This window comes from Salvelinus alpinus, chromosome 3, assembly GCF_045679555.1.
Source record: "Salvelinus alpinus chromosome 3, SLU_Salpinus.1, whole genome shotgun sequence".
Classification (NCBI taxonomy): Eukaryota; Metazoa; Chordata; class Actinopteri; order Salmoniformes; family Salmonidae; genus Salvelinus; species Salvelinus alpinus.
This window is the reverse complement of record NC_092088.1, coordinates 26,752,023-26,824,111: the sequence shown is the minus strand read 5'-3', so window position 1 is coordinate 26,824,111 and position 72,089 is coordinate 26,752,023. Positions and strand designations below refer to the sequence as shown.

The window sequence follows — 72,089 nt, the reverse complement described above, 5'->3', positions numbered from 1 at the left end:
GTGCAGACTTTTAGTTTTTAAACAATAGGCATCTGCTTACCTTTTTTAGTAGACCGCGGTCTTTTGTGAGAGGACCCCGTCTGGCGACAGTCTCGGCCAAAGGCTGGCGCCTTGTCCAGCAAGTTCCCTCAGTTCAGCGTCGGGGTCACCAATTGTTAGGGCTGCGTAAGGTTCAACTGAGATAGGAACAATAACACAACTGAACTTGATTAAAATAATTGTTTAATTCAAAAGTTAATAAATGGCAAATGCATTTTTCGTATATACGGGTTCACTGCACCACCCCGCAGGGTGGAACAGAGAAGACACTTGTTACTGACAAAGATATTATAATATATACTCATGACAGAGATAGTTCCCGCTTCCGAGCCGGCCTGTCAGAGTAGAGACTGGGCGTGGTTTAGACTCACCCAGCCTATCGTTGGTGTTGGCGCTTTAAGCCAGTCCTGGCCCCTTAGCGCATGTGATGTCCAGACGCTGTTGCTGTGTAGATTACGCTCCCTCACCCCAAAGACTGAGGTCAGACAGCTCTGCAATATTGTCTGAGCTATTCGCACCTGTATACAATGCCCACTGTTCTCGCTCAAGGCTAACCACAGCTTCCCATTGTGGGGTTTTATAAAGGTTTTTTGACATGCTTAACTAACTATAAGCTAGTAGGGCTTCTTATGCATTAAAGTTTGAATTGCTGACTCTTGTGAACCTGCATTTTCCATTGTTCTCACTTTTACCAGTGCTCAGGGCCCAACCATGAATATCAGCCTGAAATGTGTGTGTGTTAAAAGGAGAGAAGCAACAAATGTATCAGTAGTGTGAAGCTGTACTGTGTGACCGAGACTGTGCTAATCTTAGAGAGACACAGGGGGGGGGGTGAATCATGAGACTGCTGACTGTGGTGTACAATGGACTATAACCCAATACTATAACAAACGTGATTAGCAACTATATCATATGTGATTGAATACTATAACAAACGTGATTAGCAACTATATCATATGTGATTGAATACTATAACAAACGTGATTAGCAACTATATCAAATGTGATTGGATATTGACAACCTGTTGGCCTGGGCGCCTGGATGTCTGTGTGTGTGTGCTGGAAGTAACAGTTAGCTCAGATAAGAAGCTGGGAAGCTGTAGTTAGCCTTGAGCAAGAACAGTGGACAATGTATACAGATGCAGATATCTCAGACAATGTTATAAAACTGTCTGACCCCAGTCTCTGGGGTGAAGGAGCGTAATCTACACAGCAACAGCGTCGGGACATCACATGCGCTAAGGGGCCAGGACTGGCTTAAAGCGCCAACATCAACGATAGGCTGGGTGAGTCTAAACCACGCCCAGTCTCTACTCTGACAGGCCGGCTCGGAAGTGGGAACTATCTCTGTCATGAGTATTTATTATAATGTCTTTGTCAGTAACAAGTGTCTTCTCTGTTTCCACCCTGCGGGGTGGTGCAGTGGACCCGTATATACGAAAAATGCATTTGCCATTTATTAACTTTTGAATTAAACAATTCTTTTTATCAAGTTCCGGTGTCCTATTGTTCCTATCTCAGTTGAACTTACGCAACCCTAACACCAGCACACTTATCTGGGGCTAACTGTTACTTTCAGCACACACACACAGACACCCAGTCTCCCAGGCCAACAGTTGCTAATATTCAATCACATGTGTTATAGTATTGGGTTATAGTGCATAATTCAGAACCTCACAGATGATCTTCATGTGTATAATTTATCTATTATTGTCTATTGTACACCATAGTCAGCAGTCTCCTGATTAACCCCCCTCCCTCTACACCCCTCCTGTGCCTCTCTAAGATTAGCACAGTTTCGGTCACACAGTACAGCGCACACACATTTCACACTGCTGTTCATATCTTATGCCCTTGTACAATGTTGCATACAAAACACATTCTTTGGGTTGCAACCTAACAGTCAGGCTTCTGAGAATATTGTACAATGCAGGTTCACATGAGTCATAAATTCAAACTTTAATATATAAGATATTTTCTTGTTTATAGTTAGTTAAGCAAGCATGCTAAAAACCTTAAAGAACCCCACAGTATCAAAAGCCTTCCTTAGGTCCAGAAACACAGGTCCAACAACGCCCCCTTTGTCCATCTTGGACTTCACATTTTCCACAAGAAAGCAGTTGGCCGTTTCTTTGGAGTGTTTCGCTCTGCAGCCAAACTGCATGGAGTGTAATGTGAAGGGGCTGTTGTTGAGGTAGGCAATCAGTTGTTCTGCTACACACTTATCAACAACCTTCGACACCACAGGTAGTATACTAATGGGCCTGTAGTTAGTCACGTCAGCAGGGTCACCCGATTTAAAGATGGCCGTTATTATGGCCGACTTCCATACCCATGGAAACACCCCCAGACCAATAGATGTGTTGGTGACCTTAGTAATGGGGCCAATGAGTGACTCTTTGTAGTTTTTAAGAAAGTTAGAGTCCAGCTCAAACACAGCTTTGGCTTTAGAGTTCTTTAGTGAGCTAATCACCTTGTTCACCTTTGACTCAGAAACCTCCCTTATGATGAAGACAGGTTGAGTGTCATTTACTAGCACTGAGCCCAAGAAACCAGTGGAGGGGTTCTGTGTCAGTACCCTGACAGTCAATAAAGTAGGAATTGAAGGCTATTGCTATTTCGACTGCATCCTGTGTTAGATTGTTATTCACCATGATTTCTAGTCTTTTTGCAGTGTTACTATGGTCTTTCCCTGTTAACTTTTTTAGATTCTCCCAGATCAATTTAGAATTTCCCTTTGCTTCACCAATTATGTTAATAAAAAAGTTTACCTTGGCCTGTCTGATTTCTTTCATCACCTTATTTCTCAACATGGTAAACCTACGTCTGCCATGCTCTAATTTGGATTTTAGGGCTGTTTTTACAGCAGAATCTTGTTATTTCATCAATTTCCATATTTCTCCATTTAGCCAAGGAAGAGTGCACTTTTGGCCAGGTTTGGATTTGATTTTCTTTATCAATCTGTGTTTTAGAGCAACAAGTCACCCTGGTTGGCCCTTTAACTAGCTGTGTAAGGTCAAAGGTATTAGTGATCCGTTTGAGGGTTTTCCTACAAGACTTCACATTCCCTAAGCATGTTATTAAACTGATCAAAAAACACACTTTTGGTGGAAGGTGGTCTATACATTCCAATAAGGGTAAAATACATTTGGGGAGACAGTAGGGTAAAATACATTTGGGGAGACAGTGTAACATTCAGGCCAATACATTCTAGTTCATTATCACATGGCCACTCAATTTGTTTACATCGGATATGTTATTTAATGTAAATCATCAGACCCCCTCCTCTTCCTTCAGTCCTGTCTCTCCTGAAAACATTGTAGCCAGGCACAATCAAAGCAGCATACGGAGAGTTTTTATGGAGCCATGTCTCTGAAAGTTAGAGGAAGTCAAGGTTGGAGTCTGTGAGATGTTGAATTTGATCACTTTTTGGAATGACATTACGAATGTTCAAGTGCCCCCCTAGTAGTCCCTTGGGCTTCGCTCGTGGGTCTGTAATAAATATCATTTATTATAACACAAGCATATTTGCTAATACATTGTTATAACTAACTTCTTTCCAAACAGGGTTTCTCACAAACTCATAGCAGATACGGAGACCCACACACACCCAGAGACAGATGGCTGACACAGGCCTTTTCATAAAGACTGATAAGAAAAGGGGTGCCTGGTACTGCATATCACGAGAAACTGAGACACACACATACCCAAGGACAGAGGGCTGACGTAAACCTTTCATAAACACAGATAAGACAGGAACATTTACGCACACACAAAAACTCCTCTTCAGTATGAACATTTTACAGAGACACACAGAAATGTCAAAATAGGAACATCTACGCACACACCTAATCTCCTGTTTTAGCTGAACATTTCTGAAGACAAAGAACTCTACTCAGAGCCAATGGGACAGTGATACTGGCCTGAAGGAGACCTCGCCCAACTCATCAGAACCAACCAGAGGACCAGAACTTCCAGACTCAACCTACTTTCTGTACTGTATAAAATGTATATGCACTCTGTTATCTGGGCTTCTTTCAGAGAGTTCCATTTGAGCTTGATGAAAGGGTCCGTGCACGCTATTTCAGATATTTTTACCTCTGAATAAATTGCTTTTAATTAAACCTAATCCACCCTGTCCAGAGTCTCTACTTCGTCTCAGTTCTCCAGTAAACTTGTTTTATCAACAGGTCCCAGATGACTCGAGAGTAATTGACACATTGAAAAAAGTTACATTTTCTGTGTTTTCTGACGGCTGGGTTTAGGCCATTTTGATTAGGGGCAGTTCGGTAGCGCAATTAACTATCCCTCCCACAATGCACTGGATGCGGGGAACTAATTACAACAGCTTGCGTACCAGAAGCAGAGACATGGATCGCATATAGCGACTTGGTTATGTTTGAAGAGTCAAATTCCATACTGGAGTCGAGAGAAACCATGGGACCATAGCACTCACCCACTTCCGCAGCGGCGACGATCAGTGGACGAGGCCATCCACTGCTTTCCACTCTGGTAATGTGAGGATCTGTGTTTATTGCGCTATAACCCAATACTATATCACATGTGATTGAATATTAGCAACTGTTGGCCTGGGTGCCTGTGTGTGTGCTGGAAGTAACATTTTGCCCCAGATAGTATGCTGAGAAGCTGTGGTTAATCTTGAGCGGGAACAGTATGTTTTCTATGCAGGTGCAAATAGCTCAACAATGTTGCAGAACTGTCTGACCTCAGTTTCTAGGGTGTGGAAGCTAATCTACACAGCAACAGCGCCGGACATCTGGAGCGCTGTGGGGCTGGGATCAGCCTGGGCGCCACCGATAGGCTAGTGAGTCTAAACCACGCTAAGCCTCTACTGTGATAGGCCAACGGACGAGTTGGAACTATCTCTGTTACAGTATAACAAATGTTGAATGTATCATTCGAGTCAGTTCTCTGCTTTACCCTGCGTGGTGATACAGTGAACCCGTATATACGAAAATTGCATTTACCATTTATCGCTTGAGTTTAATAAAAATACTTAAAGTATATTCGGTGACTCTGAATCACATTTTATCCTGATACCAGATTTGATTGACGCAACACTTATCAGTAAGTATTGTTAAGGCTGCGACGGTTCGACTGAGATAGGAACAATAGCACACCTGAACTTGGTTAAAATAATTGTTTAATTCAAAAGTTAATAAATGGCAAATGCAATTTCCGTATATACGGGTTCACTGTAACATCACGGAGGATGAAAACAGAGAAGACACTTGTTCCTGATGAAGATATTATAATATACTCATGACAGAGATAGTTCCCGCTTCCGAGCCGGCCTGTCAGAGTAGAGACTGGGCGTGGTTTAGACTCACCCAGCCTATCGTTGGTGTTGGCGCTTAAGCTAGTCCTAGCCCCTTAGCGCATGTGATGTCCCGACGCTGTTGCTGTGTAGATTACGCTCCCTCACCCCAAAGACTGAGGTCAGACAACTCTGCAACATTGTCTGAGCTATTTGCACCTGTATACAAAGCCCACTGTTCTCGCTCAAGGCTAACCACAGCTTCCCAGCACACTTATCTGGGGCTAACTGTTACTTCCAGCACACACACACATTTCACACTTTTGTTCATATCTTACGGCCTTGTACATTGTTGCATACACACACATATTTCAGGCTGTGGCCCCATGGTTAGGCTATGAGAACTGTTACTCCTGAGAACAAAGACAAATTGTCAGGCCTACATGAGTCAGTAGCTTAAATTTTAATTAATGTAAAATCCTTCTAGTTTATAGTTATTTTAGCACGCTAAGCCTAGCAAAACCCCACAGTATCGCTGGCTCAGTGATGTTAGGCCCAGGATTTAGTTGTACATCCCCGGAGAGCAGGAGGGTAGTGAACAGGTAGTTTAACAGTTTCCGATAAATGTTGGACTTGTGTTTGTTACGCCTAAGCGGTTCAGTGGAATAGGGAGCGAGGTAGACTTGGCCATTATTCAGAACGTTATGATATGCTGTGTACTGTCCGCTCCCGTGGAATCAGTGTTGCCAACTTAGCGACTTTGTCGCTATATTTACCGAGTATTCAGACCCCTCTAGAGGCACATTTTCCCAAAAAAAGCGACTAGCGACAGATCTAGCGACTTTTTCTGGTGTTATTGGAGACTGATGTGAAAGCACGTCTAGTTCTTACTCTACTCAACCTCAACGAGCAGCGGGTGCTGCCGTGGGCCCCACCCCCGTCCCGAAGCACTCAAAGGCGGCCCAGTCCTCTCAGAGTAGGAGATGTTCACCCCTCAGCGTCCATACTGCAAATGAATCACGCATGCGGGAAGTCGCCGCTGGCTGGTCCCACCCTGGCTTACATAAAATTTTTAAAAATTACCTGAATTAAGGCCAGACTAGTTACCATAATTTTCTCACATTGCCATTGACAGTTTTTTCTATTGTCTCTTTTTGGTCCATCTAGATTGTTAATGTAATTGTATACAAAAAAAAATGGTTAAAAAATGATGGTTAAAAATGTTCATGTTTTACTGTGACTTGTTGTAGGCTCCTAAGTGGACCATAAGGTTCAAAATGAAACCAAATTAAGAAAACTAAACTAAAAAAGAAAAAGTAACTCCGCCAGAGTGTTTCTTTTGGGTCACTTTTGCCGGTCCCAAGCCCGGATAAAGGAGGAGGGTTGGAATTGTGACATTAAAAAATCAATAATCGACAGAAGAAAGTTCATTTGTAGTTCTAAACATATTTAGTGTGTTTTTCACTCACTTTTTGTCTCTCCCACGACATTATTCCTCTCTCCTACAGCGTCCATCACAATTACATGCACATGGCTAATTATGCAAATTAGGTGATGACGTCATTTAGCGACTTCTAGTGACTTTGTTTATATTCTCCGGCAGTAGAATGATTGTGTCATCCCAGCAAGGACACACTGAGATTATTGTTAGGGTTGCGTCAATTCAGTCTGGTACAAGGATAAGTATGACAATGAGTCACCGATTGTATGCTATGTATTTTTTATTAACTAAGCAATAAATGGTAAATGCAATTTTCGTATATACGGGTTCAATGTATCATCGCACAGGATAAGACAGAGAACTGACTTGTTCCTGACAAAGACAATATAATATACTCTGACAGAGTTAGTTCCCACTTCCGAGCCGGCCTGTCACAGAGTAGAGACTGGGCGCGGTTTAGACTCACCCAGCCTATCGCCGGCGCTCAGGCTAGTCCTAGCCTCTTTGGTGTCCCGGCGCTGTTGCTGTGTAGATTACGCTCCCTCACCCCAGAGACTGAGGTCAGACAGCTCTGCAACATTGTCTGAGCTATTCGCACCTGCATACAAAAGCACACTGTTCTCGCTCAAGGCTAACCACCGCTTCCCAGCACACTTATCTGGGGCTAACTGTTACTTCCGGCACACACACAGACACCCAGGCGCCCAGGCCAACAGTTGCTAATATTCAATCACATTGAATATTCAATCACAATCACATATAGTATTGGGTTGTAGTGCATAACTCAGAACCTCACACATCACAAAATTGTCCAAGTTCAACTTTTACCCCGATGCCTTGAGAGGAATGAAATCATACCTTGAAGACAGAACTCAGTGTGTCAGAGTGAGCAATGAGCTGTCGCCCACTCTTAGCGTCAATACTGGGGGGCCCTCCAGTTCAGCCTGTACATTAATAATGATCTGCCTTCTGTCTGTACTGGGTCTGAAGTTCAAATGTATGCAGATGATACAGTGATATATGTGCATGCAAACAGCAAACAACAAGCTGCACAATAACTCACTACTGTAATGGTCCAGGTTACAAAGTGGCTCAGTGACTCGTGTTTGCATCTCAATGTGAAAAAAACTGTCTGCATGTTCTTCACAAAGAGGGCAACAGATGCTACTGAGCCAGATGTCTATGTGTCAGGGGAGAAGCTCCAGGTGGTATCTGATTTGAAGTACCTTGGCATCATACTTGATTCCAACCTCTCTTTTAAAAAGCATGTGAAAAAGGTAATTAGATAACCAAATTCAACCTAGTGTAACAGTACTCTGCTTGCGTTGTATACAATCAATCACCGACACGAACTCCAACGTGTAGCACCAGTCATGGAGATGTATTCTGATAGGAACAGCACAAAATTGTACGTCATGCAATGCACGGCTCACCATCCAACTCTGCACTCACGCACTGTACAAAATATATGAACCCCCCCCCCACCAGACACAGTAAGTTGCTAGCTAGTACTGGCGGGAATTCTTTACAACAAAATGCACAACCAATATTCTCCAAAAAACACTGCATCTTATGTGTGATGTTCGAATAACATTTACAAAGAAGTTGATATAAATTGTACATTTAAATCATCACTTGGGAGTATAAAAATCACTTTTGACGTACAGTGCTTTGCAACCAACAACTTACCGCTGGTTTGGTGCTTGTTCACTGGGACGATTCTAACTGAAACATCCCCCCCGTAAGCAAGCTACGCAAACCAGCCAATAAGATCAATCAATCAATCAATTTTATTTTATATAGCCCTTCGTACATCAGCTAATATCTCGAAGTGCTGTACAGACACCCAGCCTAAAACCCCAAACAGCTAGTAATGCAGGTGTAGAAGCACGGTGGCTAGGAAAAACTCCCTAGAAAGGCCAAAACCTAGGAAGAAACCTAGAGAGGAACCAGGCTATGAGGGGTGGCCAGTCCTCTTCTGGCTGTGCCGGGTGGAGATTATAACAGAACTATGCCAAGATGTTCAAAAATGTTCATAAGTGACAAGCATGGTCAAATAATAATCATGAATAATTTTCAGTTGGCTTTTCATAGCCGATCATCAAGAGTTGAAAAACAACAGGTCTGGGACAGGTGGCGGTTCCATAACCGCAGGCAGAACAGCTGAAACTGGAATAGCAGCAAGGCCAGGCGGACTGGGGACAGCAAGGAGTCACCACGGGCGGCAGTCCCGACGCATGGTCCTAGGGCCCAGGTCCTCCGAGAGAAAGAAAGAGAGAAGGAGAAAATTAGAGAGAGCCAAGATTTTCAAAATGTTCATAAATGACAAGCATGGTCAAATAATAATCAGGAATAAATCTCAGTTGGCTTTTCATAGCCGATCATTAAGAGTTGAAAACAGCAGGTCTGGGACAGGTAGGGGTTCCATAACCGCAGGCAGAACAGTTGAAACTGGAATAGCAGCAAGGCCAGGCGGACTGGGGACAGCAAGGTGTCATCATGCCCGGTAGTCCTGACATATGGTCCTAGGGCTCAGGTTCTCAGAGAGAAAGAGAGAACGAGAGAATTAGAGAGAGCATACTTAAATTCACACAGGACACTGGATAAGACAGGAGAAGTACTCCAGGTAACCAACTGACCCTAGCCCCCCGACACATAAACTACTGCAGCATAAATACTGGAGGCTGAGACAGGAGCGGTCAGGAGACACTGTGGCCCCATCCGAAGAAACCCCCGGACAGGGCCAAACAGGAAGGATATAACCCCACCCACTTTGCCAAAGCACAGCCCCCGCACCACTAGAGGGAAATCCTCAACCACCAACATTACAATCCTGAGACAAGGCCGAGTATAACCCACAAAGGTCTCCACCACAGCACAAGCCAAGGGGGGGCGCCAACCCAGACAGGAAGATCACGTCAGTAACTCAACCCACTCAAGTGACGCACCCCTCCTAGGGACGGCATGAAAGAGCACCAGCAAGCCAGTGACTCAGCCCCTGTAACAGGGTTAGAGGCAGAGAATCCCAGTGGAGAGAGGGGAACCGGCCTGGCAGAGACAGCAAGGGCGGTTCGTTGCTCCAGAGCCTTTCCGTTCACCTTCACACTCCTGGGCCAGACTACACTCAATCATATGACCTACTGAAGAGATAAGTCTTCAGTAAAGACTTAAAGGTTGAGACCGAGTCTGCGTCTCTCACATGGGTAGGCAGACTGTTCCATAAAAATGGAGATCTATAGGAGAAAGCCCTGCCTCCCGCTGTTTGCTTAGAAATTCTAGGGACAATTAGGAGGCCTGCGTCTTGTGACCGTAGCGTACGTATTGGTATGTACGGCAGGACCAACTCGGAAAGATAGGTAGGAGCAAGCCCATGTAACGCTTTATAGGTTAACTTCTTGCAACTATAGGGGGTGCTGTTCCGCATTAGCATATTTGGGTCTCCAAATTAAACTGCCTCGTGCTAAATTCTTGATCGTACAATATGCATATTATTGTTATTATTGGATAGAAAACACCTTCTAGTTTCTATAGAAGTTGGAATTTTGTCTCTGAGTGGTACAGAACAAAATCTACAGCACTTTTCATGACAGGGGTCAGATTCCAGAAATTTTTACCCCTGATCTGGAGTCTGTTTTTAAGGCGACAGTGAATGCTATGAAGAAACCGACACTGCCTACGTCTTCCTCTGGGTGTCTGTACGTCATCACGTTTTGAATGGAGTCTATTGCACAATCCCAGCCATTATAAAACCACAAAATGTATAGGGACCGCCCTTTCTCGTCGCGCGCCTGAAGCGTGAAGGACATCGGACTTGCCTCATTCCAAATCCTTGTCTAACCAGCAATATTTCTCCGGTCATGTTTTCAGTCGTTATAGTTGTTAAAAACATCATAATGTAGTTAATTTGAACCGTTTTATAGCAATTTATATCCGTTTAGTGCGATTTTGAGGAATTTCTTTGTTGTGCACTCTGAAACTTTGGACACGTTTTGGGGTCCCGTTCGATCGTTAGTGGATATTTCGAAGGACAGAGGACATCTATCGACCAAAAGACGTTTATAACATAGAAAGGATACATTGCCCAAGAATATGATGGAAGAACAGCTCAAAGTAAGCAATATTTAATATGATAAATTGTTGTTCTGTCGAAATATTTTAAACGCATATTTCGCCATTTTGTTTGGTATAGCTTCACTTGGCGAACCCTGTATTGAAAAGTAAGGATAATTTTAAAAATGTAAATCAGCGGTTGCATTAAGAACTAATTTGTCTTTCGAATCCTGTCAACCCTGTATTTTTTAGTCAAGTATATGATTAGCTTTCGATTAAACTAGATCACTCTGAAAGCTGACGTTCCTCATTTTGAGGCTTGAGTTGTGACTATTTCCATTGTATAACCACGGTTTTGTATGGCTAAATATGCACCTTTTCGAACAAACTGTATATGTATGTTGTAAAATGATGTTACAGGAGTGTCATCGGAAGAATTCTGAGAAGGTTAGTGAAAAAATTAATATATTTTGGCGGTGATTACGTTATAGCGCTCTTTGGCTGGAATCGATGCTCTGGTAACGTTTGCACATGTGGTATGCTAACTTATCGATTTATTGTGTTTTCGCTGAAAAACGCTTAGAAAATCTGAAATATGGTCTGAAATCACAAGAACTGGGTCTTTCCATTGCTATGCTTTGTCTATTTTTATGAAATGTTTTATGATGAGTAAATTGGTCATACACGTTGCTCTCTATAGTAATTCTAGTCGAGTTGTGATGGTCGGTGCAATTGTAAACTGTGATTTCTACCTGAAATATGCACTTTTTTCTAAAAAAAACTATCCTATACCATAAATATGTTATCAGACTGTCATCTGATGAGGTTTTTTATTGGTTATTGGCTATCAATATCTTAGTTTAGCCGAATTGGTGATAGCTACTGGTGGAGAGAAAAAATGGTGGACAAAGAAATTGTGTATTTTGCTAACGTGTTTAGCTAATAGATTTACATATTGTGTCTTCCCTGTAAAACATTTTAAAAATCTGAAATGGTGGCTTTATTCACAAGATCTGTATCTTTCATCTGGTGTCTTGGACTTGTGATTTAATGATATTTAGATGCTACTATCTACTTGTGAAGCTATGCTAGCTATGCTAATCAGTGTGTGGGGGGGGTGGGGGGTGATCCCGGACCCGGGGTAGAGGCTCGTGAAAGGTTAACAGTAAAACCTTGAAATCAGCCCTTGCCTTAACAGGAAGCCAGTGTAGGGAAGCTAGCACTGGAGTAATATGATCAAATTTCTTGGTTCTAGTCAGGATTCTAGCAGCCGTATTTAGCACTAACTGAAGTTTATTTAGTGCTTTATCCGGGTAGCCGGAAAGTAGAGCATTGCAGTAGTCTAACCTAGAAGTAACAAATGCATGGATTAATTTTTCTGCATCATTTTTGGACAGAAAATTTCTGATTTTTGCAATGTTACGTAGATGGAAAAAAGCTGTCCTTGAAACAGTCTTGATGTGTTCGTCAAAAGAGAGATCAGGGTCAAGAGTAACGCCGAGGTCCTTCACAGTTTTATTTGAGATGACTTTACAACCATCAAGATGAATTGTCAGATTTAACAGAAGATCTCTTTGTTTCTTGGGACCTAGAACAAGCATCTCTGTTTTGTCCGAGTTTAAAAGTAGAAAGTTGTCAGCCATCCACTTCCTTATGTCTGAAACACAGGCTTCTAGCGAGGGCAATTTTGGGGCTTCACCATGTTTCATTGAAATGTACAGCTGTGTGTCATCCGCATAGCAGTGAAAGTTAACATTATGTTTTCGAATAACATCCCCAAGAGGTAAAATATATAGTGAAAACAATAGTGGTCCTAAAACGGAACCTTGAGGAACACCGAAATGTACAGTTGATTTGTCAGAGGACAGACCATTCACAGAGACAAACTGATATCTTTCCGACAGGTAAGATCTAAACCAGGCCAGAACTTGTCCGTGTAGACCAATTTGGGTTTCCAGTCTCTCCAAAAGAATATGGTGATCGATGGTGTCAAAGGCAGCACTAAGGTCTAGTAGCACGAGGACAGATGCAGAGCCTCGGTCTGACGCCATTAAAAGGTCATTTACCACCTTCACAAGTGCAGTCTCAGTGCTATGATGGGGTCTAAAACCAGACTGAAGCATTTCGTATACATTGTTTGTCTTCAGAAAGGCAGTGAGTTGCTGCGCAACAGCTTTTTCTAAAATTTTTGAGAGGAATGGAAGATTCGATATAGGCCGATAGTTTTTTATATTTTCCGGGTCAAGGTTTGGCTTTTTCAAGAGAGGCTTTATCACTGCCACTTTTAGTGAGTTTGGTACACATCCGGTGGATAGAGAGCTGTTTATTATGTTCAACATAGGAGGGCCAAGCACAGGAAGCAGCTCCTTCAGCAGTTTAGTAGGAATAGGATCCAGTATGCAGCTTGAAGGTTTAGAGGCCATGATTATTTTCATCATTGTGTCAAGAGATATAGTACTAAAACACTTAAGTGTCTCTCCCGATCCCAGGCCCTCGCAGAGCTGTGCGGATCCAGGACAGCTAAGCCCTGGAGGAATACGCAGATTCAAAGAGGAGTCCGTAATTTGCTTTCTAATGGTCATGATCTTTTCCTCAAAGAAGTTCATGAATTTATTACTGCTGAAGTGAAAGCCATCCTCTCTTGGGGAATGCTGCTTTTTAGTTAGTTTCGCAACAGTATCAAAAAGAAATTTTGGATTGTTCTTATTTTCCTCGATTAAGTTGGAAAAGTAGGATGATCGAGCAGCAGTGAGGGCTCTTCGGTACTGCACGGTACTGTCTTTCCAAGCTAGTCGGAAGACTTCCAGTTTGGTGTGGCGCCATTTCCGTTCCAATTTCCTGGAAGCTTGCTTCAAAGCTCGGGTATTTTCTGTATACCAGGGAGCTAGTTTCTTATGACAAATGTTTTTCGTTTTTAGGGGTGCAACTGCATCTAGGGTATTGCGCAAGGTTAAATTGAGTTCCTCAGTTAGGTGGTTAACTGATTTTTGTCCTCTGATGTCCTTGGGTAGGCAGAAGGAGTCTGGAAGGGCATCAAGGAATTTTTGTGTTGTCTGAGAATTTATAGCACGACTTTTGATGCTCCTTGGTTGGGGTCTGAGCAGATTATTTGTTGCGATTGCAAACGTAATAAAATGGTGGTCCGATAGTCCAGGATTATGTGGAAAAACATTAAGATCTACAACATTTATTCCATGGGACAAAACTAGGTCCAGAGTATGACTGTGGCAGTGAGTAGGTCCAGAGACATGTTGGACAAAACCCACTGAGTCGATGATGGCTCCGAAAGACTTTTGGAGTGGGTCTGTGGACTTCTCCATGTGAATATTAAAATCACCAAAAATTAGAATATGATCTGCTATGACTACAAGGTCTGATAGGAATTCAGGAAACTCAGAGAGGAACGCTGTATATGGCCCAGGAGGCCTGTAAACAGTAGCTATAAAAAGTGATTGAGTAGGCTGCATAGATTTCATGACTAGAAGCTCAAAAGACGAAAACGCCATTTTTTTTTTTGTAAATTGAAATTTGCTATCGTAAATGTTAGCAACACCTCCGCCTTTGCGGGATGCACGGGGGATATGGTCACTAGTGTAACCAGGAGGTGAGGCCTCATTTAACACAGTAAATTCATCAGGCTTAAGCCACGTTTCAGTCAGGCCAATCACATCAAGATTATGATCAGTGATTAGTTCATTGACTATGACTGCCTTTGAAGTGAGGGATCTAACATTAAGTAACCCTATTTTGAGATGTGAGGTATCACGATCTCTTTCAATAATGGCAGGAATGGAGGAGGTCTTTATCCTAATAAGATTGCTAAGGCGAACACCGCCATGTTTAGTTTTGCCCAACCTAGGTCGAGGCACAGACACAGTCTCAATGGGTATGGCTGAGCTGACTACACTGACTGTGCTATTGGCAGACTCCACTAAGCTGGCAGGTTGGCTAACAGCCTGCTTGCTGCCTGGCCTGCACCCTATTTCATTGTGGGGCTAGAGGAGTTAGAGCCCTATCTATGTTGGTAGATAAGATGAGAGCACCCCTCCAGCTAGGATGGAGTCCGTCACTCCTCAGCAGGTCAGGCTTGGTCCTGTTTGTGGGTGAGTCCCAGAAAGAGGGCCAATTATCTACAAATTCTATCTTTTGGGAGGGGCAGAAAACAGTTTTCAACCAGCGATTGAGTGCTGAGACTCTGCTGTAGAGCTCGTCACTCCCCCTAACTGGGAGGGGGCCAGAGACAATTACTCGATGCCGACACATCTTTCTAGCTGATTTACACGCTGAAGCTATGTTGCACTTGGTGACCTCTGACTGTTTCATCCTAACATCGTTGGTGCCGACGTGGATAACAATATCTCTATACTCTCTACACTTGCCAGATTTAGCTTTAGCCAGCACCATCTTTAGATTAGCCTTAACGTCGGTAGCCCTGCCCCCTGGTAAACAGTGTATGATCGCTGGGTGATTCGCTTTAAGTCTAATACTGCGGGTAATGGAGTCGCCAATGACTAGGGTTTTCAATTTGTCAGAGCTAATGGTGGGAGCCTTCGGCGTCTCAGACCCCGTAACGGGAGGAGTAGAGACAAGAGAAAACTCAGACTCAGACTCCGACTCGCTACATAATGGGGAGAACCGGTTGAAAGTTTCTGTCGGCTGAATGAGCGACACCGGTTGAGCATTCCAACAGCATTTCCCTCCAGAAGCCATGAGAAAGTTGTCCGGCTGCGGGGACTGTGCGGGGGGATTTATACTAACGTTACTATCTGTACTTACTGGTGGCACAGACGCTGTTTCTTCCTTTCCTACACTGAAATTACCCTTGCCTAACGATTGCGTCTGAAGCTGGGCTTGTAGCACAGCTATTCTCGCCGTAAGGCGATCGTTCTCCTGTATATTATGAGTACAGCGACTGCAATTAGAAGACATCATGTTAATGTTAGTACTTAGCTTCGGCTGTTGAAGGTGTTGACGAACCATGTCCAGATAAAGCGTCCGGAGTGAAAAAGTTGAATGAGGGAAGAAAGTTGCGATGGAAAAACTAAAAATATAAACGGTAATTAAAAACAAAACAAAAAAAACGTAAAGTTGTCAGCTAGCAAAGTAAAAGTGATGCCATGTTGAGTAGGTGAAGGCAAGACAAAACTAAAACCAAAAACCCATTGGTTTAACAATAAAGTGGCAAGGGGAATCACCAATATAACCCTGTTACACTAGCTAATTTCCGATTCATATACGAAAATGTTTGACTAGAGGTAGCAAAGCTGTACTTCAAATCTATGATACTCCCCCACTTAACGCTTCACTAGTTGGGCCCAAGCTTGCTGTAGAACATTAAAACCCATTCAGTCTGTCTATAAACAGGCTCTCAAAGTGCTTGATAGGAAGCCCAATAGCCATCATCACTGTTACATCCTCAGAAAGCATGAGCTCCTGAGTTTGGAAAATCTTGTGCAATACACCAACGCATGTCTTGTATTCAAGATCCTAAATGGCCTGGCTCCCCCTCCACTCAGTATTTTTGTTAAACAGAAAACCCAAACATATGGCAGCAGATCCACAAGGTCTGCCATGAGAGGTGACTGTATAGTTCCCTTAAGGAAAAGCACCTTTAGTAAATCCGCTTTCTCTGTGAGAGCTTCTCATGTCTGGAATACACTGCCATCAGACACACATAACTGCACCACCAATCACACTTTCACAAAAAACAGGAAGACATGGCTAAAGGTCAATCAGATTTGTGAACATAATCCCTAGCTGTGTATTGCTGCTTCCCATGTTGTCTGTAGCTTGTGAGGTGTGGAAACCCTTTGTTGCTTTTATGGATTTTGTCTTGTTGCTTTTTGTGCTATGTTGCTCTGTCTGTCTGCTATGTCTTGCTTGTCCTATGTTGCTCTGCGAGTGCTCACTGCTCATTGATTGTCTGTATTGTAATTGTTTTTAATAACCTGCCCACGGTTGAAAAATATCCAGCTGGCCAAAACCGGCACTTTTACTGAAACGTTGATTAATGTGCACTGTCCCTGTAAAAATAAAATAAACTCATACATCAAATGGAATGGATATGTAGGAAAATGGTGCCGACAGACAGGGCTGCCATGCTTCTAGCTTACAAGCATTTCGCAACACCCGCAATAACATCTGCTAAACACATATATGTGACAAATACAATTTGATTTGAGCTGTTTGGTTTTCCTGAAAACAGGTATGCACGCACGCACACACACAACACAACACACTGACTTCAGTCTGTTTTCCAATGACTCTGTGATGCAGCCCACTGGACAGGCCAAGCAAGGTTTTTCTCTTCTTTGTGGCAGGGGTGTGTGTGTGTGTACATGTATGTGGGCAGCCATTGGGTCCAACAGACAAGCCATAGACTGGCACTGCCCCTTCATGTCTTAGGAGGGGTGAGGATAGGGAGGGCACTTCAGATATCACTCCTCCATCCTTTAGTCTGTTTTTACCCCCTCCATCCTCCTTCCCCCATCCCCATATCCAGAAGGGAGGGCGTTTGAGTAATGTGGCCCCCACACGAGCCCTCAGGGGTGGCGTTGGGCACCTCAGTTCGAGGCACTGCTGTTGTATGCACTGGAGGTGGAGGGCGTGGAGCCCGAAGCCAATGGCCCAGGTCCGGTGGCCAGGGCCTTGCAGAAGGGGGGCATGAGAAAGGGGTCTTGGGTCAGCTGCAGCACGTCGATGCTCTCCTCCTTGCGGTTGCCCAGGTAGCGGCGGATGAAGGCCTGACGGAGAGAGAGATAAAGGCACCGAATTGAGATGTTTATTTGTTTTTTAGGGGGTAGATCAGCTTTAATATTGCATATAGATTGTGGCTTCCATCAATGTAATTGTCTGCATCATTTCCAATCCCCCAATAGATAGAAAGATAGATAGATACACACACAGAACCAGATAAAAATATGGACACACTACTCATTCAAGGGCTTTTCTTTTTTTTAACTATTTTCTACATTGTAGAATAACAGTCTACACATCAAAACTATGAAATAACACATTTGGAATCATGTAGTAACCCAAAAAGTGTTAAACAAATCAACATATACACTGCAAAAAGTCAGCTCTCAAAAACAAGGGAAAGCTGTAAAATGAGGGAAATATTACTTAAAATAAGCAAAATTATCTGCTAACAGAACAGGAAAAAATTTGACTTGCCAAGATTTTTTAAACAAGTTAAAATATCTAGTCTCGACTGCATAGATATCTTAACCTAGTGCGTTCAGACTAAAAACAAGTAATTTGTCTGGATACAAAGAAAAGATTTAAGAATCATTTTCTGAATATGTAGGAAAATGTTTGTACATTTATGCTAGTGCCATCATCTTGAAATAAGGCCTTATGTTTAGTAAATATATCTTAAAACCAGTACAGCTACACTAAAAACAAGTACATTTGTCTGGACACAAAGAAAATATTTAAGAATTATATTAATCCGTTCATGGGATTCTCCATTGTCTACAGAGCCAGTAATTACCTTGGTCCAGCAGCGGTGGCTTCATGACCTTTTTGAACACTCCATAAAACTGTGCCTTGTTGTAAAAGGTCCCCCAGCGGGTCTTCAGTTCAGGTATAAAGCAGTTCCCTCGATCGAGGATCCGCCGGAGTTCATCCATAACATGACAGACCGACAGACAACCAGACCGAATTCTCGCGAGCTCACTGTTTTACATTTGCCCAAAGTAGTTTACCCCCGTCCCTACTATGGATTCTCACGCTGCTCAGTTCCCACGCAGTATCTCATTTGAGATTCGGTCTGGTGTTAACCAGGCTAAAGAAGCATAGGCCTACTTAGAATGAATACATTTCCTTACATGATCCAGTTCTCTGAAGCAGGGATACGCTTGAAGTATCTTGGTAGGCCTGTCCTGCTCCTTAGTAGCATCAGAGTTGACGAAGGCCCGTCTTGCTTGGAGTTCAAGGTCCAGGAGCTGGGAAACATCCTTCTGGTTGGGTCTGGCCTTGGTTTTGTACATCTCCTGTAGAGTTTTATAATGTCTCGCCAGGTTCTGTAGGCTCTCAGTAGTTTCTGATGCCAGAAAACATAACAAACCCGACCAATTAACATTTAAAAATGTAGACTGAAATTAAGAACAGTGATTCCGCTGGTACTACCCCCCCCCCCAAACCTCTCATTCCACAGGAAACACTGAAGACTAAATAGTCACTTTGTTTCTAGTCCCTCATTTAGAGTAGTAGTAGAAGTTGAATTTATACGGAAACACTATCCACTATTTAAATTTGTGTACTTACCACCCAACTGTTCAACCTCTGGGGTGCTGCATCTAGATAGTGGGGATGTCTACAAGATCAGGGTTGAGGAGGTGGATTCGTCAGTCTCATCAGTGGACATCTCCTGGCTGCTCTGAAATCGAAGGCTTCGTGGCCTCTTTCTTGAAGGGGTCGCTCCCTGCTTCTTTATGGGGGTTGTCACATTCTGAATCCTTTTCAAAAGCTGCTAGTTCACAGATTCCTAACAAACAAAATGTTTGTGTTATAAATCACATTAAACAAAATCGAATCCAGAAATGAAACGATACAAGCAGACACATGTTGCCCTGATTGATCTGGATGAAGCACATCCCTCCTATTTTGAGTGTCAGATGTTTACACTTTGGCTGCCAGGTTCCAACAGTGCTGCGTTTGGAAACATGTGTTGAATACCTGAGTAGTGACTTACCTACTCAGCTCCACTGGTTGTAGATCTGTCCCGCAGCATTGGGTAGTACTCTATGAGACGCTTCGCCATTACAGTGAGTTCACGGCTGCATGGATACTGGAAGTCATCCCCTACCGCTCTCTTAATGGAAATCATGCTTGTTACTGTATTCCTGATTAATCGACAGCGAAGACCGTTGGAAAGGATATAGTCTCCTTGTCCAGCACGCTGTTTTTCAAAAAATGTGTTTCTTGATTGCTCCAACTCTGTGTCTGTGTATAAGACATACTGTGGGCTGACAAGCTGTACGGTTCTGGTGGCACCATGTTGGTCTCTTGGGTTTGGAGGGGTGGGGGGATGGAGGGGACAGGAGGGTGGAGGAGGGGGAGCCTGAAATCACAGGTCCCCGGGAGGAGGTGCCTGGTCTACACAGGTCTGATTCTTGACCCTGTATAAGACATACATTTATTCTTTAGTAATTATAAAGGCAAAGAACACCACACTGTAACAACAACCTAACAGCAAACACCAAAACAAGTACATCTGTAGATACATGTATTGTAATGATGGCCAGGAAATGCTACTTTGATAACAGGAAACACTGTCTGCATGGTTAGATTAAATGTCTCCCAAATGTCCAATTCTAACATTACCTCATTTTCACCTTGAGTAAATCTCCAAATGGTTCTCCTTCTGAAGAAGTGCTCTGGCCCGGGAAATAGATCACGTAAATCCTCCTTAGAGAGGCTGGGCAGCATGTCTGTGCTTATATTAGCAGCTGAAAAACACATTTAACCACATGGTAAATAGTTAAGTAATTAGCAACTAAGTCATGGTTTATAGACGCAAAGTGTCAGGTTGATATAGGTTATGAGACATTAGCATACTGTCTTCCCTTTCCAGTTAATGCAGGAATGATTAACCAAGCTAGCTAATGTTAGCTAACAAAATTAGACTACCAGTATATCATTAACGTTGACGTCAATTACTTTAAACCAAAAGATTGTGCAAGCTAATGAAACTAACGTTGACGCTAAATTGTCTCCCATATTGAAAATCTTAGCTAATCTTTGCTTGCCTAGCTAAGATTGTAGACAATGACTGACACCATCGATAATTTAGCTTCGCCGTCTTTGGCACCATTTCTATTTATTTTCTATTGTCAATAGAAAGGGCGCCAAAGACTGCGACGCTAAATAATCAACGGTGTCAGTCACCTCATTAACACCATTTCTGGCAATTAAGCACTCTCAATCTAACCAAAGTTCAAGTTTTTTCAACGAATGGCCGTTCGTGCAGTTATTAACTGCTAAAAGTCAACGTTACCTAGTTAAAATTAGCAAACTTGGTTTGCCAACTTTCCAATTCAAATGAACGTTAGCTAGCTAAGGAGAAAGGTAGACGAGTATAAACAAATGAACATTACCTTTTAATACTGCGGTTGATATATGGTCCATGCCTGGATAGGTGTCACCCATTCCATCTTCATTCATAGTGTTGTTAGACGACTCAAAGATTTGGACCGTATTTGACTTTTTAGTTTTTTAGGCCTCCCTTATTTGGCTAGATAATGTGATGAACGTACGTCAGTTAAGCAATATCACATGAGAGGGAGTGCTGAATATCAGCACGGCTGTGATTCGGCCGTAGGTACGAGGCCGCAGGACAAATATAATAATATTCAGTATAACAGCACGACCTCGAGTGTGATATTGCTTTTATACAACAGTTCTACAAGCACAATTTATTATTTAACAGTAATAAGCGACAGATTATGATTTGTTTATTTATTTAATCATTTATTTGACTCCAACACACATAGTTCCCCAACTGGTCTGGTACTGGACTGTTGCCAAGCACCACATATACATTTTCCTACACACTAGCTTGGTACTGCTACTTTGTGTAGTTCTACACGTTACCGTCCTCTCCTGACGACCATTCATAATTTAACTCAAATGTTATTTGTGGAAATATGTTCATATTTGCGGTGCAAAGTTTGTTACAATTTAAGATGGATAACGATCGTTAATGTAATTTACGGTTATTAGAACACCTGTAAAGCGGAGTGATACATGTATAGTTAAAAGTCCCAGTGCTGTTGTTCTCTACTCCAATCAAATTACTGGTCATATTATAAATACTTGTGAACATAATTTTCAGTTCTTTCCGCCCTTTTCATCGAAAGCAGTGGGAACGTTTTACTTGCGTTTGCGTTTAGTAACGTTCAAGATGCTTTGACGGTGCGTTATCTGCTGCGTTTTTATGACTTTTTCATTGAAACTGTTATTGAGCCATATCAATAGATTGCACAGTCGCAGCCCTGATTTCTGGTCGCTCTGTAGTATTGACGGATGCACTGAGGAATATAGTGTACAATTCCTTCCATCATGTAAAGAGAAACCACCTTCAACACCTACTTGATTGCATCCGACTAGATGAACAGCCATCGGAGGAAAGCCAAGCACCACCGGAACACATAAGTAGCTGGCTAGTATTTTTTTTGTTCTCTGGATTAAAAAAAATATTTAATGAACGGACGATACACGGACCAAAGTCATACTGTCCATTAGGCTACTCGATCATTTTAGCCATAATGACTCTTATGGCTAAAGCTGGGTTCATGTGAAAATAATCGATGATAAATAGGAACAAAACACTTAAATAGCACTATTGGTGACACTAAATACAATTTCAAATAATCATCTGTTTCTTTGATGCGTGGTACACAGGACAACATTCAACCCGATAATCTTCTAGCCAACTCCAGCATCACTGATCAGCAACTCCATACATCTGACTCAGATGAAGGGCAAAGGGGCATTGACCAACATGGAGCTGTCACAGTGCAACAAGTAAGTGCCACCAACCGAGTAAATCTACTGAAATTGACCATATTTTTTAAAGTTCTTAGATTTACTAATAGCTTTCATAGTCAGACTTCGCAACCACTTCTCCCGTCACAAACATTATACTTGTCATGAACTAGTGATGTCCAGCCTCAGGATACTACATTCAATGTCAACATTTTTTTTGAATCTGACAACACATGCCACTGCTTTTGTGATAAATGCCAGAGCCAAGCATCCTCTCTCACAGGTAAGATGCTTTTTCTGAACAGAGCACAGCATTTGGTTTGTTACATTATGCAGAGCATTTTGTAGTGGTTCAGTGATGGTTGAGTTCATTCTCAGTGCCAGGTTGTCCACCTTACTATTGTTGATCCCTTATGTCCTTATGTTAATGAATATGTCATAAGAACATCTGAATATCATAGGTATACATGATTGATGACATCCCCACCTCTCTCTCTCTCTCTCATTTTCAGAAAGGTGTGAATGACATTGTTGCTGGGGTACAGCAGTATCAATCATCACTATTGGACAACCTCAGGAAGCAGATGGAGGCAGTGCTAAAGAAGTATTCAGGAAGCACATCAGGGCAACTTGAAAAAGATGCAATGGATATATTTGACAATTTCATTGGGCCTTTTGCTGGTGTTGCAACAACATTTAGACAGGACAGTGTTATTAAGAAGCAGTTTAGCTGTTTGGATGCAGAGGAAATTCACATTGCTCGAACCATATGCAGGATGAAATGTGGAGGATCGAAAGACTCGATGTAGGATCAGGCAAAACCGTCGAGTTGCATACCTTGTGCAGGTCCGGACCTCAGTTGGTTGCCATGTGTCCCTGTCGAGTGGTTAGTCATTGAACTGCCATTGGTTTGAGCAGACAAAAACCCAGAAGGCGAGCCCTCTCTACGGTTGTCATGCATCCGCCCTTGGAGTTCCGTCCTGCGTTTCGGTAGGTGTATGGAGGGTTTAGGATCAGGCAAACTTCCTCTGGCTTTGTACCGTACGTCTGCCAGGAGTCACAGTTGATTGCCATGTGTCCATCCCTACCATCTCAGTCGTAGGTAATTCAGTGGTTTGGGTGATAGTGACCCGTGGAGCTACTCCCTTCCAGGATCGTAGCGTTCCAGTGGTATGTCATCCCTAGACAGTGAATTTTTTTCGTAGTCCAGGTAAAAAAGTGGATCGGTTGTCCAGGCTTAGTGCGGCGGGGTAAGGGGTCCCCCTGGGAAAAATTGTTCTGTGGAGTCCGGAGGAGTCCGGTCAATCCATTTCCTCCCGTCTTCTTGCTTGGTGTATGGAAGGGCCTAATTGCTTAGGGTATAATCGCTGCGGGGGAGTCGTCGGGGTCCCAAGAGTAGTTGGAGAAAAAAGGTTCTCGTCCGTTGGGGGTGCTGGTGGGTGTGGATGAGAAGTATTTTGGAAGGATGGTGGGTTGGTAAGGGTTTTTTGGTTGTAATTTTGTTATTTAGTTCTATGTTATTGTTTCTTTTCATCAAGGCCCATGGTCATGGTAACCCCGAGTTCAAGAAACCAAAAAGAAAAACATATATATAAATATTAGAAGAATTCTTTAAAAAAAAACATTTTTTAAGAGTGACTAAAGGTAAGAATTTTTGAGAGTCCGTGGTCACAGTAACTCTATAGTGCTAGTAAAGTGGCTAAAGGAAAGTATTATTGAGAGTCCATGGTCATGGTAACTCTATAGTGCTATTGGAGGTCTATTTTTGTGGTCTTAATGACCCCCTATCTTTTGTATGGGATGTGGGGTGTGTAAGGTGCAGGTGCAGTGTATGTCCGGGCGTTCCTCCGCTGTACTGAAAGCCTCAGTGATGGTCCGGCCCGTAGTAGTAGTGTTGGACCTGGAGGGGTTCGGGAGGTGAATCCTGGTCCGTGGATCCTGGCGAGTTTATTTGGTTTCTTCATTGTGGTTTATTTGGTTTCTTCATTGTGGTTTATTTTAGAGGTGGCTGCTGACTAGAGCATCCTTGAGGTTCTTGTTCCTTATGAGGGCCAGGATGGGTATGTGAAGAGGGAGTAGTTGTTTATATTTGAGTCTTTTTTGGATGTGAGTAGCCACTCGGTAGCTGGGTGAGTTGTAGGTTGTAATGATGGGTATGATTTGGTGGTTTCCTTTGGTTTGTCCTTTCCGTGTGTGTCTCTCGGAGTCGCGTTGGGCCTTTTTGAGTGCCGAGCGAGTATATCCTCTGTTTTTGTATAGGGCTTTGGAGAGGATGTGCGTAGCAGTTTTGAGGTCTTGGGATTGGGTGCATATCCTGCTGTACCTGAGGAATTGTGATTTGGTCGGTGTCGTTTGGAGAGGAGGAGTCTCTGCCTGTGGGGGTGGAAGGGTTCGTAGATCGGAAGTGATCCGAGGGTTATCCTGGTGTGGGGTAGTTGCGAGGAAGTTGAGTATTTCCACCTGAGATGCTGCATCCATGAGTACCTCGTTCTTGATGATGTTAAACTCCAACAGGTGCTGTGGGGGTGGTGAGAGTGGTGGTCCTAAGAGTGCTGGTGGATTGGTGGTTAGCATCTTGAAGGTGGGGAGGTTTTTGTCCGTAGCTGCCCATTTGTTTATGGTCACTTCTATCCCCTCGGATTGGGGAGGATGGTTCTTGTCCTCTTGTGGTATGTGGCTAGCCAAGGATTTCCGTGGCTTGGTTGTAACCCGCTCCTGCTGATGTTCATGACATTCCCCCCTGGTTTGGGTATGGGATGGCATGGAAAGATCAGAGGCCACCTTAGCACTATCCCTCTGCTCCTCTCCCTCAACCACCCTGGTCAGGGTATGATCTCGGGGTGGGTAAGGAGGATTTGTGTTTCCCGGCGGGGGCCCACCCTGTGCCACCCTAGTGAGGGTATGGCTGGGTTTCTGGGTCCCTGGGTATGGTGGAGGTAAGACGCTTTTTGTTGGAAGTGTCCCTGGTTTTTCGTGTTGGGCAGTGGAAATATTTTTCCCTGGAGTGGTGTGGGGTGACGATTCCCGAAGAGGGGGCGTAATCACCTCCTTGGGGGGGTACCGTACCGATGTAAGGCGTCTGTTGGTCCGTGGAGATGGTGAGGTCCTCCTGGTGTGCGTAGCTAGTGTGGCTACATCGTCCTCCTCCTCGCTGTGAGGTTGGCAGTGGGTGAGCGGTGGCTTAAATTGGCTGTTGTCTTTTGTTGGCCAATAACCGTGGAAGTTGGGGAGTGAGTCCCTAATGTCCTGTAGGAGGCGGTCCAGGAGTTGTTCGCTGAGGAGCTTTTTGGCCCATAGAATGCCTAGGTACCAGGCTTCCTGCCAGTCAGAGCATAATGGTGTGTTGCAGAGTGTGGCGTATCTATTGGATACCTCCTCCCTGTAGTGCCGTTGTAGGATCTCGTGGCTGGTTTCTATCCAGAGTGAGGATGCCGTGGAGAGTGCCGCCAGTGTGGTAAGTGCCGCCAGTGTGGTATCGGATGCTCCCGATGGTGTGAAGGCTGCCGTGAGTGTTCTGGCCTTGTGGAGGTAGCCAGGAGGTAGGTCATTACCGGAGAGGTAATAGCTAATGGTCTCCAGGTGGTGTCTCGCTCTGATGAGTTTGGAGAGTGTACGTGCTGTGGCGTTGAAGCTGGCGGGGGTCTGTGGATCCCCGGTGATGTGACGTGCCACCGATTTGTAAGTGGTTGGTGAGACCAGGTTGTCCGAGTGGCTCTGAATGGTGGCAGTAGAGGCCTGCTTTTCAGCTAGGCTCTCAGTACTCCTGGGGTTGGTGCCGAGTATAGAGGTGTCGGTCCTATGGTGCTGGGTGGGTGAAGGCATCGGTCTGGGTTGGGGGCGCTGCACATCCCGATCTGCTTGTTGGGTCCGAACCGTAGAGTGTCTGGAGATCGGTTTTAGGCGTGTGTCCCAAATGGTTAGCTTCGTTGTGTGATGTCCATCTCTGTATTCATGGCGTTTGGGAGTATCCGGTGGATGTGATGGGGTGGAGGGGTTCCTGGAGTAGGTGTAGCTCCTAGGTTTCCCCCGCAGTATCTGGTCCCGTAAAAGGTGGACCGGTATTCAGTTGGTCTATCCCTGTATGAGGGATTATTTTTCGGGGTGTCTGTATTCTATCTTGGTAGCCTTGGGGGTGGTGTGTGGTGGTGGTGTTCTGTAGAGGGGGGAGGAGGGGGTGGAAATCTGTGTAGTAGGTCTGAGATGGGTCTTCTAGGTATCTTTGAGGTCCTGGAGTGGGGTGGTGTGAGGTGGGCTGTGGAGTGTGGTTGCCCGCTGGGGATGTCATCAGGAGGTGTTTCTTTTCGTCCCCGGTGTAATGGTGTAGGGGTGTAGTCATCCGGTAGCTGGGTCCTATTGAGACCGTGGAGAGGAACTGCCTGGTGGGAGAGAAAGCCCACTGGTGTGGGATGTTTCTCCCGCTGTGTAGAAGACTGAGAAGGAAGTTCATTATATGATGTTTCTATAATGAGACCAGGCTGCCGGTCTAAACTTATTTTGGCCGGCTCCTCTGTGCGTCTCTTTTTAAAGAGTTCAGAGGGTCTGTGTTGGTAGCTGTGCCCTGTAGAAATAATAGGGCTAGTCTTGTGGTAGAGTAGGGGTTCTGAGTAGTCATCAGAGTGCCCGGAGTCGTCGCTGTCTCGTGGATCTTCCATGTGTAGTGTGTCCCTGTGTAAAACTTAAAATAAGGGTAATAAAAAAAATTAAAAAAAAATAAAAATAAGTAGCCAAAAGGAGCTACCCCTGAAGTCCGTGTGGAACCTGCCTTCCTTACAGCTGCACAACGGGTCTAGGGGCAGCCCAGCCACGACGTGTTTCTGCCTTACTCGGCTTCATCAGGTAGCAGGGAGGAGAAAAAGGTGCAAATAAGCGCACTCGGTCGTAATGCGGTAAAAAGGCCGTATTATGGACCGGAAAAAATAGGGTGTAGGTGTATGTGTGGTGGAGGCTCGACGGTCTGGAAGGTCTATGAAGGTCCGTTGTGGGAGTACCAGCTGGTGTCTTGATCCAGGTGAGGTATCTTTTAGGGTGTAGCATATAGCTAGAGCCCAGTCGTACCGCTGAGGATGAAGTTCCCTTGTAGAGGTCCAGCTTGATTCTTGTCCAGTTGGAATGTTTTCGACCAAATGGTGCTGAGGCTGAGGGATGCTCCTCTTTTTATGGGAAGTAATGGGGGTGTGGTTGACCAAAGGTCGAATCCTATTGGTGCACAAGGTGTGCACACGACAGGGCTGAAGAGTGGTCTCTCCTGAAGAAAGGTGTTGGGGTCTTCTGCAGACTGACACAAACACAAAGAGAAAAACAAATATGACCACAAAGACAATTCACACCCTTTAAGTAAGAAATGTGTGCATGTATTAGAATTAGCCAGGATGGAAGGTGCCGGTTCAGCGCATCTGGCCTCCAGTGCATCTCCACGGCCCAGGATATCCTTCGCCGGCTCTGCGCACTGTGTCTCCGGTGAGTCTGCACAGCCCAGTGCGTCCTGTGCCAGCGTCTCGCATCTGCAGGGCGAAAATAACCATCCAGCCAGAACGGGTTGAGCAGGCTCTACGCTCAAGACCTCCAGTGCGCCTCCACGGCCCAGTGTATCCTGTGCCTGTCCCCAGACCCAGGCCTCCTGTATGTCTCTCCAGCCTGGTAAGCCCAGTGGCAGCTCCACGCACCAGGCTGCCAGTACGTCTCTGTCGGTTGAGACCTGTTCCGGCTCCACGGAGGAAGCCTCCAGTGATGATCCATGGCACGAAGCCTCCAGCGATGATCCAGGGCACGAAGCCTCCAGCGATGATCCATGGCACGAAGCCTCCAGCGATGATCCATGGCACGAAGCCTCCAGCGATGATCCATGGCACGAAGCCTCCAGCGATGATCCATGGCACGAAGCCTCCAGCGATGATCCATGGCACGAAGCCTCCAGCGACGGGGACGAGGGTCCCTGCACCAGAGGTGCCACCAAAGTGGGGTGAGCCAGTGGTGGAGCGGGTTCTGCATCCCGCACCTGAGCCGCCACCGCGGGTAGATGCCCACCCAGACCCTCCCCTATAGGTTCAGGTTTTGCGGCCGGAGTCCGCACCTTTGGGGGGGGGGTGTAATGTCACGCCCTGACCTTATAGATCGTTTGATTTGGGGTGGGCATTCTATGCTTTGTTTTCTATGTTTCTTTATTTCTATGTTTTGGCCGGGTATGGTTCTCAATCAGGGACAGCTGTCTATCGCTGTCTCTGATTGGGAATTATACCTAGGTAGCCCTTTCCCCTCCTTTCAGTGTGGGTAGTTAACTTTGTTAGTGGCACTATAGCCCTGTAAGCTTCACGGTTGTTTCTTTCTTTTCTTGTTTTGTTGGCAACATTCTATTAAAAGGAACATGTACGCTCACCACGCTGCACTTTGGTCCACTTCTTTTGACGGCCGTGACACGTTCATGGGATTCTCCATTGTCTACAAAGCCAGTAATTACCTTTGTCCAGCAGCGGTGGCTTCATTACCTTTTTGAACACTCCATAAAACTGTGCCTTGTTATTAAAGGTCCCCCAGCGGGTCTTCAGTTCAGGTATAAAGCAGTTCCCTCGATCGAGGATCCGCCAGAGTTCATCCATAACATGACAGACAGACATACAGACAACCAGACCGAATTCTCGCGAGCTCACTGTTTTACATTTGCCCAAAGTAGTTTACCCCCGTCCCTGCTATGGCTTCTCACGCTGCTCATTTCCCACACCGTACCTCATTTGAGATTCGGTCTGGTGTTAACCAGGCTAAAGAAGCTTAGGCCTACTTAAAACTTCTTAGGGCTGCAATCCCGTTAACGGGATCGATATGACAACAGCCAGTGGAAGTGCAGGGCGCCAAATTCAAACAACAGAAATCTCATCATTAAAATTCCTCAAGCATACAAGTATTTCACACCATTTAAAATATACACTTCTTGTTAATCCCACCACAGTGTCCGATTTCAAAAAGGCTTTACAGCGAAAGCACCACAAACGATTATGTTAGGTCACCGCCAAATCACAGAAAAACAGCCATTTTTCCAGCCAAAGACAGGAGTCACAAAAAGCAGAAATAGAGATCAAATAAATCACTAACCTTTGATGATCTTCATCAGATGACACTCATAGGACTTCATGTTACACAATACATATATGTTTTGTTCGATAAAGTTCATATTTATATCCAAAAACATCAGTTTACATTGGCGCCATGTTCAGAAATGCCTCCAAAATATCCGGAGAAATTGCAGAGAGCCACATCAAATAACATAAATACTCATAGTAAACTTTGATGAAAGATACATGTTTTACATAGAATTAAAGATAAACTTGTTCTTAACTTCATCGGGATAGGGGGCAGCATTTCGGCTTTGAAGAAATTGCGTGCCCAAACGGAATTTCCTCCTACTCTGTCCCAGAAGGTAATACATGCATATTATTATTACTATTGTATAGGAAAAACACTGAAGTTTCTAAAACTGTTTGAATTATGTCTAAGTATAACAGAACTCATTTGGCAGACAAAAACCTGAGAAGAGGTCAAAACAGGAAGTGAGAACTCGATTTTCAAAACAGTGTCAAATGATACCCCTTCTAGTTATGGATAAGCAAACACTTCCTAGGGCTTCCACTAGATGTCACCGTCTTTAGATTTTAGTTATATGATTCTACTATAAAGGAGGGGTTCATAGGAGCTATTTTACTGAGTGGTCGTCAGAAACTTTCAGTCTCTTTTGGCGCGCTCACGAGAGAGAGTGCTCTCGTTCCAATGCTCTTTCTTCAGACAATGAAATTCTCCGGTTGGATCCTTATTGATGATTAATGTAAAACACATACTAAATATGGATTGCATACATCATTTGACCTGTTTCTACGACCTGTAACGGAACTTTTTGAGTTTTTGTCTGGAGGGATTGCTCGTGCGTCATGAAAATGGATTCCTGGGCTGAACATGCTAACAACAAGTGGCTAAATGATGGGCTTTATGGAACTTTTCAGTCATTTATTGTCGGTCTGGGAATCCTGGGAGTGCCTTCTGATGAAGTTATTCGAAGGTAAGTGCATATTTATAGTGTTTTTGTAGCTTTTGTTGACGCCAAAATGGCGACTATTTCTTTGGCTGGATTGTGCTCTGAGCGCCGTTCTCAGATTAATCTTTTTACGTAAAGTTTATTTTGAAATCTGACACAGCGGTTGCATAGAGGATAAGTTTATCTTTAATTATGTGAATAACACTTGCATCTTTTATCAATGTTTATTATGAGTATTTATGCAAAATCACAATCAACATTACTGCACGTAACGCGCCAATGTAAACTGAGATTTTTTTATATATATACACTGCTCAAAAAAATAAAGGGAACACTTAAACAACACAATGTAACTCCAAGTCAATCACACTTCTGTGAAATCAAACTGTCCACTTAGGAAGCAACACTGCAACACAATACATTTCACATGCTGTTGTGCAAATGGAATAGACAACAGGTGGAAATTATAGGCAATTAGCAAGACACCCCCAATAAAGGAGTGGTTCTGCAGGTGGTGACCACAGACCACTTCTCAGTTCCTATGCTTCCTGGCTGATGTGCATGTGTCTGCTCAAACGGTCAGAAACAGACTCCATGAGGGTGGTATGAGGGCCCGACGTCCACAGGTGGGGGTTGTGCTTACAGCCCAACACCGTGCAGGACGTTTGGCATTTGCCAGAGAACACCAAGATTGGAAAATTCACCACTGGCGCCCTGTGCTCTTCATAGATGAAAGCAGGTTCACACTGAGCACATGTGACAGACGTGACAGAGTCTGGAGACGCCGTGGAGAACGTTCTGCTGCCTGCAACATCCTCCAGCATGACCGGTTTGGCGGTGGGTCAGTCATGGTGTGGGGTGGCATTTCTTTGGGGGGCCGCACAGCCCTCCATGTGCTCGCCAGAGGTAGCCTGACTGCCATTAGGTACCGAGATGAGATCCTCAGACCCCTTGTGAGACCATATGCTGGTGCGGTTGGCCCTGGGTTCCTCCTAATGCAAGACAATGTTAGACCTCATGTGGCTGGAGTGTGTCAGCAGTTCTTGCAAGAGGAAGGCATTGATGCTATGGACTGGCCCGCCCGTTCCCCAGACCTGAATCCAATTGAGCACATCTGGGACATCATGTCTCGCTCCATCCACCAACGCCACGTTGCACCACAGACTGTCCAGGAGTTGGCGGATGCTTTAGTCCAGGTCTGGGAGGAGATCCCTCAGGAGACCATCCGCCACCTCATCAGGAGCATGCCCAGGCGTTGTAGGGAGGTCATACAGGCACGTGGAGGCCACACACACTACTGAGCCTCATTTTGACTTGTTTTAAGGACATTACATCAAAGTTGGATCAGCCTGTAGTGTGGTTTTCCACTTTAATTTTGAGTGTGACTCCAAATCCAGACCTCCATGGGTTGATAAATTATTTGATTTCCTTTGATCATTTTTGTGTGATTTTGTTGTCAGCACATTCAACTATGTAAAGAAAAAAGTATTTAATAAGAATATTTCATTCATTCAGATCTAGGATGTGTTATTTTAGTGTTCCCTTTATTTTTTGAGCAGTGTATATATGCACATTATCGAACAAAACATAAATGTATTGTGTAACATGATGTTATATGACTCATCTGATGAAGATGTTCAAAGGTTAGTGATTAATTTTATCTCTATTTGTGGGTTTTGTGAAAGCTACCTTTGCTGTGAAAGAAATGTCTGTGCTTTTTTGGATTTGGTGGTGAGCTAACATAAATATATGTGGTGTTTTCGCTGTAAAACATTAAAAAAATCGGACATGTTGGCTGGATTCACAAGATGTTTATCTTTCATTTGCTGTACACCATGTATTTTTCATAAATGTTTTATGATGAGTATTTAGGTATTTCACGTTGCTCTCTGTAGTTATTCTTGCTGCGTCGGTGCTATTTGTGATTGTAGCTGCAATGTAAAACTATGATTTATACCTGAAATATGCACATTTTTCGAACAAAACATAGATTTATTGTATAACATGTTATAAGACTGTCATCTGATGAAGTTGTTTCTTGGTTAGTGACTAATTCTATCTCTATTTGGGGGTTATGTGCAAGCTACCTGTGCTGTGAAAGAAATGTCTGTGCTTTTTTGTATTTGGTGGTGAGCTAACAAATATACGTGGTGTTTTCGCTGTAAAATATTTTAAAAATCGGACATGTTGGCTGGATTCACAAGATGTTTATCTTTCATTTGCTGTATTGGACTTGTTAATGTGTGAAAGTTAAATATTTCAAAAAAATATTTTTTGAATTTCGCGCGCTGCCTTTTCAGTGGAATGTGGAGGGGATTCCGCTAGACAGGTTAAACAAAATCGAATCCAGAAATGAAACGATACAAGCAGACACATGTTGCCCTGATTGATCTGAATGAAGCACATCCCTCCTATTTTGAGTGTCAGATGTTTGCACTTTGACTGCCAGGTTCCAACAGTGCTGCGTTTGGAAACGTGTTGAATACCTGAGTAGTGACTTACCTACTCATCTCCACTGGTTGTAGATCTGTCCCGCAGCATTGGGTAGTACTCTATGAGACGCTTCGCCATTACAGTGAGGTCACGGCTGCATGAATACTGGAAGTCATCCCCTGCCGCTCTCTTAAAACTTCTTGTCAATAGGGGGGCGCTATTTTCACTTTGGAAAAAATCGTGCCCAATTTAAACGGCCTCGTACTCTTTTCTAGATCATACAATATGCATATTATTATTACTATTGGATAGAAAACACTCTCAAGTTTCTAAAACTGTTTGAATTATATCTGTGAGTGAAACAGAACTCACTTGGCAGCAAACTTCCAGACAGGAAGTGAAAAATCTGAAAACGAGGCTCTGTTCCAGGGCCTGCCTATTCAATTGCCTTATATTTATCGATATGCATGCACTGCAAACGCCTTCCACTAGATGTCAACAGGCAGTGGAAGGTGGAATGGGGTGTCTAGCTTGATCTGAGGTCGAACAAGAGCTCTTGGAATGACGTGTCCAGAATTTCCTTTGTCTACCAAGGCGCGGGAAGCACCTCCATATTGTCTTATGATAAGCGTTCTGTATACACGGCTAATATCTCCGGCTCTGATTTTATTTGATACATGTGATAATAACATCGTAAAGCAGGTTTTTTTCAACCGAGTTCTATCAGTTTATTCAACGTTTATTTGGACTTTTGGGGATTTCCATTCTTTGCGTCGAGAGAATATGGGAACGTTATCAACCTTGGCTAGCCTCGTGGAGCGAATTCGACAGAAGAAAATGACATTCTAAAACCAAACAACAATTTATTCTGGACCTAGGACTCCTTGTACAAGATTCTGATGGAAGCTCAGCAAAAGTAAGAACAATTTATGATGTTATTTCGTATTTCTGTGGAAAATGTTATTTCTATTCTCTGCCGTTCTGGCGGGCGCTGTCTCGCAATAACGCAAGCTGTTTGTTATGGTAAAGTTATTTTTTTTTATCTAACACGGCGGTTGCATTAAGAACCAGTGTATCTTTCATTTGCTGTCCAACATGTATTTTTTAGTCAAGTTTATGATGAGTTCTTTGGTCAGATTAGGTGAGTGTCCAAAATATCTCCTGACATTCTGGGGAAATGTTGCTACATTTTCACAATGTATAACCACGGTTTGCAGCTCTAAATATGCACATTTTCGAACAAAACATAAGTGTATTGTATAACCTGATTGTGTTTTCGCTGTAAAACACTTAAAAAATCGGAAATATTGGCTGGATTCACAAGATGTTTATCTTTCATTTGCTGTACACCATGTATTTTTCATAAATGTTTTATGATGAGTATTTAGGTATTTCACGTTGCTTTCTGTAATTATTCTGGCTGCTTTGGTGATATTTTTTATGGTAGCTGCAATGTAAAACTATGATTTATACCTCAAATATGCACATTTTCGAACAAAACATAAATGTATTGTATAACATGTTATAAGACTATCATCTGATGAAGTTGTTTCTTGGTTAGTGACTAATTATATCTATATTTGGTCGGTTTTGTGATAGCTACCTATGCGGTAGAAACATGGTGAAAATATGCGGTTGAGTCTTTGGCTATTGTGGTTAGCTAATAGAAATACATATTGTGTTTTCGTTGTAAAACATTTTAAAAATCGGAAATGATGGCTGGATTCACAAGATGTTTATCTTTCATTTGCTGTATTGGACTTGTGATTTCATGATATTTATATGCTATTATTTACTTGTGGCGCTATGCTAGGCTATGCTAGTCAGCTTTTACTGATGAGGATGCTCCCGGATCCGGGATGGGTGTTAAGTAAAGGTTAATGGAAATCATGCTTGGTACTGTATTCCTGATTAATCGACAGCGAAGATCGTTGGAAAGGATATAGTCTCCTTGTCCAGCACGCTGTTTTTTAATAAAGGTGCTTCTTGATTGCTCCAACTCTGTGTCTGTGTATAAGACATACTGTGGGCTGACAAGCTGTACGGTTCTGGTGGCACCATGTTGGTCTCTTGGGTTTGGAGGGGTGGGGGGATGGAGGGGACAGGAGGATGGAATCACAGGTCCCAGAGGAGGTGCCTGGTCTACACAGGTCTGATTCTTGACCCTGTATAAGACATACATTTATTCTATAGTAATTATAAAGGCAAAGAACACCACACTAACAACAACCTAACAGCAAACACCAAAACAAGCTCATCTGTAGATAAATGTATTGTAATGATGGCCAGTAAATTCTACTTTGATAACAGGAAACACTGTCTGCATGGTTAGATTAAATGTCTCCCAAATGTCCAATTCTAACATTACCTCATTTTCACCTTGAGTAAATCTCCAAATGGTTCTCCTTCTGAAGAAGTGCTCTGGCCCGGGAAAGAGATCACGTAAATCCTCCTTAGAGAGGCTAGGCAGCATGTCTGTGCTTATATTAGCAGCTGAAAACACATGTAACCACATGGTAAAATTAAGTAATTAGCAACTAAATCATAGTTTATAGACGCAAAGTGTCAGGTTGATATAGGTTATGAGACATTAGAATACTGTCTTCCCTTTCCAGTTAATGCAGGAATGATTAACCAAGCTAGCTAATGTTAGCTAACAAAATTAGACTACCAGTATATCATTAACGTTGACGTCAATTACTTTAAACCAAAAGATTGTGCAAGCTAATGAAACTAACATTAACGCTAAATTGTCTCTCATATTGAAAATCTTAGTTCATCTTTGCTTGCCTTGCTAAGATTGTAGACAACGACTGACACAATCGATAATTTCGCTTTGCTGTCTTTGGCGCCATTTCTATTTATTTTCTTTTGTCAATTGAAAGGGCGCCAAAGACTGCGAAGCTAAATAATCGACAGTGTCAGTCATTAGGTCACATTTACACCTCATTAACACTATTTCTGGCAATAAAGCACCCTCAATCTAACCAAAGTTCAATTTCTTTCAACGAATGGTCGTTCATGCAGTTATTAACTGCTAAAAGTCAACGTTACCTAGTTAAAATTAGCATGCTAACTTTGTTTACCAACTTTCCAATTCAAATGAACGTTAGCTAACGTTAGCTTGCTAAGGAGAAAGGTAGACGGGTATAAACAAATGAACATTACCTTTTAATACTGAGGTTGATATATGGTCTATGCCTGGTTATGTGTAATCCATTCCATCTTCATTCATGGTGTTGTTAGATGACTCAAAGATTTGGACCGCATTTGACTTTTTAGTTTTTTAGGCCTCCCTTATTTAGCTAGATAATGTGATGAACGTACGTCAGTTAAGCAATATCACATGAGAGGGAGTGCTGAATATCAGCACGGCTGTGATTCGGTCGTAGGTACGAGGCCGCAGGCCAAAGATAATAATATTCAGTATAACAGCACGACCTCGAGTGTGATATTGCTTTTATACAACAGTTCTACAAGCGCAATTTATTAGTTAACAGTAATAAGCGACAACAGATTTATTTATTTATTTCATCATTTATTTGGTTCCAACACACATAGTTCCCCAACTGGTCTGGTACTGGACTGTTGCCAAGCACCACATATACATTTTCCTACACACTAGCTTGCTACTGCTACTTTGTGTAGGACTACACGATACCGTCCTCTCCTGACGACCATTCATAATTTAACTCAAATGTTATTTGTGGAAATATGTTCATATTTGCGGTGCGAAGTTTGTTACAATTTAAGATAGATAACGATCGTTAATGTAATTTACGGTTATTAGAACACCTGTAAAGCGGAGTGATACATGTATAGTTAAAAGTCCCAGTGCTGTTGTTCTCTACTCCAATCAAATTACTTGGTCATATTATAAATACTTGTGAACATAATTTTCAGTTCTTTCCGCCCTTTTCATCGAAAGCAGTGGGAACGTTTTACTTGCGTTTAGTAACGTTCAAGATGCTTTGACAGTGCGTTATCTGCTGTGTTTTTATAACTTTTTCATTGAAACTGCCATATCAATAGATTGCACAGTCGCAGCCCTGATTTCTGATTGCTCTGTGGTATTGACGGATGCACTGAGGAATATAGAGTGTTGTCACGCCCTGGCCATAGAGAGGTTTTTATTCTCTATTTTGGTTAGGCCAGGGTGTGACTAGGGTGGGCATTCTAGTTTCTTTATTTCTATGTTTTGTATTTCTATGTTTTGCCCGGGTATGGTTCTCAATCAGGGACAGCTGTCTATCGTTGTCTCTGATTGTGAATCATTCTTAGGCAGCCTTTTTTCCTTTGGTGTTTGTGGGTAGTTATCTTTGTTAGTGGCACTATAGCCCTGTTAAGCTTCACGGTTGTTTCTTTTATTTTTTTGGGCGACATTTACAATAATAAAAGAAATGTACGCTCACCACGATGCACCTCGGTCCGGTCATTTCCACCCTGACGACGATCGTGACAGAACTACCCACCACAAACGGACCAAGCAGCGTGGTAAGGAGCAATGGACATGGGAGGACATCCTGAATGGGAAAGGATCCTGGACGTGGGAGGAGATCCTGGCAGGAAAGGATTGCCTGCCGTGGGAGCAGGTGGAAGCAGCGAGGAAGGCGGCGGCAGCGAGTAAAAGGGCCCAGGATTACACAGGGTCACGGCTAGCACGAAAGACCGGGAGGCCAATCCCCAAATTTCTTGGGGGGGGCACACAAGGAGATTTGCTGAGTCAGGTTGGAGACCTGAGCCAACTCCTCGTGCTTACCGTAGGGAGCGTGGAACTGGTCAGGCACCGTGTTATGCGGTGGAGCGCACGGTGTCTCCAGTGCGCGTTCACAGCCCGGTGCGCTACATTCCAGCTCCCTGCATCGGCCGGGCTAGAGTGGGCATCCAGCCAGGACGGATGGTGCCGGCTCAGCGCATCTGGCCGCCAGTGCGTCTCTACGGCCCAGGATGTCCTGCGCCGGCTCTGCACACTGTGTCTCCGGTGCGTATGCACAGCCCAGTGCGTCCTGTGCCAGCGCCCCGCCTTTGCCGGGTGAAGGTAACCATCCAGCCAGGACTGGTTGTGCAGGCTCTACGCTCGAGACCTCCAGTGCGCCTCCACGGCCCAGTGTATCCGGTGCCTGCTCCAAGAACCAGGCCTCCTGTATGTCTCCCCAGCCTGGTGAGTCCTGTGCCTGCTCCCAGAACCAGGCCTCCTGTATGTCTCCCCAGCCTGGTAAGCCCTGTGGCAGCTCCACACACCAGGCTGTCCATACGTCTCCTCACTCCAGTGATGATCCATGGCACGAAGCCTCCAGCGGTGATCCATGGCACGTAGCCTCCAGTATTGATCCACGGTCCGGAGCCTGCAGCGACGGTCTCCAGTCCGGATCTTCCAACGACGGTCTCCAGTCCGAATCCTCCAACGACGGTCTCCAGTCCGGATCTTCCAACGACGGTCTCCAGTCCAAATCCTCAAACGTCGGTCTACAGTCCGGAGCCTGCAACAACGGTCTCCAGTCCGGAGCCTCCAGCGACGGCCTCCAGTCCGGGGCCTCCAGCGACGGCCTCCAGTCCGGGGCCTCCAGCGACGGCCGCCAGTCCGGAGCTGCCAGCGAGGGTCCCCAGTCCGGGGCCTGCAGCGAGGGTCCCCAGTCCAGAGGCGCCACCAAAGTGGGGGGAGCCAGAGGTGGAGCAGGGTCTGCGTCCCGCACCGGAGCCGCCACCGAAGTAGATGCCCAACCGGACCCTCCCCTATAGAATCAGGTTTTGCGGCCGGAGACGGCACCTTTCGGGGGGGGGGGGGTACTGTCACGCCCTGGCCATAGAAAGGCTTTTATTCTCTATTTTGGTTAGGCCAGGGTGTGACTAGGGTGGGCATTCTAGTTTCTTTATTTCTATGTTTTCTGTTTCTATGTTTTGGCCGGGTATGGTTCTCAATCAGGGACAGTTGTCTATCGTTGTCTCTGATTGGGAATCATACTTAGGCAGCCTGTTTTTCCACCTTAGTTGTGGGTAGTTGTCTGTGTTAGTGGCTTGTATAGCCCTAGTCAGCTTCACGTTCGTTTAGTTGTTTCTTGTTTTTGTTGGCGACATTCATAAATAAAAAGAAATGTACGCTCAACACGCTGCACCTTGGTCCGGTCATTTCCACCCTGACGACGGTCGTGACAAGTGTACAATTCCTTCCATCATGTAAAGAGAAACCACCTTCAACACCTACTTGATTGCACCCGACCAGATGAACAGCCATCGGAGGAAAGCCAAGCACCACCGGAAAAAGTAAGTAGCTAGCTAGCATTTTTTTGGTTCTTTGGATTTAAAAAAATTATTTAATGAATGGAAGAAACACGGACCAAAGTCATATACTGTCCATTAGGCTATTCGATCATTTTCGCCATAATGACTCTTATGGCTAAAGCTGGGTTAATGTGAAAATAATCGATGATAAATAGGAACAAAACATTTAAATAGCACTATTGGTGAAACTAAATACAATTTCAAATAATCATCTGTTTCTTTAAATGTGTTGTACACAGGACAACATTCAACCCGATCATCTTCTAGCTAACTCCAGCATCACTGATCAGCAACTCCATACATCTGACTCAGATGAAGGGCAAAGGGGCATTGACCAACATGGAGCTGTCACAGTGCAACAAGTAAGTTACTCAGTTGGTGGCAATCTACTGAAATTGACCATATTTTTTTAAGTACTTCGATTTACTAATAGCATTCATAGTCAGTCTTCGCAACCATTTCTCCTGTCACAAACATTATACTTGTCATGAACTAGTAATGTCCAGCCTCAGGATACTACATTCAATGTCAATTTTTTTTTTGAATCTGACAACACATGCCACTGCTTTTGTGATAAATGCCAGAGCCAAGCATCGTCTCTTACAGGTAAGATGCTTTTTCTGAACAGAGTACAGCATTTGGTTTGTTACATTATGCAGAGCATTTTGTAGTGGTTCAGTGATGGTTGAGTTCATTCTCAGTGCCAGGTTGTCCACCTTACTATTGTTGATCCCTTATGTCCTTATGTTAATGAATATGTCATAAGAACATCTGAATATCATAGGTATACATGATTGATGACATCCCCACCTCTCTCTCTCTCTCTCATTATCAGAAAGGTGTGAATGACATTGTTGCTGGGGTACAGCAGTATCAATCATCACTATTGGACAACCTCAGGAAGCAGATGGAGGCAGTGTTAAAGAAGCATTCAGGAAGCATATCAGGGCAACTTGAAAAAGATGCAATGAATATATTTGACAATTTCATTGGGCCTTTTGCTGGCGTTGCAACAACATTTAGACAGGACAGTGTTATTAAGAAGCAGTTTAGCTGTTTGGATGCAGAGGAAATTCACATTGCTCGAACCATATGCAGGATGAAATGTGGAGGATCAAAAGACATTTTCATCAAAGACAAAGGATTTTATTATGTACCATTAGTCAAAAGTCTAGAACAGTTCTTATCACACCCAAGGATTTAGTCTATGGTTGAAAAGGGACCCCAGATGTACAGGGAAAGTTTCTTTCATGATATTGTATATGATGCTCTTCTAAAATCACAACCCTTATTTTCAGAGAAACTAAATGATTTGCAGATTGTTCTGTACATGGATGAAATACAGATCTATAATCCACTAGGATCCTTAGCATCAACAAACAAGTTGTTAATGGTGTACTACACCCTAGGAAATATAAATCCAAAATACAGGTCTAAACTGGCTGCTATCAGGCTACTTGCCATGGCTAGATCAGCAGACCTCCGTCAATCTGGTGTAGATGTAATATTGAATAGAATCAAGGAAGACATGGATGCATTGTACAGTGGGGTTAAAATGCTAACTATTAATGTTGAGAAAACGATATCTGGTCTCTCTCTCTGGAGACACCCTGGCACAACATGAACTAGCAGGGTGTAAAGAGGGTGTGGGCTTTGCCTACAGTAAGTGCAGACACTGAGTGTTCTTTTGAGGACATGCAGTCACACTTCAATGAAGATGCATATACTAAAAGGACATTGGAGAAGCATGTCAGACAGTGTGATGAAATAGAAAAGGCACAGACTGACTTGCTTCGCAACAACCTTGAGAACAAGATATGGGATCAATAGAAGGAGCAAGTTAGTTGAATTCTCAGCCTTTGATATCATACAACAAACTCCGCAAGACATTATGCATGTAATTCTGGAGGGCATAGCCCCATTGGAAATCAAATGTGTTTTGAATCATCTTGTTGTGTCAGGACAGATTGATCTGGACTCAGTGAATTCTGCTGTTCTTGGTTTCCCTTATTCCTCTCTAGATGTTAGAGATCGGGCCATCCCCAATTTCTGTTAGTACATTAACGTCAAGTGATGGTAAACTAAAACAGTCATCTGGGCAAATGCTTGTCCGGCTAAGGATATTGCCATTTGTTTTGGAGAGTTTGGAAGTCAATGCATACAGTATATACGACTGACAATTGAGCTAATAGAGATTGTACAGATAGTATTTGTTCTTTCCATTGTGACTGTGTCTAGGTTGAAGTTACTCATTGAAAATCATTTGAAGCATTGGAATGAGCTTTTTATTTGCCATCACAGATAAAGTCATTGGGTCCAATGGTTAGACTTATGTGTATGTGGTTCGAGTCTAAACATTGTTTCTTTAAACAATGGGCTTCCAAGCTCAATTTAAAAAAAAATTGGTACGTCTTTGACCAATCAGAACCAAATATATGAAAGCTGCCAAAATGTAGACAGTTCAATGCACCCAATTGTTTCAAATGAAAGGGAGATGGGACCTGTATCAGAGGTTAAAGATCTACAATATTTATGTGGAAAATTTAGGGACTTCCTAGGTTTCAATGAAGTAAACCATGCTGTATCAGTCAAATGGCTTGTAATTAATACAACTCAGAAGTCCATGATCTATGCCAAAGTACTGAATGGTAATATGCCAATATGACTGGTTAAAAACATATTTCTTGTTGATTCTAGGCTTTATTGTTTGCAATATCAACCATTTCAAAATATACGCTTTGATAGAAGCATCATGGCTTATCAAGTTGAGGTCCCACACTTTGCACAGGCCACTGAGTTAGTGGATGCTGAAAAGCTGGTTGATTTTACCTCAATATTACACAATTAGCAACAAGAGCCAAACTTATGTACAAGTCAAATACCATCTTGGGGAAGTAATAGAATTGTACAACAGTTCAAATGACGCAGTGTGTTCCCCAGATATGAAAAGTGTACTGTCTTTGTTCTGTACTGTATTTTGTCTACATGACTGCTGTGCTGTGTGTAAGATTGACAATAAAACAGTGAATTCCATTTGGTCATTATCTGTTCTTAATATGTGAAGAGATGAAAAAGGTAAGATGCTTGAAATAAGAAATTCTGACTTTGACAAAGCAGTTTTGGACTTGTCAGTGTTGATCAAACGCCTTTATAATTCTGTTAATTATAGTTTCGAGCATTAAGTTACTCAGAACCAGTAACACAATCTCAGTAACAAGTTATATAATCTTATTAAGATAATTAAGCACAAAAAAGCTTGAAACAAGTGAAATGCTCCAACATAAAAACTGGCTGATAAGAAGAAATATCTTGTCAGACAAAAAACAAGCATATATTGCCTTGGTTTAAGATATTTAATCTTACTTAGATTTCAATTTTTGCAGTGCAGACCCGGATTAACATCAACTGTTCAGAGGAGACTGTGAATCAGGCCTTCGTGGTCGAATTGCTGCAAAGAAACCACTACTAAAGGACACCAATAATAAGAAGAGACTTGCTTGGGCCAAGAAACACGAGCAATGGACATTATACCGGTGGAAATCTGTCCTTTGGTTTGATTAGTCCAAATTTCAGGTTTTGGATCCAACCGCCGTGTCTTTGTGAGACGCGGAGTAGGTGAACGGATGATCTCTGCATGTGTGGTTCCCACCGTGAAGCATGGATGAGGAGGTGTGATGGTTGTTACCAACAAGTGAGGTCTCGAACGAAAAGGTACAGTACATGAACACACTTACCGCTGGCTACTATATGGAGACAAACAACATTTTTTAATGAGCTGTGAAAAAAAGAGTGAACTATTTTCCAATGCTCATTAGACTGGCCCAAGCCAACCCCAGTGAATAGGCCATGTTGTATATGGTACATTCTACTCTCTCTTTCTTCTTGTGTGTGTAGGAGCTACCACTGTACTGTATAGGGGGTCTGCGCTTCTTCTGGGACAACAAGTTTGACCATGCCATGGTGGCCTTCCTGGACTGTGTGCAGCAGTTCAAGGAGGAGGTGGAGAAGGGAGACACGGGATTCTGCCTGCCCTACAGGTCAGTCAACTAGTCTAGCAGACATCATCGAACTATAATTGTAATCATCTATGGATTATGCTGAGAGACCAAGGATTAAGCTGTCAAAAGCTGACCAACTTCAGTTATTTGTGTAATTTTGGTAAGTTATACAACTAAATTTATTAGTTTATCTTTCTTCATTTTTCCAATTCATAAAAAGAACAAATCACTCCTTTTCGTATTCAGATTTGATAAATTTGTTCCCTTGTTTCTTAATATTTCATTTATTCTACTTTCCTGCACTAGTAACACATCTGACAGAATGATTTAGATGAGTATTTGGATTAGATTTTATTGAGGTGTTTTTGTTAGTGGAATTAAATGATTCCTACAATATACTCATTAATTAAACTCAATCTGTCTATCTATAAGAATTTGTAAGATACTTATCAACATAAAATAGACAGGATACAGTCATATCAAAACTAGACAATAGTGTTTATTCTCGGAGCAAGCTCCCATTTGATCATAAACACAGACTTATATACAAGATATGACGTCATAGGTTACAGAATAAGTCTCATTGTCCTAACAAATAGAAAACAGGTTCAAAAGTTCATTCTAACCTCACAGGGCACTCACATGTAACACCATATAATCATTTATCCTGAAGGCTCACTATAATTGATTACCACTTTAGCAGACAACTCAAGATAATGAAAGACCTAAAAAGTGACCCACAGCCTCATCTAAACATCTCAGGGCTAAGTTGGGTCAGTTCAACCAGAGTTTAATGACCCTTTCTGCTTACTTTATAACCCACAACACAAATCTCTTTTCACCAGGCGTGCAGAGTTCAATTTGTTATAGTTTTATTTAAAGCTAGAATTTGTTTTAACTATTTATTAACAAAATTCCTAACAGTTTTATACAGGTGTTTCTGTAGATTTGAGGAACTGCTGAACACTGTTGGTTTAGATGTTTCTGGATACAATACTGCCTCCAACTAGTACTGCCTCTTATTGGAACCCTCACAGATTCCAAGGTAGAAGTCCTCATTTGGGCAGCAGGTGGTTTAGCAGTCACTGTATGTCTGTCTGTTCAATCCAAAATACAAAAGAGCGACAGACTCAGGTCCCTTGGTGCATCACACCACGGATCGCGTCACGTAGCCAGCCAGTACAGTGCCTTTGAGCCGGTGCTTGGTGGAGTCATAGACCCCCCGTCTAGAGCTCTTGGAGGAGAGCTTGGCACAGATCTCGCTGTGTTTCTCCAGGCGACTAGGATCAAAGCACCGGCCGCAGTGCTCACACTGCTTCAGCTTGGAGTTGGCTGCACTCATCCCAAATCGACGTTTCAACACCACCTGAATGAATGGATGTTATCAGATGGGCCAAATAATGGGCAGCTGGGCAACAGACACAAGATATACAACATGTACAAACCAGAGGAGGCTGGTGGGAGGAGCTCATTGTAATGGGTTCATTGTAATGGCTGGAATAGAATAAAAGGAACGGTATCACACATCAATCACATGGAAACATGTTTGATTCCGATCAATTCATTTCATTCCAGCCATTACATCGATCCTATCCTCCTATAACTCCTCCCATCAGCCTCCTCTGATACAAATGCACGTGATCACCAACACTACACTAGATCAACAGTTAGCATGGCTTTGGAATGTCAAGCTACTTTACCTGTCTGTCCTCCTTTCTCTCTTCCATGTTCAAACCCTTCTTGACTTCCTTTGGCTTGTTCACAGTGTATCTCGTGGCTGTCTGCTTTGGCTTACTTGACACACTGCTTTGTTCTCCATTTCTCCTCACCTCTTTAATCCTTTCTTCCTCTTCTTCCTCTTCTTCCTCTTCTTCGTTATCTCTTATCATCTCCCATAGGTCAGAATCCACCTTCATCAGGCAGATCTCCTGGATGAACTTCTCCACCTTTTTTCTGAAACGTTCTTTTGCATTTATCTCCTCCAAAGCCTGAGCACCCATCTTGGCCCCACTCTTAATCAGTTTCAATTCTTGGGTGACACTGATCAGCTTGGCCTTCATACATGCCATCACCTGCTCAGCCTCTGAGTTAAAGACGTCCCATACCATCTCATCGGGGCACGGCGGTAGATCCTGTACAGTTAGGGTCTGAGTCTTGAACTGAACGTGTTTCTTCACAACCTGCCTTCTGTACTTTGAAGCAGCAGGACGAGGGCTGCCCTCTGGTCTGACTGGCTGGAATGGCTTCTTCTTGGCATCATTGTTTGGCACAGTGACTCTGGCTCTAATGGGAGGCAGTGGCATCTTGGTGACCATATTGGCTCCATGGACTGCCTTCAATGGCTTGGCACTATGGAGGTAGATGTCTTTCACCACGCATGTTTGATCCCTCTTGGTACGGATGGGTTGCAGTGGCTTCCGGATGGGAGGAACAGTAGCCTTCCCTGACTGCTGAGATGTTGGAGCTACATGCAGTCCTTGACTCTTCCCATTGCAGATGTATCTCTTCTTCTGCAGGACTGGGATTCTTGAGGGAGGATGTGGTTTCTTTTCCACAGCCTTCAAACTGGCAAGTCGCTGCAGAGCACCCTTTCTTTCTTCAGTCAACTCCAGTACTGGGATTCTGGAGGTGTTAAAACTGTTTTGTTTGAGCGCTGGAAGCTTCTCAGTGGCCTTGGGTTGAGGTGGCAGTGCAGGCTGAACGGAGTTGCTACTGGCAGCTCCAAGGTTCCCTGTTAAAGCATTATCTTCCTGTAGCGACTGCAAGAATCTCCTCCTCATCAAGGAGATTGACAGTGACATTCTTCTAACCTCGTTCTGCATCTAAATTTTCGTCTAGAAGAACTTTCTATATTTTATTGTGATCTACTGTGTTAACTATATCTCAGGAGGAATCTGCTAGATTGTCTTGGATACTAGTGTTCTATTTTCAGCAATCAGACGCCAGAATATTCAAACAGAACATTTGGAATTTATTGATCAGTTGTGACATCATAATTGGTTCACATATAATGAGACTTCTAGAATCTCACACACTTATGCAGATGTGATGTCATAATAGACCATAATATACTGCCCAAAATGGTGAATGTTACCTACCTGTGTTGAACTGCTTGCCCTCATCTCATATTTAAACATGCCACTTTTCTTTGAGGGGAAACATATTACTGTAATCTCTGAATTGTCAATTTAAAGATATTTTGCCAATTAATTCATTACTAAATTTAGCTAACATAGTTAATTCAGAGAATCTTACCTTTGCCTTGGCAGTCTTGTCCAGATCATCATGGCGTTTGTAGTTCTTTATGATAGCCATATTAGCAGCTAATTAGCAGTTCATTTTGGGGGGCTAAATACAGGCGACTAAATTGATAAGTCACCTTGTCCTACAGATATTTCCATGATTATAAAAACATCACACAAGGGTATTCCTACATGAAACACATTCCTTATTTTAAATATTTCTAAAATTCCCTATGGGGAGAAATTAATGTTGGAAAAACAGTTGGAACCATTTCCTTGTTTGACTGCTATGTTTTATGGGTATTATGACTCATACTGTTGTACTCTATTGTACTTACACAAATAACTGGAGTTGGTCAGCTTTTGACAGCTTAATCCTTTGTCTCTGCATGATCATTTGCCTCCAACTAGTCACTAGCATGAGAAATGTGCAGATTATTTTGTTTTAGCGTACTGGCCTTAGATTTAAAAAATGTGGGTGTTAGCAGCTGTAGATGTTGCACCAGTTTCTTTCATACCCCTCAAGAAATAAACACTTGTGGGTTTGAGTTTTAACAAACCTTTTTCTGTTATGGTTCAGGATGGATGTCGAGAAGGGCAAGATTGAGGACACGGGAGGCAGCGGCGGCTCCTACTCCATCAAGACCCAGTTCAACTCGGAGGAGCAGTGGACCAAGGCGCTCAAGTTCATGTTGACCAACCTCAAGTGGGGTCTGTCATGGGTGTCGTCTCAGTTTTACAACTGATAGAGGACCCTGGGTGTGCCCCTTGACCCTTCTAAAACCACAATTTCGTCACAATGTGTGACTCTGTAAAGTAGTTATTCTGCAATGCTCTCCTTGCTTCCCTATGATGTTTTGAGAGGGTGGGGAGAAGACTGGAGGAAGGACTTTTGAGATTCACCACTGGTGTGAGTTCCAATCCAATAAGTCTTGTTTCCTTGTTTGATTTCCATATTGACAATTTGAAAGGATAAGATAAATACTGTTAAATTGTACACATTCAAGTCCACCTAGACTCGTAGGTGTTATGAAGGGAGCTATCTGAGATTTTTGGAGCACATTCCAGGATTGAGTCCTAATAGTAGCTAAGTGGCTTCTGGTTGTGTCTTTTCCATCATATGCACATATCTTATGACACTGGATAGGTGAAAGCTGTTGTTTCCAATTGACCTGTTCAATTCTTAAAGATCAGTACACATGAAGGGAAGGAGAGAAGGACACGTTGAACTACTGAGATGCAGTACTGGAATGGGTTCTTATGTATCACAAGCTTCTTACTTTGCTCCAGAAGCAAATCTAGAGTCACAAATCTGGTTTTCTGCCTATTTTTCTTCAATTGGATTGTATCTTAGTGGTTCAACTCCACTCTAGCCACAGAATACTGTACATTTATTATGTTTTAATCGTTTTTCTTTGACTGTGCTGACAAGGTAAAGATGGTTTAATTTCACCATGCGTTGGAACAGGATTGGAACGTTTGCCTTGTCTGTTCTCTTGTCTCCCCATTCGCAGGGCGCTCGAAGTGTCTACCGAAAGCTTTGGCATTGGGATTATGCTGTGCTTTTGTTCATTGGCAAATTCAACAAGGCAATCCTTTTACTACAAGTGACTTCTTGGTGTAGATTTAAATGTAGACAAGGAGGCTTGTGGCAGTATTTAATGCCCATATCACTGTATGATTTGGTTTTTCAGGTTCATTACACATTTGAACATGCCAATAATAGACCCACACAGGATGCCTTATGTAAAAGGATATTTCCAATTCTAACATTTGTATAAAAAAAGGTCATCAAAATGTAGAGACAGATAGATTGATTGATTACGTAAGTATTCAACCTCCTGAGTCAATACATGTTAAAATCACGTTTGGCAGCGATTTACAGCTGAGAGTCTTTCTGGGTAAGTCTCTAAATGCTTTGCACACCAGGATTGCATGTTAGCCTTCAAGCTCTGTCAAGTTGGTTGTTGATCATTGCTACAAAGCCATTTAAGTCTTGCCATAGAATTTCAAACCAATTTAAGTCAAAACTAACTGGGGTGCTCTTGAACATTCAATGTCGTCTTGGTAAGCAACTCCAGTGTATATTTGGCCTTGTGTTTTAGGTTATAGTCCTGGTAAAAGTTGAATATCTCAGTGTCTAAAGCAGACTGAACCAGGTTATCCTCTAGGATTGTGCCTGTGCTTAGCGCTATTCTGTTTATTTTCATCATAAACATACTCTCCGATGACAGGCATGTAGCCACCACCATGCTTGAAAATTTAAGAGTGGTACTCAGTTATTTGTTGTTGGATTTGCTCCAAATATAATGCTTTGTATTCAGGACATATAGGTAAGTTCACTACCACATTTTTTGCAGTATTACTTGTGCCTTAATTGCAAACAGGATGCATGTTTTTGGAATATTTTCATTCTGTACAAACTTCCTTTTCACTATGTCATTTAGGTTAGTATTGTGGAGTAACTACAATGTAGTTGATCCATCCTCAGTTTTCTATTACAGCCGTTAAACTGTTTTTAAGTCACCATTGGCCTCATGGTGAAATCCTTGAGTGTTTTCCTTCCTCTCCGACAACTGAGTAAGGAAAGACACCTATCTATCAATATGTGCATTTTGTGGTTGAATCTGTGTTTGAAATTCACTGCTCATCTTAGGGTCCTTACAATTATCTGTATGTGTCAGGTACAGAGATGAGGTAGTAATTCAAAAACCCTGTTAAACACTTATCAGATGGCTCCATGCAATAAGTGACTTGTTAAGCACATTCTTACTCCTAAACTTCATGCTTGCCATAACAAAGGGATTGAATACTTAATAAAACACAATATTTTTAATTCATTCATTTGTAAAAAATCTCTAGAAACATAATTCCACTTTCACATTATGGGAGATTGTGTGTAGGCCAGTGAAACTCAACTTAATCCATACAACAAAATGTGGAAAAAGTCAAGTGGCGTGAATACTTTCTGAAGGCACTTTGAGATGGGCTCTTCAGGCAGTCATTGAGTTGCTAGCCTTGAACGTAACACGTAGCTTGCTCTGTATGGCTGTGTATATTTGAGTATTACCAGTTAGGCTATTCTGCTTTTCTCTGGTAAACAACACACCTATGCTCAAGCATGAAATCATGTTTCACAATATACTAAAATAACTTTGCTATTATTTAAGTTATGTTGCAATTTAGATTGTTATACTGCATAATTTGCAATGAATGAGAATTATCTTTGACGTAACTCCTTGCTAACAAGCCACAAAGTCATACCAACAGTCGGTGAATGGTTAATATGCATTTCTATTAAGTCTCTCCCCCTCTCCATTTTGGGGGAAAGCCTCATGAAAAAATATGGACAACCATCCAAATAACAAAGTAAACTCCCAGATATCCAAGAAAATATTTAAATCTGATCAAATCAGTCCAAAGTGATGATCCTAGTGAAAATGACTTCTTTCTTTCACCTGACAGTTAGACTTGTGTAAAACATAACAGTGTTGTATCAGCCAGGCATGCCTTCAACTTTGGTCATCAAAAATAGAAACTCCCCCTTCATTTGAACCCTGCCGAGAAAAGCCTTTCTCTCAAAACATCAAATGGAATGGATATGTAGGAAAATGGTGCCGACAGACAGGGCTGCCATGCTTCTACCTTACAAGCATTTCGCTACACCCGCAATAACATCTGCTAAACACATATATGTGACAAATACAATTTGATTTGAGCTGTTTGGTTTTCCCGAAAACAGGAATGCACACACAACACACTGTAACTTCAGTCCGTTTTCCTATGACCCTGTGATGCAGCCCACTGAACAGGCCCAGCAAGGTCTTTCTCTTCTTTGTGGCAAGGGTGTGTGTGTGTACATGTACGTGGGAAGCCATTGGGTCCTACAGATAAGCCATAGACTGGCACTGCCCCTTCATGTCTTAGGAGGGGTGGGGATAGGGAGGGCACTTCAGATATTACTCCTCCATCCTTTATTCTGTTTTTACCCCCTCCATCCTCCTTCCCATATCCAGAAGGGAGGGCGTTTGAGTAATGTGGCCCCCACACGAGCCCTCAGGGGTGGCGTTGGGCACCTCAGTTCGAGGCACTGCTGTTGTATGCACTGGAGGTGGAGGGCGTGGAGCCCGAAGCCAACGGCCCAGGTCCGGTGGACAGGGCCTTGCAGAAGGGGGGCATGAGAAAGGGGTCTTGGGTCAGCTGCAGCACGTCGATGCTCTCCTCCTTGCGGTTGCCCAGGTAGCGGCGGATGAAGGCCTGACGGAGAGAGAGATAAAGGCACCGAAGTGAGATGTTTGTTTTTTTAGGGGGTAGATCAGCTTTAATATTGCATATAGATTGTGGCTTCCATCAATGTAATTGTCTGCATAATTTCCAATCCCCCAATAGATAGAAAGATAGATAGATACACACACAGAACCAGATAAAAATATGGACACACTACTCATTCAAGGGCTTTTCTTTTTTAAACTATTTTCTACATTGTAGAATAACAGTTTTCACATCAAAACTATGAAATAACACATTTGGAATCATGTAGTAACCCAAAAAGTGTTAAACAAATCAACATATACACTGCAAAAAGTCAGCTCTCAAAAACAAGGGAAAGCTGTAAAATGAGGGAAATATTACTTAAAATAAGCAAAATTATCTGCCAACAGAACAGGAACATTTTTACTTGCCAAGATTTTTTAAACAAGTTAAAATATCTAGTCTCGAATGCATAGCTATCTTAACCTAGTGCGTTCAGACTAAAAACAAGTAATTTGTCTGGATACAAAGAAAAGATTTAAGAATCATTTTCTGAATATGTAGGAAAATGTTTGTAAATTTATGCTAGTGCCATCATCTTGAAATAAGGCCTTATGTTTAGTAAATATATCTTAAAACCAGTACAGCTACACTAAAAACAAGTACATTTGTCTGGACACAAAGAAAATATTTAAGAATTATATTAATCCGTTCATGGTATTCTCCATTGTCTACAGAGCCAGTAATTACCTTGGTCCAGCAGCGGTGGCTTCATGACCTTTTTGAACACTCCATAAAACTGTGCCTTGTTGTAAAAGGTCCCCCAGCGGGTCTTCAGTTCAGGTATAAAGCAGTTCCCTCGATCGAGGATCCACCGGAGTTCATCCATAACATGACAGACAGACAGACAACCAGACCGAATTCTCGCGAGCTCACTGTTTTACATTTGCCCAAAGTAGTTTACCCCCGTCCCTACTATGGATTCTCACGCTGCTCAGTTCCCACGCCGTATCTCATTTGAGATTCGGTCTGGTGTTAAACAGGCTAAAGAAGCATAGGCCTACTTAGAATGAATACATTTGCTTACATGATCCAGTTCTCTGAAGCTGGGATACGCTTGAAGTATCTTGGTAGGCCTGTCCTGCTCCTTAGTAGCATCAGAGTTGACGAAGGCCCGTCTTGCTTGGAGTTCAAGGTCCAGGAGCTGGGAAACATCCTTCTGGTTGGGTCTGGCCTTGGTTTTGTACATCTCCTGTAGAGTTTTATAATGTCTCGCCAGGTTCTGTAGGCTCTCAGTAGTTTCTGATGCCAGAAAACATAAACCCGAGCAATTAACATTTAAAAATGTAGACTGAAATTAAGAACAGTGATTCCGCTGGTACTACCCCCCCCCCCCAAACCTCTCATTCCACAGGAAACACTGAAGACTAAATAGTCACTTTGTTTCTAGTCCCTCATTTAGAGTAGTAGTAGAAGTTGAATTTATACGGAAACACTATCCACTATTTAAATTTGTGTACTTACCACCCAACTGTTCAACCTCTGGGCTGCTGCATCTAGATAGTGGGGATGTCTCCAAGATCAGGGTTGAGGAGGTGGATTCGTCAGTCTCATCAGTGGACATCTCCTGGCTGCTCTGAAATCGAAGGCTTCGTGGCCTCTTTCTTGAAGGGGTCGCTCCCTGCTTCTTTATGGGGGTTGTCACATTCTGAATCCTTTTCAAAAGCTGCTAGTTTACAGATTCCTAACAAACAAATTGTTTGTGTTATAAATCACATTAAACAAAATCTAATCCAGAAATGAAACAATACAAGCAGACACATGTTGCCCTGATTGATCTGGATGAAGCACATCCCTCCTATTTTGAGTGTCAGATGTTTGCACTTTGGCTGCCAGGTTCCAACAGTGCTGCGTTTGGAAACACGTGTTGAATACCTGAGTAGTGACTTACCTACTCAGCTCCACTGGTTGTAGATCTGTCCCACAGCATTGGGTAGTACTCTATGAGACGCTTCGCCATTACAGTGAGTTCACGGCTGCATGGATACTGGAAGTCATCCCCTGCCGCTCCGTTAATGGAAATCATGCTTGTTACTGTATTCCTGATTAATCGACAGCGAAGATCTTTGGAAAGGATATAGTCTCCTTGTCCAGCACGCTGTTTTTCAAAAAAGGTGTTTCTTGATTGCTCCAACTCTGTGTCTGTGTATAAGACATACTGTGGGCTGACAAGCTGTACGGTTCTGGTGGCACCATGTTGGTCTCTTGGGTTTGTAGGGGTGGGGGGATGGAGGGGACAGGAGGATGGAATCACAGGTCCCAGAGGAGGAGGTGCCTGGTCTACACAGGTCTGATTCTTGACCCTGTATAAGACATACATTTATTCTTTAGTAATTATAAAGGCACAGAACACCACACTGTAACAACAACCTAACAGCAAACACCAAAACAAGTACATCTGTAGATACATGTATTGTAATGATGGCCAGGAAATGCTACTTTGATAACAGGAAACACTGTCTGCTTGGTTAGATTAAATGTCTCCCATTTTACCTTGAGTAAATCTCCAAATGGTTCTCCTTCTGAAGAAGTGCTCTGGCCCGGGAAAGAGATCACGTAAATCCTCCTTAGAGAGGCTGGGCAGCATGTCTGTGCTTATATTAGCAGCTGAAAAACACATTTAACCACATGGTAAATAGTTAAGTAAATAGCAACTAAATCATAGTTTATAGACGCAAAGTGTCAGGTTGATATAGGTTATGAGACATTAGCATACTGTCTTCCCTTTCCAGTTAATACAGGAATGATTTACCAAGCTAGCTAATGTTAGCTAACAAAATTAGACTACCAGTATATCATTAACGTTGACGTCAATTACTTTAAACCAAAAGATAGTGCAAGCTAATGAAACTAACGTTAACGCTAAATTGTCTCCCATAATTGAAAATCTTAGTTAATCTTTGCTTGCCTAGCTAAGATTGTAGACAATGACTGACACAATCGATAATTTAGCTTCGGCGTCTTTGGCACCATTTCTATTTATTTTCTATTGTCAATAGAAAGGGCGCCAAAGACTGCGAAGATAAATAATCAACGGTGTCAGTCATTAGGGCACATTTACACCTCATTAACACCATTTCTGGCAATTAAGCACTCTCAATCTAACCAAAGTTCACGTTTTTTCAACGAATGGCCGTTCGTGCAGTTATTAACTGCTAAACGTCAACGTTACCTAGTTAAAATTAGCAAACTTGGTTTGCCAACTTTCCAAATCAAATGAACGTTAGCTAGCTAAGGAGAAAGGTAGACGAGTATAAACAAATGAACATTACCTTTTAATACTGCGGTTGATATATGGTCCATGCCTGGATAGGTGTCACCCATACCATCTTCATTCATAGTGTTGTTAGATGACTCAAAGATTTGCACCGTATTTGACTTTTTAGTTTTTTAGGCCTCCCTTATTTAGCTAGATAATGTGATGAACGTACCTCAGTTAGGAAATATCACATGAGAGGGAGTGCTGAATATCAGTACGGCTGTGATTCGGCCGTAGGTACGAGGCCGCAGGACAAATATAATAATATTCAGTATAACAGCACGACCTCGAGTGTGATATTGCTTTTATACAACAGTTCTACAAGCACAATTTATTATTTAACAGTAATAAACGACAGATTATGATTTGTTTATTTATTTAATCATTTATTTGGCTCCAACACACATAGTTCCCCAACTGGTCTGGTACTGGACTGTTGCCAAGCACCACATATACATTTTCCTACACACTAGCTTGCTACTGCTACTTTGTGTAGTTCTACACGTTACCGTCCTCTCCTGACGACCATTCATAATTTAACTCAAATGTTATTTGTGGAAATATGTTCATATTTGCAGTGCAAAGTTTGTTACAATTTAAGATGGATAACGATCGTTAATGTAATTTACGGTTATTAGAACACCTGTAAAGCGGAGTGATACATGTATAGTTAAAAGTCCCAGTGCTGTTGTTCTCTACTCCAATCAAATTACTGGTCATATTATAAATACTTGTGAACATCAATTTCAGTTGTTTCCGCCCTTTTCATCGAAAGCAGTGGGAACGTTTTACTTGCGTTTGCGTTTAGTAACGTTCAAGATGCTTTGACGGTGCGTCATCTGCTGCGTTTTTATGACTTTTTCATTGAAACTGTTATTGAGCCATATCAATAGATTGCACAGTCGCAGCCCTGATTTCTGGTTGCTCTGTGGTATTGATGGATGCACTGAGGAATATAGAGTGTACAATTCCTTCCATCATGTAAAGATAAACCACCTTCAACACCTACTTGATTGCACCCGACCAGATGAACAGCCATCGGAGGAAAGCCAAGCACCACCGGAACACGTAAGTAGCTAGTTAGCATTTCTTTTGTTCTCTGGATTTTAAAAAATTATTTAATGAACTGACGATACACGGACCAAAGTCATACTGTCCATTAGGCTATTCGATCATTTTAGCCATAATGACTCTTATGGTTAAAGCTGGGTTAATGTGAAAATAATCGATGATAAATAGGAACAAAACACTTAAATAGCACTATTGGTGAAACTAAATATAATTTCAAGTAATCATCTGTTTCTTTGATGTGTGGTACACAGGACAACATTCAACCCGAGCATCTTCTAGCTAACTCCAGCATCACTGATCAGGAACTCCATACATCTGACTCAGATGAAGGGCAAAGGGGCATTGACCAACATGGAGCTGTCACAGTGCAACAAGTAAGTTACTCAGTTGGTGGCAATCTACTGAAATTGACCATATTTTTAAATACTTAGATTTACTAATAGCATTCATTGTCAGTCTTCGCAACCACTTCTCCTGTCACAAACATTATACTTGTCATGAACTAGTAATGTCCAGCCTCAGGATACTACATTCAATGTCAACATTATTTTAGAATCTGACAACACATGCCACTGCTTTTGTGATAAATGCCAGAGCCAAGCATCGTCTCTTACAGGTAAGAACAGAGCACAGCATTTGGTTTGTTACATTATGCAGAGCCTTTTGTAGTGGTTCAGTGATGGTTGAGTTCATTTTCAGTGCTAGGTTGTCCACCTTACTATTGTTGATCCCTTATGTCCTTATGTTAATGAATATGTCATAAGAACATCTGAATATCATAGGTATACATGATTGATGACATCCCCACCTCTCTCATTTTCAGAAAGGCGTGAATGACATTGTTGCTGGGGTACAGCAGTATCAATCATCACTATTGGACAACCTCAGGAAGCAGATGGAGGCAGTGCTAAAGAAGCATTCAGGAAGCACATCAGGGCAACTTGAAAAAGATGCAATGGATATATTTGACCATTTCATTGGGCCTTTTGCTGGCGTTGCAACAACATTTAGACAGGACAGTGTTATTAAGAAGCAGTTTAGCTGTTTGGATGCAGAGGAAATTCACATTGCTCGAACCAAATGCAGGATGAAATGTGGAGGATCAAAAGACCTTTTCATCAAAGACAAATAATTGTATTATTTACCATTAGTCAAAAGTCTAGAACAGTTCTTATCACACCCAATGATTTTGTCTATGGTTGAAAAGGGACCCCAGATGTGCAGGGGAAGTTTCTTTCATGATATTGTATATGGTGCTCTTCTAAAATCACAACCCTTATTTTCAGAGAAACGAAATGATTTGCAGATTGTTCTGTACACGGATGAAATAGAGATCTGTAATCCACTAGGATCCTTAGCATCAAAAAACAAATTGTTAATGGTGTACTACACCCTAGGAAATATAAATCCAAAATACAGGTCTAAACTGGCTGCTATCAAGCTAGATCAGCAAACCTCCGTCAATCTGGTGTAGATGTAATATTGACTAGAATCAAGGAAGACATGGATGCATTGTACAGTGGGGGTAAAATGCTAACTATTAACGGAAAGAACTTTATATGGTGCCATGGTCTCTCTCTGGAGATTCCCTGGCACAACATGAACTAGCAAGGTTCAAAGAGGGTGTGGGCTTTGCCTACAGTAAGTGCAGACACTGAGTGTTCTTTTGAGGACTCGCAGTCACACTTCAATGAGGATGCATATACTAAAAGGACATTGGAGAAGCATGTCAGACAGTGTGATGAAATAGAAAAGGCACTGACTTGCTTCGCAACAGCCTGAAAACAACATATGGGATCAATAGAAGGAGCAAGTTAGTTGAATTCCCAGCCTTTGATATCGTGCAACAAACTCCGCAAGACATTATGCATGTAATTCTGGAGGGCATAGCCTCATTGGCACTTATCAGCATTTGTGATTTCAGACTTTTTTGTTATGATACTTATAGCATTTGTGATTATAGCTGTCAAGTTTTGACCTCTTTCTTGTGCAATTCCCCACTTGAAAAGGACAGTCCCTCCACATGAAGATTTTAACTGGATTTCACTCAAACAGCCATGGAATCAGTTGTTTGTCTTTTATTTACCATTCTTTGGTTGGCAGTAAACAGGTGAAAAACCTCAAAAAAGAGATGACAAATATAAGTTACTATTTGAGTTGACAGCCCAATCAAATACACAATTATCCACATTCACCCCAGATAAACACATTTCTGCCACCATAAAACACAAGGTTACACTTTTAAGCAAATGTTTCCCAAAATAGAAACCCACAATTTTTTATCAAATGAGCAGAATCAGTATATTTTTATCTAAATTTGCATTTTAGCCAAATACATTAAAAATATTTTTAGTAGTAAAAAATTACATTTATTTTCTAATCAGTAGTTAAGCAGACAAATCTTACATTTTTTAGCCAAAGATTTTTTAGACTATACATTTGTTACTGAATTAAGAACTTGGTTTACTAAGATTTCTACAAAGTTTAAATTACTTTTAACCATTTCAAACAAGTTCTTTGTCAACAATGAATTTGGCTCTTCTTACTTTTCCTTTATACCCCACAAACAACATTTGAAGTTATAAATACCACTGCAAAAGTCCTATCAAAGTTAAGAGTCTGTGTTTTCCAGAGTATCATTAGCAGTCTAGCCAAGCATGGCTAATATGGCGCTTACCGGCTGTCTTTCACAGTTTTGTGGAGGGCTTGGACTTGCACAGTCACCTTGATCACAAAGATGAAGTTTCCTTGGTCTTGTGGTGTTATAAATGCTCCTTTCACTGCGGTCTAAAGACAACAGCAGAGCCAGGTGCTGGCACGCCCAGATTGCCGGGAAGATTTGTTCCACCTGGTTCACCACTGATTGAAGGAGGAGGAGTTTCACCACTGAGGAGCTCCCAGGCAGTTTGTCAGCACACCTCCCACTCAATCTTCCCACGGGAACCGATGGAAAGATCGTAAATCAGCACCTACATACTGCCGGTCAGCTCCGAGTTTGATCCTCAACTGGTAGCAAGACAACCAGGCGTCGAACATCTCTGTGCAGGACTGTGGTTTGCGTAGCTTCTTTCAGGACTTTGGCCGATGGCCGGTTTAGTGCGGGTTTTGTGACAGGAAGGCAGGAGCTTTGGACCACTTTGACGTTCACGTCTCGAACAATGCCCTTAGCATCTGGATTAACGCTCACCACCCGTCCTAGCTTGAATTGGCCCCTCGCTGCATTTTGGTCACACAACCAGACAATATCTCCGACAGCAACGTTGCGATATGAAGTGTGCCATTTACTTCTCAGAAATAAGTTTGGGCCGGCAAGCTGGCTCCAAGACCTCCAGAACTTGTTGACCTGGTTCTGCATCTCTCTGAGTCTCTTGTAAGGGTAATTCGCAAAGTCAAATGTTCTGATCTCACCGCTTGGAGAGGCTCGGCCCAGGAGAAGTGTGTTGGGTGACACATACTGCACACTTTCTTCATGGCTCTGCACCCTGGCATCTATTGGGCATTCGTTGGCAAGGTTTGCAGCAAGTTGTAGTGTTGTCTGAAGCTCGCTGTAGCTAAGGCCAGTGTTGTTGCCCAGGCTCTGCAGTGCCTTCTTGAGAATGCGAACAGCGGCTTCAGCAGCCCCATTGCGGTGAGGTGAGTCAGCAGGGTGAATTGTCCACTCCCATTTGGTACCTTTTTGAGCCGACATCTCTTCTATTGAAGTTCTATTCTGAGCATCCAGGAACTGGTACAGCTCTCTTAGGACAGGTTTGGCGCCGATGAAGTTTGTCCCCGGGTCGGACCAGATCTTTCTTGGGTGCCCTCTAATTGCAGTAAAGCGTTGGTAAGCCATCAAGAAGCTCTCTGTCGACATTGTGTTGACCAGGTCTGCATGAATTGCCCTGCTGGCCATACAGCTGAAGACGACACCCCACACTTTCATTGAGACCCGTTTCTTGATGTCATCTTTGACAAGGTACGGTCCGAAGAGGTCGACTGTAGTGAACTCGAACGGAGCTGCAGGTGTGGCTCTTTCAGCAGGTAAGTCAGCCATTACCTGTTCGCACCTTCTTGCTCTTGACTTTTTGCAGAAAAGGCAGTTATCCACTACTTTTTGGGAAATTTTTCTTCCTTGGATGACCCAGGCTTTCCTCCTCATTTTCAGCAGGGTTGCAGCCACACCTTCATGACCCTCATCGTGCGCCTCCCGTGCCAATAAAGTAGAGACCCATGCATTGAAAGGCAGAAGGGGAACTGCAGCGCCATCCTCCCTGAAGCCATGGATTCTCCCACCGCAGACTAGTAACCCAGATTCTGTCTCTCTGTACACAACCAAGCGGTCCGTAGTGGTAGTTGGGAACGTCACCCCCTCTTGAGCAGCAAGATAGATGTCTCTTATTGCCTCTTGACGTTCTGTGGCGGTGATAACTCCTTTTGTGGGAATCGCCTCCCACTTTGGGGTCTCGATGGACTTTGTTGCAGATCTAAAATTTTTGGCGGCTCTCCAGATAAAAGCAACAGTCTTGATTAGACACTTTAGGCTACTAAAGCGCCTCTCATCCACCAAGTTTAGGACAGCTGCACCAGCAGGAAATCGTCCCACAAGACTTGGAAGACTTCTTTTCGCTTGGGCTCTGGTGAGTGCTGCCACAAATGACTTCTTTTGCATATTGTTAATGCTCTCTCGAGCTGTCACAGACACATCTTTTGACGACATAATTGGCCACTCGCTCTCTGGAAGATATAGAAACTCTGGCCCTTGCTGCCAGTCCGAATGGGCATCAAGTTCCTTTGGCCCAGCTCCTCGAGTGATAATGTCGGCTATGTTGAGTGGTCCAGGGATCCACCACCAGTCCTGTAGCCGTGTGCTCTCTTGGATCTCTCCAATTCTATTAGCGAAGAAAGTCTGAAATCCATAGCTTTCACGCTGGATAGCTCCAAGAACAGTCTGACTGTCTAACAAATGGTACCACCTTTTTATCTGGATCTGGGTATGCTGTTCAACGTACTTTTTCAGGCGGCTTGCAAAGACTGCACCGCAAAGTTCTGCTTTGACTGCATCCCCCTTCTGGTCTAGTGGTGTCAGCTTTGCTTTTGACTCCACTAGTCGAATTGTTAATTGTTTGTTGCAGTTCCACCGCAGGTAGAGGACAGCACCATAGGAGCTTTCACTGCCATCTGAAAAAGTGACAGCGACTGGTTCAGTTGTTGCCTTTGGTGGAGTAAGAGCTCTTGGGAACATTACTTTGCTTAGCTGGACGTACTCCTCAAAAATTCCAATTGCATCTTTGCGGAGCTCATCCGACAGGGGAAGGTCCCATGTGTCCTTGACCATGCTGCACTTTGGTTTTGCCTCTTGGAATGCCCTTCGGACCAAGATAGCCCCTCTTTGCTTTGATGGCGTTGTCAGGCCAACTGGGTCGTACAAACCAGCAACTTGACTCAGCAGTTCACGTCTTGTCAGCGGGTCTGGTGTCTGTGCTCGTACTTCTTCTAGCAGTAAGTCTTGCCCAAGTCTCATCTTTTTCTTCCGCCTGGAGAAGTTGACCCTCACCATGACATGCAACATGTCTTCATCCACAATGTAGCCGAGACCGAGCGCCTTGTCTTCCTCCTTAAGCTGATTTGGCAGGACAACAATATTTGGTGATGCCTTTTCTCTTTCTCCTTTATTTTGGCCTGAGAAGACCCAAGGCTTCAGTGCAAACCCTCCTGCTTTTAGAATCAGCTCCACATTCTTTGTGATGACTTCGAGTTTTTCACGGCAGTTGTGGGATGTCAAGATGTCATCGACGTAGCTGTGCTCATGTAATACTTGGCATTCATCTGTGAGGTGGCTGAATTGAGGCAGGTTAGCCGTCTCCCTCATGGCCAGTTGTGCTATGCACCCTGCTGGCTTGTCCCCGATATTCACTCTGGTTATGGCGTATTGTTCCACCTCATCGCCCTCTGAATCCCGCCACAAGAACCGGTGTAGATGGACTTCCCTCTCCTCGAGCCACACAGAATTGTAAATTTTTCTGACGTCTCCTAGAGCGGCGTAGGAGCCTTGGCGGAACTTGAGGAGGACAGCTCGAATCGGATTGAGAACGTTAGGGCCTTTCATCAGAAGGTCATTGAGACTTTGGCCTTTGTACTTCTGACTGCTGTTCCAGACAAGTCTTACCGGAGTTGTAACAGAGTGGGGGTTGGGTGCGATAAGATGACTAATATACCAGACAGGTCCATTCCAGTTGGTTAGATCCTCTTTGGTCAGCTTTCTTGCAGCCCGGCGGTCAACCATTTTGTGGACTTGAGCACCATAGGCTTTTTTCCACTGCGGTTCTTTGGCGAGCTGTCTCTCTGTTCTGAGAAAGGTTGCCTCCACTGCTTTTATGTTGTTTGGCAATGTAGATGGGTCAATGAGCCATGGATACCTTGCACGCCAGTGTGGACTATCACTGTGGTCATCAGCATCAACATAAGTCAGGCCACCCTTAACAACTTCCAGCTCCCTTTCTTCAGCCAGAGTCATTTCTTTGCCACCAAGTTGACAACTGCCGCAGCGACATCCTCCACATTTTGGGGTGCAGGGGGCGCCAATGCTATCCCATCTCCACCACTCAATAAAATCCTGAGTGGAAATAGCAGAATAAGAAGACATGATGGTAGGTTTGGCGCAGATATGTTCTTCATACATCAATGCTGCTGTTCTCATGGATCTGGCAAAGTGCGCTCTGGACTGGTGTGCTGTAACTGTTGCCTCTTCAAACAGACCAGGGTGTGTCCCTGCAATTGTCTTTCCCAATGGCCCATCCCATAGTACAAGGTCCCCAACGGTGCGTATTTTCTGTGGGACCAGTCGCCCTTCCTTATGGCTTATCAAAAGCTGTATCTGTCTTGGTCTAACAAGTTCATTTTGGGGGACATCTGGAAAGAGTCTTTTGGCTGTCACATGTTTGTGAATCTCTGCAATGCTGTCCAAACCATAGCAGAGGAGTTGGTGGGATCTGACATTGCCTTGCTCTGTGCGGACCCGGATCTTTAGGAGGTACCGTTTTGTGGTGACTTGAACTTTCATTCCTCCCACACCATGGACAACAAGGGTTATGGCTTCACTTCTAAGGTTCAAACGATCAGCTGCATCATGAGTTATATAGTTTGTATCCGATGCCAGGTCGATCAAAGTCCCAACTTTTTGTCCTGCATTGACCGTGACCTCTAAGAGCATCATGATGACTGGCCACTCCACTATTCCATTCTCTGCTAGAAGACTGGGTTGGTTGGACACAAGAGAGGTTCTGGCTATAGTGTTGCAAAAGGCATTGCAACACTTCTCTGCAAGTTCAGGTGAGAGACTTTTAATGAACTCTTCTTGGGCTTGGGTATAACGCTCTCTTGTGTCACCTCCCACTTTGCTGTTATTGGACCTCTGGACGACATTCCCTTTGGATGTACCAGCTCTCGGGCAAAGGTAATAGTGGTGTTCTGCAGCACGCTGTTCTATGCAGTCTGGCCTCCTGCACAGAAACTCTGATTTACAATAGTCACCTTCCTTGTGAATCTCCAGGCATCTTTTGCAGGCTCCCAGCTTCCTGACAGCATCTCTTTTCTCTGACAGCTTAAGCGTACGAAACTTTTGGCAGAAATATAGCCTTTTCTTATGCTTGCAGTCTCCGCAGACCACACATCCTTGAGCCTGGTCGCTTAGTTGGGTGGAGGTTCTGGTTCGAGCTTGCCGAGGTTCAGATTTCGGTTTTGGTTCCTCCTCTCTCAGTTGGTCCAGCTTCTCATAGATGGCTTCTTGACCTTGAAGAAACTTGTGGAGGTAGTCAAATCGTCTTCTTCAGCTTCATCACCTTTGCCAGCTACATGAAGAAGCCATTCCTTCTTCAGGCCATCAGGAAGTTTACTCTCTATTGTCTTTGTTACAAGAGGGTTCTTTATAGCACCGGTCTTGCCAAGCTCTTTCAGATCGACCAGGGCTTTTTCTACAGATTGGATGAGCTCAACAATCCTCCTGGGCTGGTTACCTTTTGGAGTCTTTGGAGCTCTTCTACTATCTCAAGGGCTATAGTTGTCTTATTTCCAAAGCGGTTCTCCAAGACCTGGAAAACCTCCTCAGCAGTTGTGTAAGTTGTAAGGTGAAGGTCTCGTATGGTCTTCTCATCCACACTGTCGAGAAGTTGGAACTCCCTGCATGCAGGTTCTCCCTGCATCTGGAGCGCTTCCCAGTCTTTTTTCCACCGGTGAAACTCTCGGCGGATGCCAGAAAACTTTGGGAGGGCAGCAGGCTTTAATTTAATTGCTGGTGTGGCCACAGAACTGTTTGAAGTAGTACTCAATCTGCTGGTTTCTCCTCTAACGTGTGCCCCTGTAAAGTCTGCTTGTCTTATTGTGAGATTTGGCAGGATAGTTTCAAGGTCTTTGATACGACTCTGGAAATGTTGTTGCTCTTCTGGGGGGGCCCAGCACTTCCAATGTTTATGCACCTCCTTCGCAGCCTTCACAAGTTTCTCTAGTTGTCCGATCATGAAGAGATATGCATCTGGGTTTTTACTTGGGTCCACAGCTCCCACGTTTTCTGCTTGCGACTCTGCTGTTGTAATTGCTTGTGTCAGTTCATATTCCCCGAAATTGGCCCACAATGTCTTTTGTATGAGGTCCTTTAGCTCTTGCAGTTTTTTCTCACACTCATTGGCTGTTTTGACCAAGTCAGACTTCTGCTGCTCGCTCAACTCCTCTGCATCAGAGTTTTCTTCAATACATTGCCCCTCTACATCATCGTTGGCTTCCAGGACTTTGCCAGCTTCTGCAGTGAGCTTCCTAAAATTGTCTCTGAGCTCCTCTTCTGACATCATTGTATGCATTCGTAGCACATTATTGGCCAGACGGGAAAACTGACGCTTCGCTGATGTCCTTGCGGTCTTTAGCTGCTCCACCAGTAATGAATCAGCCATTTCAATCACAGCAGCAGGCGGGAACAGTCTTTACTTGTCCATCTGGACACGTGTGGTCACTTTTCTGGTTCTTTTCCAGTCTTGAGCCACGGTTTTTCACTGTCAAGTTTTGACCTCTTTCTTGTGCAATTCCCCACTTGAAAAGGACAGTCCCTCCACATGAAGATTTTAACTGGATTTCACTCAAACAGCCATGGAATCAGTTGTTTGTCTTTTATTTACCATTCTTTGGTTGGCAGTAAACAGGTGAAAAACCTCAAAAAAGAGATGACAAATATAAGTTACTATTTGAGTTGACAGCCCAATCAAATACACAAAATTATCCACATTCACCCCAGATAAACACATTTCTGCCACCATAAAACACAAGGTTACACTTTTAAGCAAATGTTTCCCAAAATAGAAACCCACAATTTTTTATCAAATGAGCAGAATCAGTATATTTTTATCTAAATTTGCATTTTAGCCAAATACATTCAAAATATTTTTAGTAGTAAAAAATTACATTTATTTTCTAATCAGTAGTTTTAAGCAGACAAATCTTACATTTTTTAGCCAAAGATTTTTTAGATTATACATTTGTTACTGAATTAAGAACTTGGTTTACTAAGATTTCTACAAAGTTTAAATTACTTTTAACCATTTCAAACAAGTTCTTTGTCAACAATGAATTTGGCTCTTCTTACTTTTCCTTTATACCCCACAAACAACATTTGAAGTTATAAATACCACTGCAAAAGTCCTATCAAAGTTAAGAGTCTGTGTTTTCCAGAGTATCATTAGCAGTCTAGCCAAGCATGGCTAATATGGTGCTTACCGGCTGTCTTTCACAGTTTTGTGGAGGGCTTGGACTTGCACAGTCACCTTGATCACAAAGATGAAGTTTCCTTGGTCTTGTGGTGTTATAAATGCTCCTTTCACTGCGGTCTAAAGACAACAGCAGAGCCAGGTGCTGGCACGCCCAGATTGCCTGGAAGATTTGTTCCACCTGGTTCACCACTGATTGAAGGAGGAGGAGTTTCACCACTGAGGAGCTCCCAGGCAGTTTGTCAGCACAATAGCATTTGTGATTTCAGACTTTTTTGTTATGATACTTTTGAATCATCTTGTTGTGTCAGGTTTCTAGTTTTGAGTTGGTTGATCCACTTCTATCTCTGACACGTGGAAACCGGAGGGGGGGTGGGAGGGGGTGCACTCCACTCATATGCGCGTATGCCGGAGGGGTCCGGGCGCGGCCGGCCAAAGTCGTAGGCCCCATGGTTGCCCACTTGTAGATTAACCCATAGGTTGGGTTAATTAAAAAGTTGTCTGTCCGTAGGGTAGGGGTTAGGGTTAGGTATAGTTTGTAGAATGGTTAAGGTTAGGGTTGAGGTTAGGGTAAGGTATGGTTTCTTAATATTTAGGTTAGGGTTAGGGTCAGGTATAGTTTTTAGAATGGTTAAGTTTAGGTAGGTCTGTCGACTCGATGTAGGATCAGGCAAAATCCCTTGAGTTGCGCACCTTATGCAGGTTTGGTCCTCGGTTGGTTGCCATGTGTCCATATCGAGTGGTGTGGTCATGATGTCTAGGTCCGCTTTGTCAACGGATGTGGAAAGCATAGTGCAACCTAGGAGTTTGCTCCCCATCGGATCCTTCTCTTTTAGCTCCACGTTGTCTATGTATTTACTTCCGTGTTCGTCAGTCTTTAGCTCCTGGATGTTTTCAATCATGTGTGTAATTCAGGGGTTATTCCCTTCCAGGATCCTAACTCTGAATCAACCCATGTCTAGTCGAATCCAGCTGGTCTGTATGGGTATACTCGGCGTAGGATCAGGCAAAACCGTCGAGTTGCGTACCTTGTGCAGGTCCGGACCTCAGTTGGTTGCCATGTGTCCCTGTCGAGTGGTTAGTCATTGAACTGCCATTTGGTTTGAGCAGACAAAAACCCAGAAGGCGAGCCCTCTCTACGGTTGTCATGCATCCGCCCTTGGAGTTCCGTCCTGCGTTTCGGTAGGTGTATGGAGGGTTAGGATCAGGCAAACTTCCTCTGGCTTTGTATTGTACGTCTGCCAGGAGTCACAGTTGATTGCCATGTGTCCATCCCCACCATCTCAGTCGTAGGTAATTCAGTGGTTTGGGTGATAGTGACCCGTGGAGCTACTCCCTTCCAGGATCGTAGCGTTCCAGTGGTATGTCAACCCTAGACAGTGAATTTTTTTCGTAGTCCAGGTAAAAAAGTGGATCGGTTGTCCAGGCTTAGTGCGGCGGGGTAAGGGGTCCCCCAGTGAAAAATTGTTCTGTGGGATCCAATTCTCCTCCAGACATAATCTGGGCACCCCAGGGATTACACGGCCGACACGATCCTCCAGCCGCAGCGCCCAACCCAAAAGCTCCACTTTCTAAAGCTAAGGTACCCCAACTCGCTAGGCAGAGCCACGCGCTACTGAACATACTGCCAATTCTAAACTGGGGTAGATAGTCGTCCAGCGCGGTACGTAGTCCCCTGTTTTTGTGGAGCTGGGGGGGTTGAGCCGATTGGTCTGCCAACAAGACCCCGAGAGGTCCCGGAGGAGTCCGGTCAATCCATTTCCTCCCGTCTTCTTGCTTGGTGTATGGAAGGGCCTAATTGCTTAGGGAATAATCGCTGCGGGGGAGTCGCCAAGGTCGGGGTCCCATGAGTAGTTGGAGAAAAAAGGTTCTCGTCCGTTGGGGGTGCTGGTGGGTGTGGATGAGAAGTATTTTGGAAGGATGGTGGGTTGGTAAGGGTTTTTTGGTTGTAATTTTGTTATTTAGTTCTATTTTATTGTTTCTTTTCATCAAGGCCCATGGTCATGGTAACCCCGAGTTCAAGAAACCAAAAAGAAAAACATATATATATATAAATATTTTTTTTTAAGAGTGACTAAAGGTAAGAATTTGAGAGTCCGTGGTCACGGTAACTCTATAGTGCTATTGGAGGTCTATTTTTGTGGTCTTAATGACCCCCTATCTTTTGTGTGGGGTGTGTAAGGTGCAGGTGCAGTGTATGTCCGGGCGTTCCTCCACTGTACTGAAAGCCTCAGTGGTGGTCCGGCCCGTAGTAGTAGTGTTGGACCTGGAGGGGTTCGGGAGGTGAATCCTGGTCCGTGGATCCTGGCGAGTTTATTTGGTTTCTTCATTGTGGTTTATTTTAGAGGTGGCTGCTGACTAGAGCATCCTTGAGGTTCTTGTTCCTTATGAGGGCCAGGATGGGTATGTGAAGAGGGAGTAGTTGTTTATATTTGAGTCTTTTTTGGATGTGAGTAGCCACTCGGTAGCTGGGTGAGTTGTAGGTTGTAATGATGGGTATGATTTGGTGGTTTCCTTTGGTTTGTCCTTTCCGTGTGTGTCTCTCGGAGTCGCGTTGGGCCTTTTTGAGTGCCGAGCGAGTATATCCTCTGTTTTTGTATAGGGCTTTGGAGAGGATGTGCGTAGCAGTTTTGAGGTCTTGGTTGGGTGCATATCCTGCTGTACCTGAGGAATTGTGATTTGGTCGGTGTCGTTTGGAGAGGAGGAGTCTCTGCCTGTCGGGGTGGAAGGGTTCGTAGATCGGAAGTGATCCGAGGGTTATCCTGGTGTGGGGTAGTTGAGGAAGTTGAGTATTTCCACCTGAGATGCTGCATCTATGAGTACCTCGTCCTTGATGATGTTAAACTCCAACAGGTGCTGTGGTGGTAGTGGTGAGAGTGGTGTTCCTAAGAGTGCTGGTGGATTGGTGGCATCTTGAAGGTGGGGAGGTTTTTGTCCGTAGCTGCCCATTTGTTTATGGTCACTTCTATCCCCTCGGATTGGGGAGGATGGTTCTTGTCCTCTTGTGGTATGTGGCTAGCCGAGGATTTCCGTGGCTTGGTTGTCGGATGATCAGCTCCTGCTGATTTTCATGACATTCCCCCCTGGTTTGGGTATGGGATGGCATGGAAAGAGGCCATCTTAGCACTATCCCTCTGCTCCTCTCCCTCAACCACCCTGGTCAGGGTATGATCTCGGGGTGGGTAAGGAGGGTTAGTGTTTCCCGGCGGGGGCCCACCCTGTGCCACCCTAGTCAGGGTATGGCTGGGTTTCTGGGTCCCTGAGTATCAAATCAAAATCAAATCAAATCAAATTTTATTAGTCACATACACATGGTTAGCAGATGTTAATGCGAGTGTAGCGAAATGCTTGTGCTTCTAGTTCCGACAATGCAGTAATAACCAACAGTAATCTAACCTAACAATTCCACACTACTACCTTACACACACACACAAGTGTAAAGGGATAAAGAATATGTACATAAAGATATATGAATGAGTGGTGGTACAGAACGGCATGGCAGATGCAGTAGATGGTATAGAGTACGGTATATACATATGAGATGAGTACTGTAGGGTATGTAAACATAAGTGGCATAGTTTAAAGTGGCTAGTGGTACATGTATTGCATAAAGATGGCAAGATGCAGTAGATGATATAGAGTACAGTATATATACATATGAGATGGGTAATGTAGGGTATGTAAACATTGTATTAAGTGGCATTGCTTAAAGTGGCTAGTGGTACATTTTTACATAATTTCCATCAATTCCCATTTTTAAAGTGGCTGGAGTTGGGTCAGTATGTTGGCAGCGGCCGCTAAATGTTAGTGGTGGCTGTTTAACAGTCTGATGGCCTTGAGATAGAAGCTGTTTTTCAGTCTCTCGGTCCCTGCTTTGATGCACCTGTACTGACCTCGCCTTCTGGATGATAGCGGGGTGAACAGGCAGTGGCTTGGGTGGTTGTTGTCCTTGATGATCTTTATGGCCTTCCTGTGACATCGGGTGGTGTAGGTGTCCTGGAGGGCAGGTAGTTTGCCCCTGGTGATGCGTTCTGCAGACCTCACTACCCTCTGGAGAGCCTTACGGTTGTGGGCGGAGCAGTTGCCGTACCAGGCGGTGATACAGCCCGACAGGATGCTCTCGATTGTGCATCTGTAGAAGTTTGTGAGTGCTTTTGGTGACAAGCCGAATTTCTTCAGCCTCCTGAGGTTGAAGAGGCGCTGCTGCGCCTTCTTCACAACGCTGTCTGTGTGGGTGGACCAGTTCAGTTTGTCCGTGATGTGTACACCGAGGAACTTAAAACTTTCCACCTTCTCCACTACTGACCCGTCGATGTGGATAGGGGGGTGCTCCCTCTGCTGTTTCCTGAAGTCCACAATCATCTCCTTTGTTTTGTTGACGTTGAGTATGAGGTTATTTTCCTGACACCACACTCCGAGGGCCCTCACCTCCTCCCTGTAGGCCGTCTCGTCGTTGTTGGTGATCAAGCCTACCACTGTAGTGTCATCCGCAAACTTGATGATTGAGTTGGAGGCGTGCATGGCCACGCAGTCGTGGGTGAACAGGGAGTACAGGAGAGGGCTCAGAACGCACCCTTGTGGGGCCCCAGTGTTGAGGATCAGCGGGGTGGAGATGTTGTTACCTACCCTCACCACCTGGGGGCGGCCCGTCAGGAAGTCCAGGACCCAGTTGCACAGGGCGGGGTCGAGACCCAGGGTCTCGAGCTTGATGACGAGTTTGGAGGGTACTATGGTGTTAAATGCTGAGCTGTAATCGATGAACAGCATTCTCACATGGGTATTCCTCTTGTCCAGATGGGTTAGGGCAGTGTGCAGTGTGGTTGCGATTGCGTCGTCTGTGGACCTATTGGGTCGGTAAGCAAATTGGAGTGGGTCTAGGGTGTCCGGTAGGGTGGAGGTGATATGGTCCTTGACTAGTCTCTCAAAGCACTTCATGATGACGGAAGTGAGTGCTACGGGGCGGTAGTCGTTTAGCTCAGTTACCTTAGCTTTCTTGGGAACAGGAACAATGGTGGCCCTCTTGAAGCATGTGGGAACAGCAGACTGGGATAAGGATTGATTGAATATGTCCGTAAACACACCAGCCAGCTGGTCTGCGCATGCTCTGAGGACGCGGCTGGGAATGCCGTCTGGGCCTGCAGCCTTGCGAGGGTTAACACGTTTAAATGTTTTACTCACCTCGGCTGCAGTGAAGGAGAGCCCGCAGTTTTGGTAGGGGGCCGTGTCAGTGGCACTGTATTGTCCTCAAAGCGGGCAAAAAAGTTGTTTAGCCTGTCTGGGAGCAAGACATCCTGGTCCTCGACGGGGCTGGTTTTCTTTTTGTAATCCGTGATTGACTGTAGACCCTGCCACATACCTCTTGTGTCTGAGCTGTTGAATTTCGACTCGATTTTGTCTCTGTACTGAGACTTAGCCTGTTTGATTGCCTTGCGGAGAGAATAGCTACACTGTTTGTATTCGGTCATGCTTCCGGTCACCTTGCCCTGGTTAAAAGCAGTGGTTCGCGCTTTCAGTTTCACGCGAATGCTGCCGTCAATCCACGGTTTCTGGTTTGGGAATGTTTTTATCGTTGCTGTGGGTACGACATCGTCAATGCACTTCCTAATGAACTCGCTCACCGAATCAGCATATTCGTCAATATTGTTGTTGGACGCGATGCGGAACATATTCCAATCCGCGTGATCGAAGCAGTCTTGAAGCGTGGATTCAGATTGGTCGGACCAGCGTTGAACAGACCTGAGCGCGGGAGCTTGTTGTTTGAGTTTTTGTTTGTAGGCTGGAATCAACAAAATGGAGTCGTGGTCAGCTTTTCCGAAAGGGGGGCGGGGGAGGGCCTTATAAGCGTCGCGGAAATTTGTATAACAATGGTCTAGTGTTTTTCCAGCCCTGGTAGCACAATCGATATGCTGATAGAATTTAGGGAGTTTTGTTTTTAGATTAGCCTTGTTAAAATCCCCAGCTACGATGAATGCAGCCTCAGGGTGTGTGGTTTCCAGTTTACAAAGAGTCAGATAAAGTTCGTTCAGGGCCATCGATGTGTCTGCTTGGGGGGGAATGTATACGGCTGTGATTATGATTGACGAGAATTCCCTTGGTAGATAATGCGGTCGACATTTGATTGTGAGGAGTTCTAGATCAGGTGAACAGAACGACTTGAGTTCTTGTGTGTTGTTATGATGATCACACCACTTCTCGTTAATCATAAGGCATACCCCCCCGCCCCTCTTCTTACCGGAAAGATGTTTGTTTCTGTCGGCGCGATGCATGAAGAAACCAGCTGGCTGCACCGACTCCGTTAGCGTCCCTTGAGTTAGCCATGTTTCCGTGAAGCAGAGCACGTTGCAATCCCTGATGTCTCTCTGGAATGCTACCCGTGCTCGGATTTCATCAACCTTATTGTCAAGAGACTGGACATTGGCGAGTAGTATGCTAGGGAGTGGAGCGCGATGTGCCCGTCTCCGAAGCCTGACCACGAGACCGCCACGTTTTTCCCCTTTTTCGGCGTCGCACAGGGTCGCCGGCTGGGATCAGATCCATTGTATTGTGTGGAAGGCAAAACACTGGATCCGTTTCGGGAAAGTCATATTCCTGGTAGGAACGATGATGAGTTGACGTTAATCGTATGTTCAGTAGTTCCTCCCGACTGTATGTAATGAAACCTAAGATTACCCGGGGTACCGATGTAAGAAATAACACGTAAAAAAACAAAATACTGCATATTTTCCAAGGAACACGAAGCGAGGCAGCCATCTCTTTTCGGCGCCGGTAGGTGGATATGGTGGAGGTAAGCCGCTTTTTGTTGGAAGTGTCCCTGGTTTTTCGTGTTGGGCAGTGGAAATATTTTTCCCTGGAGTGGTGTGGGGTGACGATTCCCGAAGAGGGGGCGTAATCACCTCTTTGGGGGGGTACCGTACCGATGTAAGGCGTCTGTTGGTCCGTGGAGATGGTGAGGTCCTCCTGGTGTGCGTAGCTAGTGTGGCTACATCGTCCTCCTCGCTGTGAGGTTGGCAGTGGGTGAGCGGTGGCTTAAATTGGCTGTTATCTTTTGTTGGCCAATTACTGTGGAAGTTGGTGAGTGAGTCCCTAATGTCCTGTAGGAGGCGGTCCAGGAGTGGTTCGCTGAGGAGCTTTTTGGCCCATATGATGCCTAGGTACCAGGCTTCCTGCCAGTCAGAGCATGATGGTGTGTTGCAGAGTGTGGCGTATCTATTGGATACCTCCTCCTCCTCCTCCTCAGCTAGGCTCTCAGTACTCATGGGGGTGGTGCCGAGTATAGAGGTGTCGGTCCTCTGGTGCTGGGTGGGTGAAGGCATCGGTCTGGGTTGGGTGCGCTGCACATCCCGATCTGCTTGTTGGGTCCGAACCGTAGAGTGTCTGGAGATCGGTTTTAGGCGTGTGTCCCAAATGGTTAGCTTCGGTGTGTGATGTCCATCTTTGTATTCATGGCGTTTGGGAGT

General features: G+C 43.8%; 1 protein-coding gene and 1 long non-coding RNA gene across 2 annotated transcripts; both read left to right on the top strand.

Moving 5' to 3' along the window:
- Positions 1 to 42,911: 42,911 nt before the first annotated feature.
- LOC139569709 (beclin-1-like) lies at positions 42,912 to 47,206 on the top strand. Its single transcript, XM_071391108.1, has 2 exons — positions 42,912 to 43,063; positions 46,847 to 47,206. The coding sequence occupies exons 1-2, from the start codon at positions 42,984 to 42,986 to the stop codon at positions 47,010 to 47,012; spliced, it is 246 nt and encodes an 81-aa protein (XP_071247209.1). The 5' UTR covers positions 42,912 to 42,983; the 3' UTR covers positions 47,013 to 47,206.
- Positions 47,207 to 55,168: 7,962 nt separating this feature from the next.
- On the top strand, positions 55,169 to 55,978 carry LOC139569708 (uncharacterized). The gene is made up of 3 exons (XR_011673930.1): positions 55,169 to 55,281; positions 55,461 to 55,523; positions 55,731 to 55,978. It is a non-coding gene; the product is annotated as an uncharacterized lncRNA (long non-coding RNA).
- The last annotated feature ends 16,111 nt before the right edge of the window (positions 55,979 to 72,089 follow it).

Coding starts and splice junctions, on each gene's coding strand:
- LOC139569709 (XM_071391108.1), top strand. CDS start 42,984: ATGGTGGCCTTCCTGGACTGTGTGCAGCAGTTCAAGGAGGAGGTGGAG. Junction 43,064..46,846: donor GGATTCTGCCTGCCCTACAG/GTCAGTCAACTA, acceptor GTTATGGTTCAG/GATGGATGTCGAGAAGGGCA.